At 37.5% G+C, this 72,089-nt stretch overlaps 1 protein-coding gene across 2 annotated transcripts; it reads right to left on the reverse strand.

The window, feature by feature from the left end:
• Positions 1-5,000: 5,000 nt before the first annotated feature.
• Positions 5,001-39,033, reverse strand: LOC135731529 (fucolectin-like). Of its 2 annotated transcripts, XM_065249579.2 has the most exons (8): positions 38,956-39,033; positions 38,632-38,700; positions 35,028-35,066; positions 34,672-34,939; positions 24,080-24,219; positions 14,097-14,179; positions 5,819-5,916; positions 5,001-5,715 (listed from the first exon to the last, which is right to left on the reverse strand). In XM_065249579.2, the coding sequence occupies exons 2-8, from the start codon at positions 38,663-38,665 to the stop codon at positions 5,703-5,705; spliced, it is 675 nt and encodes a 224-aa protein (XP_065105651.2). In that variant the 5' UTR covers positions 38,666-38,700; positions 38,956-39,033; the 3' UTR covers positions 5,001-5,702. The 2 variants fall into 2 exon arrangements, with proteins under 2 accessions (XP_065105651.2, XP_065105652.2); XM_065249580.2 differs by lacking the exon at positions 35,028-35,066.
• Between the last annotated feature and the right edge of the window lie 33,056 nt (positions 39,034-72,089).

Here is a 72,089-nt window from a genome sequence, read left to right on the forward strand (position 1 = left end):
GTGCTGAAATCTATCCAGGGAGCTCCCTTTGAGCCTTTGCTGTCAGTGAGTGTCAAGTTTCTTTAAATCAAAACTGATTCTGACTGTATTGGCCCTAGTATTTTTGTTTGATGATTCGTGCCTACAGTTCTGGCCCGCTGACTCCAGTGTTACACTGAGACCCTTATCCGACTACGTGCCCAAGGTTCCCACCACTTCTTTCAGAGATCAGGTGGTAAGCCTGCAAGCGCTGCCCCCAGAGGAGACAGAGCCAGCCTTAGCTTTGTTGTGTCCTGTACGCACTTTGCGACTGTATGTGGACCGGACACGAAGCTTCAGGACCTCTGACCAGCTCTTTGTCTGTTATGGAGGTCAGCAGAAGGGAAAAGCTGTCTCCAAGGAGAGGATGTCACACTGGATAGTGGACACTATTGTCCTTGCCTATTAGAAGCAGGGCGTGCCGTGCCCATTTAAACTAAGGGTGCACTCTACGAATAGCATAGCGTCCTCTTGGGCATTGGCTCGCGGCTTCTCGCTTACAGACATTTGTAGAGCTGCAGGCTGGGCGACACCTAACATGTTTACTAGATTCTATAGTGTTTTTGTTGAGCAGGTTTCCTCCTGGGTTTTCACCTCAAACTGGTCGAAACACTGAGAGCCCCGGCTTGTGTGACGGCTTGCAGTGCCATTATGGTGCTATATTAGTGTCATAAATGTTTTTTTTTTTATAATTTAGTACTGCCTCCAATGTAGCAGAGCATCTACTGCCAGCCTTTCATCAGCTGAATTTTTGAAAACCTCTGTTAAGGCTTGGTGTCCATATGAGTGACCCATAAGTGCGATCCCATCTGTGTAATGTCCGTGGATGTGGCGATAAACCGGTATGATAGTAATTACCGGTATTGTGTCACGCCATGATATGGATTTTGCAAAACCGTTGATACCGGCGTTACATATTTTAAATTCTATTTTTGCACTTATCAAGGTTCCCGTGAGGTGTTAAAAAAACTAACCTTCAGAAAGTTATATCTAAGGCCTTAAAACGCCCAGATCTTCATCCTAGGACTTAAATGTAACTTTCTGAATGTTATTTTTTAAGACCCCGTGGGAGTTTACCCAAGTCTTAAAAGTCATACCTCCGTTCCCTAGATGTGCTGTCCACAGAAACACAAAACGAAAAGCTCCGATCACACTTCAATCCATTTTAATCATCATTTTTGTTTTAAGAGGATGCATCTTCTAGTGCACGCAAATCCTGCCAAAGGCTATTTCATGTGTTGTGATCTGTATACAGCAAGTTTGGCGAGAAACAAGCCCGTGGCTTACCTAAGCATTACCAGGTTTTAAAACATAAGAGGACCCAGAAGCGAACAAAATCAACACTGCTTTATTGAAAATCAACTTAAACAGTCAGGCTGTCGAGTCCCAAGGCACCAACAGCGCGTCAACAGTGTTATACATTTAGGAGGTTTTTTTTACCTCACTGCTTCAAAGGCGTTTAACGGTGTTACTCGCTTTTCACTCAGATCTGCTCTCTACTGCTCCCTGTCCAGATAACAGCAGCGATTGGAGGACGGAAAGCAAGAAATTATTGTAATAAACCATAATTTGCCAAAATGTGGAATTTATCTTCTTTTAGGAACCATTCCTTTTTTGATAGCGCAAATGGTCGAGGAGTTACGGTTAAATGAATAGCGCTTTCAGAGTCCTTTAGGGGATAACGTAAGCAACATAGCAAACACATTAAAAACAGCCTTTAATGGTAAATTTCGTTTTCTTAATGCAGATTTATTAATTAGAGAGGCTATTAAATAAATACATAGTGCATATTTACGCATAAAAACGTATGAGTGGAGTGTTTTTGGCACTGTGAATCTGCTGGTTGATTAAATTAAATGCAATAAATACATTTATTAATATAACTAACTTGTATTAATAAACTGCATTTATTAATGCGTTCAGGGATTAATCATATTTTAAAGCGAGATGGCATCTCCCATCAGATGTTCATATTAACAACAAAAAGAACATCTTGTTCTTTGTATATTTATAAATCAAACAGACACAAGATATACACAGCACACAGTTTTAAAGTTGTTGGATGTAGCGTAAAACATTGTAATAAGGCACAAAGCCTACCAGCAAATGACCATACTAATTTCCATACTTTCAAACTTCCCATATTAGTGACAATATGCATAAGAAGATGAGTCTCTAAGGGATGTGGCTCTGCAGCGTTCCCAGCTAGCACCCATGTGGGAACGCTTCGCAGTGTTATCTAAAGTTACTCTAAGTGGGTTGAGGAACAAGAAGTGACTGACCTGTTCCGCCTACTCTAAAAACAAGGGGCAGAAGGTTTATGCAGGGCGCTGGATAGGGGCAGCACCCATGAAGTTTTGTAAGGGATTTCCAATACGTGGGTCACAACATGACGTCGTGTGACCAACTGAAAGGGAACGTCTCGGTTACGTATGTAACCCTCATTCCCTTAAGGAAGGGAACAGAGACGTTTCGTCCCATCGATATGGTTTGCTGTACCGTTGCTGAGTTGTCCGGGAACTAGATGCTCGAGTTTCTCAGTGAAAAAAGCTGATTAATGCCTTGCACCTGACTCTCATTTATACCCGTGGAGCAGTGCCAGCATATGTAAATAGCATGCCAACATTCATCAGCTCTTTGTATGTTTCTTGAAGCTGTCTCTCTAGTAAGTTCCTAATACGGTGGTCATGACGTGACGTCTCAGTTCCTTTCCTTCAGGGAACGAGGGGTACATACGTAACAAGGCATTTTTTTATCACCACCTTCATCATCATTGTCTTTTTTACATAGGATGATGAATGACGATGATGTGTAAGTAGCACCTATCATAATTTCAGAAAATATCAGAATGGGATGAATTTCTGTTTGGCATATTGTGCATTTTCTTATCACATCACTGTTGTTTTTAAGTCTTGGTTAATTGGAGTTTTTGTCTGGTTTTCAATATTTTTGTTTTAAAACCACAGCAGGCGGTGTCTTTATATTTTTGAATGTACACAAACAAACAGGCAAATGTCTACTAAAGTATAAAAATAGGATTTAAGAGGTACAAACAGTGGTTGATATCCAGAGTAGTGATTATTCAAAACAATTGCAGGATCATAACTAATAAAAATACAGTCATAATTTGACAACCATAAAATATGTACTGAGGAGTAAATGCATAAATTTCTAAATGTTTAAAAAACTTGACAATAATAAAAATGTTGTTAAGTTATTTTTATACAGTCATTTAGTTCATCAAACTTAGTTTTGTAATATCAGTAATACAGTTCTGTAATACAACTTTTATGTTCCTGCTGCTCGACAGAACTTGTTATCTATAACTGAGCACTCGTGAACAAACACACTTATTTACTTTTAAACTATTTTTTATTTCGGGACTTTGAAAATGTGCAAAGATTTGTGTTGATTTTGCTGATTTAAAAGTTTAAACCTGGTAAAATTGTGGCTTCATTGATGTCAGATGAGGTGATGATCATCTATGAAACATGCAGATTTATGCATCCATGCACACAAACATTCAGTGTCAGTTTCCCGGACAGGGATTAGACTAGTCCTAGACTAAAATAAATGTAAGAGCTGTCTACACTGAAAACAACTTACACTGACATGTCTTTAAATACATCAGTGTCCTTTGTTTTGCCTCAAAATGCGCACAAGTAATGTTTTTAGTAAGACATGTTTGTTAAAACTAGTTATATTTCCTAATTAAACTAAGGCCTAATCCTGGTTTAAGCTTATCCCTGTCCGGGAAACCACCCCTCAGTGTTTAACAACTAGATCTTTATCTGATTTCAAAATGTAAAGCATAGCCACACATTATCAAATAGTATTCACTGCTGTGGATTATATTCAACAACATCACCTCAAACTAAACAACATTTTATTAACATTTTTAAATGATTCATGTGGTAAGGAGGTGTTTGAGTTTTTTAAGTTTCATTTAATCATCACTGATTTAAAGCATTACTTTAAAAAAGACAAAAAAATGATTAAAATGATAACTGATCCAGACCTTTGTAAGATGTACATTTGAAGAGTTTGGTTCCAAAATGCAATAAACACAATTTTTGAAGAAAAAAAATGAGTTACTGCCAACATCAGTATTATATCAGGTCAGTATTTAAAAGTAAATTCTTAATTTTACGCAAAATCCAATATCCGCTGTGTTATTCTGTCATCTTTTCTCCCTTTTTTCCCAAAACGCAATAAACGCCACTCCTCCTTTTCTACAGAATGCAATAAATCCGCTCCACATATTTGTAATCCATTCCACGCAATGTAAACAAATAATGGCGGCACTTTGAGTACACAGAGTCTTAGTTCTCCTCATCTACTTTGTACTTCGTGATCAACAAACAAACAAAACAAAATAATACTTTAATAGCATTGATAAACCTGTGGTGGCTTTCTGTGACGGGAAAGAAACGTAAGCCATCAACATCTAATAATTTACGTGAGAGGCACTCGGGAGACGGCCGCTTGTTCTCCCGACAGCATCTAGCTTCTCTCGTGCTAACACATTGACCCCAGGGGATCTTATGAAAAACTTTCCATAATTTTACTCAAAGTTAACGAGAATCACAGCTGATCGATGTGAAAAATGTTAAGCGATGATGTCAAGTATAACGGCACAGCAATGACAATGTTCCTAATATGACAAAGTAAGTGTTTTCATTAATGCCATTAATGTTTATTTTTTTAATCAGTGTGTACAACTGTTCAACTAAATGAATATAAAATGGCAAAAATTAATGCACATTTATACATTGATTAAATAGATTTATAGAATTTTGAAAAAAAAACGTCATGGATTTATTGCATTTTGTGGAAATTTTTTTTTGTTTTTATAATAAATCTTTGAAAATCTATGAAATGGATTCGAAATTTTTTATTTTTTAATGTTTTTATAACCTAAAGATGCTATGTGAAAGTTTGTAACAGAAAATAGTGGTTTCCTTGTTAGTTTCTTCGTTTTTTTACCGAAATTTGTCAAAATGGATTTATTGCGTTTTGGAACCAAACTCTTCATTTCTAAAATCCTAAGTTAAATTGCCATGTTTTTATTCTTCTTAACAGTATATTTTTTTATTCTCAAAAATGAAGATGTTGACAGTATTGTAAATGAAAAAAGAACATTTCTGGTTTTAACATTATTTTTTAATCAGACATTTTTTAGCTATATGCAGAGTAACCCACATTTGGTTATTGACTATCAAAAATGAGTACAGTTTTACAATTTGAAGCCACATTTAGATCCCAATATCTCTGGCATTGTATAACATAGGACCTTAAAAATAATTAAATCTGGTTAGGAATCAGAATCTAAAACAAGAAGGTATCTTGAGTTACAGGCATGCAAACAGGGAAAACATGGGTGGTTCATGAAGTAATGACTTAATCTAGCAACATTTAGCGTAATCGCTGCAGTAAGATGAAAATAATTAAACTTTTCAGAATGCAGCATCAAAAGCACGTTGGAAAGAAGGAAGAAAGTGACACAGTCGCGTTTTCCGCATGGTTTTAGATGCGATATCGCATTTAATATTATAGGTTTTTTTCAACATATTAGTATTAGTATTAGTATTTCTTTCTCCAAAAAAAAATCATCAGAACTTTGAGCCAGAGACATCTGGTTGAATTGATATGAAATGGGCCATGTCTGTTCATTGTAATTGTTCCTAACACATGGACCTGTAAGCAAAACAATGAAATTGTATGAATCATAAATATACTTTTATTTCATGTACTGTGGATTTAAACAGTTTTTTCCTAATGTTGTGTTGTGTAAACATACTTTCCATTCAGGCTTGTCTTTAGTTGGACTTTCTGAGGGATGTTTTTCCAGGTCAGTGTGAAATTTGAGAGTCCTTTAGAAGTCAAAGCGGTCTTCAGCTAAAATAAAAACGTTATTGTTAAAATATATGCACGCTATACTGAATTTATTAATAATGAATTAGTGTTTTCTTGTAGCTGTAACATGTATGTGACTCCACCAGCAACCATTGGAGCAACCAATCCCATTAGATTTAAAATTTAAATAAAAGCTTTTACTGAGCTTATAGTCCTGAGCTTATAGCGACAGTGACCATTGGTGACTGACTGGGGCATATCCCCTCAAGCTACAAAGTTGAGAAAAGTTTAACTTTATGCAAATAATGAGCGACTTTTAGGAGCGACTACCAATGACAGCAAAGCAGTATAGTTCACATCATCTGTTTCTTGTCATTACTGGAGAGGATGGTACTGATTGTTTATGACAACCAGATTTAGAAACGCCTAACAACCTCATTGAAAGAGACACACAGCGAGAAAGTTGCTGGTGGTCTTAAATGGGGCTGTACGCAAGAGAAAGTAAAGGTACGCTTGAAATCCTAAAATATAAAAGTGTGGCGAGCACTAGTTTAGCGACTTACATCGTGTGTTGCTCTTTCACCACTGCTAACAACCGAAGCATCCAATAACAATAACTCTTTGATTTGATTGGCCATCGCATTATTATTATTTTGAATTTATCGGCTGATTGAGGCTGACCAAAAGCTGTGTTCCAATCATAGACTGTAAAAAATATAGACGTCATGACGTCGCCCGTAAGTTTGTGAAGAGCTTTTTTGAAGCCAATAGTAGGCAGTGCCTGCCGTCACCATCTTGGCCGCACGTCACTCGCAAATAACCGAAAATAGGTAAATAGGAAGGACGTGGGTGAAGCTAATTTTGCTTCCTAGCTCGATTCTCGAAACCACGCCCGCCTAGCTCGATTCTAGTGACAGTAGTGGAAGTTCACCCCTCACTAAAGTGGCCACACCCTTAATTATGCTGAGGGCTATTTCATAAAACTCGCTTGGAAAAGCGAGGATTAAAGTTACAAACTCGACTTGAATTAACCTAACAAATGAGGCGAGGCTAAAGCGGTTTCAAAAAAGGTCAATGAAGTTTACGCAATGCAACTAATTTGATCCAAATTTCCCTAGTCAAGATAATTGCGCGTGCACGCTATTCTTGAGCAGCCCTAGAGGTCGAGCGTGGATCAAATCGATCAAAGTTAAAAAGAAAGCGGTAATTTGGGATAAAAATGTATGAAAAATTTACTACTGACTGAAAATTATAATACTGCTGCAATAAATAAACCCATAAAATAGCTGGAAAGTCCTTATGGATTAAATCCTTTTATGCAGCAACTAAATTAAAATCTATTGTCATATTTTAAAAAGATCACATGAAAGCCTGAAATACCGTCAAAAATGATAGCCTAGTGGTCAGTGCTCTCAACAGCGCATTCAGGGATCCGGGTTCAATAACCGTCAATGCTTTTTCTGTAGTTTTTTTATATACTGTACTTTTTAAATATAACACAGATCTTAACTTTTAAAAGACAATATGTAGGTTACTAAGTAACCTATATAATAAATATTTAGAAGATGAATGATTTTAATACAATTAACTATAAATGTAACTTAAACTTAAAGTTTTTTATTTGGGGGTACATTTCAAAAGCAGCAACTTGAGTGGACAAAAAAGTAACAGGTGAAAACTAGATAGAAAAGTTTGAAGACAAACTTTATGTTGGCTTGACAAAGCCTAGCCTGAACGTTTAAAACAGATTGAGAGAAATTTAAAACAAGTTTAGTTTAGTATTATAACTTTCCGTAAACATGATACCAAAAGTTACCATGTTAGCATGTTTAGCACTAAGTTAGCATGATGCTAACATGAATTAGCATGAAGCTTGCATGATGCTAACATGAATTAGCATGAAACTAGCATGATGCTAACATGAATTAGCGTGAAGCTAACATGAATTAGCATGAAGCTAACATGATGCTAACATGAATTAGCATGAAGCTAGCATGATGCTAACATGAATTAGCATGAAGCTAGCATGATGCTAACATGAATTAGCATGAAGCTAGCATGATGCTAACATGAATTAGCATGAAGCTAGCATGATGCTAACATGAATTAGCATGAAGCTAGCATGATGCTAACATGAATTAGCATGAAGCTAACATGATGCTAACATGAATTAGCATGAATCTAGCATGATGCTAACATGAATTAGCATGAAGCTAGCATGATGTTAACATGAATTAGCATGAAGCTAGCATGATGCTAACATGAATTAACATGAAGCTAGCATGATGCCAACATGAATTAGCATGAAGCTAGCATGATGCTAACATGAATAAGCATGAAGCTAGCATGATGCTAACATGAATAAGCATGAAGCTAACATGATGCTAACATGAATTAGCATGAAGCTAGCATGATGCTTACATGAATTATCATGAAGCTAGCATGATGTTAACATGAATTAGCATGAAGCTAGCATGATGCTAACATGAATTAGCATGAAGCTAGCATGACGCTAGCATGATTAGCAGGAAGCTAGCATGATGCTAGCATGATTAGCACGAAGCTAACATGAATTAGCATGAAGCTAGCACGACGCTAACATGAATTAGCATGAAGCTAGCACGACGCTAACATGAATTAGCATGAAGCTAGCACGACGTTACATGAATTAGCATGAAGCTAGCACGACGGTAACATGAATTAGCATGAAGCTAGCACAATGCTAACATGAATTAGCATGAAGCTAGCACAATGCTAACATGAATTAGCATGAAGCTAGCACGATGCTAACATGAATTAGCATGAAGCTAGCACGATGCTAACATGAATTAGCATGAAGCTAGCACGATGCTAACATGAATTAGCATGAAGCTAGCACAAAGCTAACATGAATTAGCATGAAGCTAGCACGATGCTAACATGAATTAGCATGAAGCTAGCACGATGCTAACATGAATTAGCATGAAGCTAGCACGATGCTAACATGAATTAGCATGAAGCTAGCACGATGCTAACATGAATTAGCATGAAGCTAGCACGATGCTAACATGAATTAGCATGAAGCTAGCACGATGCTAACATGAATTAGCATGAAGCTAGCACGAAGCTAACATGAATTAGCATGAAGCTAGCACGATGCTAACATGAATTAGCATGAAGTTAGCATGATGCTAACATGAATTAGTATGAAGCTAGCATGATGCTAACATGATTAGCATGAAGTTAGCAAGATTTATTATGAAATTAGCATAAAGCTAGCACGAAACTAGCATGAAGTTAGTATGACTTAGCATGGAGCTAGCATAAGGCTAACATGACCAAAAGACCCAACCCCCATGTCTCTATGATGTTCGGATCCAGAGATATAAGGCTTTGTTTATTATGTTGCTAGGGTGCTCATATTTGGTTGCTAGGGGCGTGGCTTAATACCTCAATAAGAATCCTCCGAGACTGATTGGATGCCTGAGTAAAATGAGCCCACCCCCATGTCTCTGTGACACTGTGCTGCAAAGATATCCATCTGGGCATTTTATAATGGCAGTCTATGGGATATGTTGCTAGGGTGCCCAAAAATGGTTGCTAGGGGCGTGGCTTAATAGCTATGGGGCGATCCTGAGAGACTGATTGGATGCCTGACTAAATTGAGCCCACCCCCATGTCTCTACGACACTCTAAAGTGAAGATATTCCATCTGGGACACTTTTATTCCCTTATATGGGCATGTTCCCTGCCCCATTATAAGTCAATGGGGAAATTTGGGTGCCCCTTACACCCCAGGGGTGAAACTTACACCCCAATGTGATGTATGTTCTTACAGAGCCTGCCAGCCTCTTCAAATGTGGTAACCCACAAGTTTCTACAAATTTCTCGCTTGCAGCTATGACCCGTCAAAGTTTGTCGCAATGTTAAGTCAATGGAAAATTTGGGGTGTTTGAGCGCCCCGTTTAGGAATTCGGTAGGTCCCATCAGTTAGAAAAGTCATAGCAACAATCTACGTACCAGTCTTAAAAGTTTTGTAAAGTTTTGTGGGTGTAGCTTGAAAGCTCTAGGAGGAGTTACTGTGAGAAAAAGTTTGTACCAGAAGAATAATAATAACTAGATAGGTACATTTCCTGAAGAAAATGTGAGTGGTGCTTGCCGTGGCAAATTTCAGGGGACAATTTATGATTATACTCCAAGCCAAAAGAAAAACGGTCCAACCCCCGTGTCTCTACGATGTTCTGAAGCAGAGATATAAGGCTTTGTTTACTCTGTTGCTAGGGTACTGTATTTGGTTGCTAGGGGAAAAAATGGCATCCACTAGTGATTACCCTCCGAGTCACGAGTCAAACGGTCCAACCCCCATGTCTTTACGATGTTCTGATGCGGAGTTATAAGGCTTTGTTTACTCTGTTGCTAGGGTACTGTATTTGGTTGCTAGGGGCGTGGCTTGGGAGTGGCCAATGATGTGCCTAGTGATTACACTCCGAGTCACAAGTAAAACGGTCCAACCCCCGTGTCTCTACGATGTTCTGATGTGGAGATATAAGGCTTTGTTTACTCTGTTGCTAGGGTACTGTATTTGGTTGCTAGGGGCGTGGCTTGGGAGTGGCCAATGATGTGCCTAGTGATTACACTCCGAGTCACAAGTAAAACGGTTCAACCCCCGTGTCTCTACGATGTTCTGATGCGGAGATATAAGGCTTTGTTTACTCTGTTGCTAGGGTACTGTATTTGGTTGCTAGGGGCGTGGCTTGGGAGTGGCCAATTATGTGCCCAGTGATTACACTCCGAGTCACAAGTAAAACGGTCCAACCCCCGTGTCTCTACGATGTTCTGATGCGGAGATATAAGGCTTTGTTTACTCTGTTGCTAGGGTACTGTATTTGGTTGCTAGGGGCGTGGCTTGGGAGTGGCCAATGATGTGCCCAGTGATTACACTCCGAGTCACAAGTAAAACGGTCCAAACCCCGTGTCTCTACGATGTTCTGATGCGGAGATATAAGGCTTTGTTTATTCGGTTGCTAGGGTGCTCAAATTTGGTTGCTAGGGGCGTGGCTTGGGAGTGGCCAATGATGTGCCCAATTGTTACACCCCTAGTCACAAGTAAAACGGTCCAACCCCCGTGTCTCTACGATGTTCTGATGCCGAGATATAACTGTTTGTATTTTATGTTGCTAGGGTGCTCAAGTGGTTGCTAGGGGCGTGGCTTAGTAAGTCTGTAAGGATCCTGTGAGACTGATTGGATGCCTGAGTAAAATGAGCCCACCCCCATGTCTCTATGACACTGTGGTGCAAAGATATCCATCCGGGCATTTTATAATGGCAGTCTATGGTATAGGTTGCTAGGGTGCCCAAAATGGTTGCTATGGTAACCTTACACCCCATTGTGGGGGACGTCCTGACAGAGTCTAGCACCCTCTTCAAATTTAGTAACCCACATGTTTCTATGAAATCCTGGCTCGGACCTATGACCCGTCAAAACTTTTGCAATGGTAAGTCTATGGGATTTTGCCCCATTGACTTTTCATTGGGGCACTTTTGGGCACCTCTTACACCCCAGGGGTACAACTTACACCCCATTGTGATCCATGTTCTTACAGAGCCTACCACCCTCTTCAAATGTTGTAACCCACATGTTTCTACAAAATCCTCGAGCGGAGCTATGACTCGTCAAAGTTGGGCGCAATGTTAAGTCAATGGGATTTTTTGGGTGGTTTTTCGCCCCCCTTTCGGAAATCCTGCACCCGATCGCTTATAAAAGTCATAGCACACCTCTCCTCAATAAGCCGGTCGATTTGAGCCCTAATTTATGGGTCTACGACAAAGCGTGCGGGACGAGTTACGCGCCGAAAAAGTGTCCAGAAAAAGAAGAATAATAATAATAATAATAATAAGTATGCAAGATAGTAATAGTGATGCTTTGCATAAATGCAAGCACCACTAATAATAATAAGCTTAGATCGAAGAACAGTATGTTGGCTTTGTCAAGCCAACATAATAAAACATAAATATATTGTTCATAATTGTAGTTGATTTAAACATAATCATATGCTAGAAGTGTCTATTCTCATAATGTTAGATGTTGACTGGCAATGAGTAGAGCACTGATATCTATCAGCAGCACAGCTTTACTCCTGAAGATGAACTGTTCTTCAAAGAAAAAAAATGGGGTCACTGAGAGCATGGTGGTTGGACAGCATCTGCATTTCTGAATTTACAGTATACAAGGAATGATTGTGTAAAATGATATATGTTACACATATTCTTGACCAATCATTATTACATGACATGTTAATCAAAACATTTTTGATGGCAAATTATGTGTGCATTATAGAGTCACAAGTTTATCATGTTAAACCCTGGGAGTAGGGATGCTAAACAATTAATCGCGATTAATCGTTAGCAGAATAAAAGTTTTTGTTTACATCACATATGTGTGTAAACTGTGTATAATAAATATGTATATATATATAAATATGAACACATTCATGTATAATTTTAAGAATTTTTTTATATATTAAGTATTTATATATAATATAAATTATACATAAATATACAAATGTATATACACATGTAAACATTTCTAAAACATACATGCATGTGTGTACATTTATTTATACAAATGTATTATACACAGTTCACACACATATATGATGTAAACAAAAACTTTTATTCTGCTAACGATTTATCACGATTAATTGTTTAGCATCCCTACCTGGGAGTATGAGAGATTTTAAACCACTGGTTTATTATCACACTGTTAAAAAATTAGCTGTAGTTATGCAGCTGTGTGCCAGAAACTTATGTAGATTTAAATGCATGTTATTTACTGGCAACAGTTTGTTCAAATTAAATGAACATTAAACATTAACAACTCTATGATTTTACAGCATAAAACTATAAAATAACAGCCTCATGCAAAGCATTTTGGGAACCAGAAATCCTCATCAACCTTTTTCTGTTGTTTACTTCATATTTTGGTTGCCAGAATGCTTTGCATGAGGCTGTTATTTTATAGTTTTATTCTGTAAATAAAAAGACTTGTTAATGTTAAATGTCCATTTAACTTTCTGTTGCCAGTAAATAACATACATTTAAATCTACAGTAAATTACTGGCAAACAACTGACAGTAATACTGTCATTTCGAGTTTCATGAATGGTTTCAGGGTTTTCAGGATCAGTTGAAGAGAGGCCTGAGGTATAAGCACATTTTATACTGTAAGTCTACAGTACAAGCCTACTTGTGTGGTGAACAATTATTGTCTGCAGGACACTAACAGTCTTCTCCGGGATGACAGGTAAAAAAAAGAAAGTAATATTCAGTTGGTTGTCATATAGAATTTCACCACTAGATGGGAGTAGATCTTACACAGTGGAGCTTTAAGAGTTTGGTTCCAAAACGAGCCCTGGATTAAGCGAGTATCTTACAAACGCAAGCGTCTCGTTTTATCATAAACCCTTAAGAAGCATCTGTAGCAGGCACGCATTTTAACATGATGCGCGATGCATATAGGAGGAGAGAAGGAGATTTAGGCTACCTTATTTTCAAACAAATCGAGCTAGTAAGTCTTTTATACCAACTAGCATTGTATTGATGAATAAGGAGGGGTACCTGGAGGACAGCACTTTACAATAGCACCATGTACTTTCTCCCTTGTGGGACTATCATGGTATGCAAAACTGCACTTTGTCCTAGTTATGTAGTGGGGGTCTTTTGTCCTGATGTTTTGTACATGAGTGAGGGGTTGTTGGGGCGAGGGGAACTCTTTTGTATATTTTGTTTTGTGTTTGTTCTGTTATTTGTCTAATTGTCATTATGTATAGATGTATCAGGCATGCTTTATGGTGCAGAACAAGTTTCCAAAAGGATAAATAAATAAATAAATCTCAAATCTCATCTCAATCTCATATAGAACACATGATCCACAGAACACATATTTTGACATGACAATCCACACATGATGATGTTTTCACGAGTTTCGCATTCACGAGTTGCCACTGGATTCAGGCAGAGCTCAGTTAATCAATCAGAGCTCAGTGAATTAATCAGATAATCATTTAGATTACACATAAGCTACAAATAATATTTAATAAGTATCAATTACAGCACATGAACAGGACAGTATGTCTTCATTTCATGACACTTAAGCTAACCTTAGGGGAAATAGAAATGCACTTTAATTTTAATTTCATAAGGACTTTACAAGCAGCTAAAAGATGGTTAAAAGCACTTTCTAACCTCCTTAAGAACGTTGTTCCTCTCTGTTGGATCTGACATATCGAGAATGGAGGTAAAGTTCATCTTCATAAAACTTTTTTGGACTGGAAAACACAAACACACAGACAAATTGGGTTATTGTACAGTTTCCAAGAGGATCTAATTCACTTATCAACTTTCTGTGCAGTAGATAAAACTGTAATACAAATCTTTACGTCTTAGATCATGATAATAAATACCTGAATGAATCAAACATAACCTTTTTACACTAGCCTGGTATCCATTACAGATTTTTTTTTAAACATTTGCAATATTTTCTAAATGTCAATAAAAAACTATTGCAAAATAACATAGTTTCCATTAACCAAAGTTATTATTATTAATGTCATTGATATTTATCTTAATCACTGTACAAGTGTCCTTTGTATATCATTATTGCAAATGTCGAAAAAGATTTAAAATAATTGAATGAGATTTATTGTCACCCAAGGGTCAAGACCTCAACTAAAGCAAGCACTGATCACCATAAAGGTGACTTCAAACTAGTGTTGGGTGATATGTCCCATTTTGAGATGGTTCTATCGTCAGCCTGTGAGATTGCGATACATGATAGTATCGGGGGGCGGGGCAGTAGTTTACTCATTTATTAATTTGTCTATTTTTGACTCATTTATGACAAGTCACTTGATTGGTGGACAAAAAAGAAGCAAGGGCAACTTGTCATGACTGCAACTTTCTGAAAACTGATGCCATTAATCAGAGCGTGTCATTAAAGCCCAGCCGCTTTGAAATTTCCTGCGTGCCAGGGAACTGGAACAACACATTTGCTGATTTTAACCCTCTGTGCGCTAACAACCTCTCCAGTGCAAGAAAATGTCAGAGCCACGGGTATTACAAGCTCATGTGCAAGGAAGAGTCAGAATCATGCGCATTACAAGTTTAGGTGCTAGAAGGAGTCCATGCCACACCCATTAAGGTTCGAGCAAGAGTGCAAGATGCACGCATTAAGTCAAGGTGCATGTGAGAAGGAATCTGTGCGTGTTACAAGCTCTCTCACGCAAAGTGAAGCCCACAAACCCTCTCATGCGAGGAAAAGCATGCAAGGCGCATGTTAATGTAAAACTATGATGATGATTTAGACAACGCGGGTTTGCTCATCACATACATTTTTATTTTTGATTTGACCTTTATTTAATCAGGAAAATCTCTCTGAGATTCAAAATCTCTTTCACAGGAGAGTCCTGACCATGAATGCGCAGCAGCACAAAAACGCTTTTAAATATGAAAGACTAAAGGATTGAAATGTAAAAGATTATTATTGAGTCTCTTGGACATAAATGAGGACTGATTATGAGACGTTAGAAAGCGCAAATAGCTGTTTCACCTGTAGCCTGGTAAGTAAATAAATGCTTTGCTTTAAACAAATGCATATATTTTTAAATGTTTTTAAATGCTATCTTACGGATTTATTGTACATGATGACTCTGTACTTGTGGATATGGTAAAATGAGAAACATTTTAAGTAATGCTTTGTAAAAAATCCCATATGTTGCTGTTCTAGTGCTGAAACGCTTCGGCTTTCTGCACGTTTGTAAATCCTTTATCTCGTGTTTGTATTTTTAGAGTACAAACCTTTTCTTGCATGTTTGCAAATTATTTACATTGATTATGAAGGATATCAATAGATTAAGGACAGCAATTCAAAGCCTGCTATTTGTACTTCTATGACTAAGTAAAAGAAAAAGGCTTTTAAAGGTTTTAATTAAAAAAATGAAAATTTCCAAAAAAATGAAAACAACCCAATTATTTAACATTATTCTTAAACTGGTGGTCTTCTTCCTCCGCTTAGTTTTTCAGTTTACAAGGTCCGTTATCTAAATAGGGATTACGCACAGCGCCAACGCAGCTGGCTTTTAAAGGGATTGAGAGATAAGACTCTCATTGGTTTATTGCACGTTACGTCCAAAACACAACCATTACTCATTTGGAAAATATGTACAACCCATTTAGACCGCGCGCCGTGCGATTTAGATGATGCGCTTAGATCGTTAAAAGAGGGCCCCAAGTTTGGTTTAGTTTGGGTTGGGTCAGCTTACTTTTGGGAGCTTTTCCATTGTGTGAAGTATGTGGTACCCGATCCTTTTTTTTAGTACCACCTCGGTTGGGGTTCCAAGTGATCCAAGCGGACCCAAACTTGACGCGAAAACACCATAGATCACTTATTGGTCTGAGAGAATCGTCACTACCAGCCTCATCGCTATAATGTAAAGATTAGCTTTACCAGCTTGCGCTGTCTCGATCAAACATCTGTCCTCTGCTATAAGTTCCTAAACTCCCTTTTAGCGATGAAAAACATCCACAGGCTGAGAACCAGGAACACCATACCACTTTTTTGTAGTGGTACTGATAAACACGATGTGCAAACATCTTTGTGGTGGTCAATTTTGATTTTGTGGCGGACTGAGAAATAAATGAATGTATGGGGATGTTTACTGTAGCATTCCAACAACGCTCTCACTTGTATGATACAGCAGCAGGCAGCGCAAATATAACAACACGCCTATAATCCCTCCCACTGCGAAGTGATACTAAACTCGATGGAAAAGCTTACCAAGCCAAATGATTTCATCATTCATATGTCCAAAGAGTCTTTCGTGTTGTCAGATTATTGAAAGACAGAACGGCCTTTCCGGTTTTTGCAGGAAAAACTCAAACACTTGAAGGCGTGCGGTTGGCGGAGCTGAAGAGTTACGAGTACACACAGCCTTTGAGTAATAATCTAACAGCTGTGACATTGATGGGAAATCAAACATAAAAACTTTTTTTTTATATAACTATGGCTTACAATCAGATACAGCCTTACACATATGATCCAAAATCGAATATTGAGTCAGTAATTGATCAACAGGAACAACAACAGCAACGATTACAGCAAAACGTCTCTATCTGGCGATTAATCCTTGTTTATTTATCCTCTATTTTAACTAAGAAATGCAACGTAAATCTTGACATGTTTTTCTGCTTTTACCCATTTAAAAGGTGTAAATGTCCTATTGAGGCGGAAAATGTTTGCTATTGCCCAGGTGAAAAAAAAGTAGTATTTAATGTATTAAAAATATACTTAAAATTTAAGTAATATGTTTTTAGTACATTTGTATTCCCAACGTGCTTTTTAAAGTGTATTAAAAATATGTTAAATAGCTTTTAAATGTATTTCAAAAAAGTGTACTACAAGTACGTTGGAAAATAAATATATGCTTAATTACACTTTTTAAAAGTATGCTAAACTCAAGCATACTTTTAATTTATTTCTAAAAAGTGCACTAGAGTTAAGCTGGTAATAAATATATGTTTAATTACACTTTTTAAAAGTATGCTAAACTCAAGCATACTTTTAATGTATTTCTAAAAAGTGCACTAGAGGTATGTTGGTAATAATTATATCTTTAATTACACTTTTAAAAAGTATGCTAAACTCATGCATACTTTTAATGTATTTCTAAAAAGTGCACTAGAGGTACACTGGTAATAAATATATCTTTAATTACACTTTTTATAAGTATGCTAAACTCAAGCATACTTTTAATGTATTTCTAAAAAGTATACTAGAGGTACGTTGGTAATAATTATATCTTTAATTACACTTTAAAAAAGTATGCTAAACTCAAGCATACTTTTAATGTATTTCTATAAAGTGCACTAGAGGTACACTGGTAATAAATATATCTTTAATTACACTTTTTACAAGTATGCTAAACTCAAGCATACTTTTGATGTATTTCTAAAAAGTACACTAGAGGTACGCTGGTAATAATTATATCTTTAATTACACTTTAAAAAAGTATGCTAAACTCAAGCATACTTTTAATGTATTTCTAAAAAGTGCACGAGAGGTATGTTGGTAATAATTATATCTTTAATTACACTTTAAAAAAGTATGCTAAACTCAAGCATACTTTTAATGTATTTCTAAAAAGTGCACGAGAGGTATGTTGGTAATAATTATATCTTTAATTACACTTTAAAAAAGTATGCTAAACTCAAGCATACTTTTAATGTATTTCTAAAAAGTGCACTAGAGGTACACTGGTAATAAATATATTTTTAATTACACTTTTTATAAGTATGCTAAACTCAAGCATACATTTAACGTATTTCTAAAAAGTACACTAGAGGTACGCTGGGAAAAAATATATGTTTAATTACACATTTAAAAAAAAAAGTATGTTAAACACAAGCATACTTTTACAGAAGTTTTTGTGTATTTAGAAAAAAACATATATTTTTTTAAACATGTACATTAATTTTAATAGGCTAACATTGCAATTTCAACATCATATCATTGAACTTGCATTATATATTGATTTTACAAAGTTAATCCACATAAATTTGTTAGTGTTTATATTCAAACAACACACGTGACGGACCTGACTAAACCTCATTGGTTCTTGGGATTCAGTACGTCACATTGGCTTCCTGATTCAGTTGTTCGATACACAACGTGCGTGATCGTTGGTAAATGTGGATTAAAAGTTGAAACTAAAACTGTTAAATTATATATAGTGATCATCAGAGGACTTGGCTGAAACAACGCGATTCACATGGATTACTTCGGCGATGTTTTTTATTGCTGTTGCGATTAACTTTTTGAAATGTGAGCAGTTTTTAAGTATCAAGTGGATCTGACATCGAGGGGAAATATACGTTTCTTGGATTTCACAAGTACATCGGTTTTTGTTTGAAGATGAATGAGAGAACATGAGGGTAAGTTAAGTGATGACAGATTTTTGCTTTTTATTTTTAGTGAACTATTAAATAAGTAGAACATTTAGTATTACAGTATGTCTTAATTTTAACCCAGCTTCTTAAAGCGTGTATGTTGTGTGGCTTTTGGAACATAACGTTACATTTTTTTTTGTGAGTAAAGTTAGGCATTTCATTTCTCTTGTTGTATTTCAGAAATCATAACAGCCTGTCTTTTTTTAGCACAGCGGCATTCAAATTGACCAATCAGAGCCGAGAATATCTAATAAGTCGAAGTAGAGATGAACAGATGAAGATACAGCCCGTAAAAATACTTATTCTTGGTGGTAAGTTTTTAGTTCTACAGTATTTGTATAACATTTAGATAACTTTTACGTTTTTCTAATGCTAATGTTTAAAGAGTAACTAAACCCTAAACCAACTTTTTTAGTTAATGATCTGTAAGAATGATGCTTTATTAGTGTAAGTTTTTTGACATTTGGATATAAAGTGTTTCAATACTACAATATATGTTGTAAAAACGTCTGAGTGCTGCCCTCTTCAGGTTGAACGGTGGCTACTGGCAGGGCTCGAAATTGCGAATATTTTGGTCGCATATGCGACCGAAATTTAATCTGTGCGACCTTAAAATATATTTGGGAGCATTTCTGCGACTGCCCATTTTGTTGTGGTGCAACTTGATTTAGATTGTGATGCTGCGTGTTGCTGTCCCAGGTTCAGTGTTCTCTCCAACGTTACATAACCAATCAAATTTCACCATTAAGTTCTTACGTTTAATGAAGACCGCAGATTGGCTAATATGAGCGTCAGTCATTCCTTGTTGCCGTGCTACGTTGGTACGTGAAGCGCGAAAATAAGACGCACCGCGTGCATGACGAGAACAAGCCGACTACAGCCAATGTTACTTCTGTAATTAATGACGACGATCCGGATTCAAATGCGACTCCACCACCGGAAAATAAGACTTGACGTTAAACCTTTCAGAGAGAGTGGCTAAAAGATTTCGAGTGTCTCCGCTATGAGAATGGCTCGATGTAACTTACTTTGCTTACTGTAAATCCTGTAAAACGGCGTTGGTGGCGGAATCAAAACATTTTAAGCGCCAGACCTTGCTTAAATATGGCGAAAGTGCCAAAAACACTAGTAGTGTCATGACAAATGTGTTCATTATTGATGGAGACATCGACCTGTCTGTCAAAGAGTGTTTGATAGTGTATGTGCGCATGCGCTGGTGAATGGACATCCGACAAACATCCTTGTGGGCCATGTTGATGTGGAACACGACAATGTTGATGGTATGTTTTTATAAAAAAATATATTTTTAAAACATATTTAGTAGTAATAGCATCCTGGTAATGCAGTTATCAATACCAATATTAGCCTTCTATATTAAGCCTTCTATATTAAGGTCACTTTTGTAAATGTCCCAATTAATCAGTGTTTTACGTGTTTGCTAGATTTTCTATTGTAATCTTAATCATTTTACCTGTAATCTGTAATTGGTAAATTATTATTGCTATACTATTTCAAAAGCAGTTGGGTATTAATTTAGGAATCTATGCAGTAAAAAAAAAAAATAAAAGACCAAATTTTAAATGCTGGCCATAGGATATGTAAAGCCTGGTGGTTGCATTTTATTTTAATAAAATAAATCTATTAACATATACATTGTAGTTGTGGTGCTTTTTAATTTTTGGATGGATGCGCCTAAATTTTTGCTGGTGCTCCTAACTCTTTAAAGTTGTGAGCACCAGTGCTACCAAAAAAAAGTTAATTTTGAGCCCTGTACTGCAGTTGAATTTTCCTATTGGATGTTGGACCGGACACTTTTAGACAACATTACAAAGACAATAATATATTACTAACGTGATTAGCCTGCTGGACGGATTATAAAAAACAGCACAATGTAAGCACTGCTAGTACAGGCTAGCTGAATATATCTTAATGATTACAGAGATAACACATAAAACTTGCAACCTTTCTCAGTTTGCACATCTGGACAATTCTTCACACATCATAGGTTGTAAATTTGGGTAAATCCAGCAAACAAGTAATTTTAGCGATTCTGCTGTCACTCTGCTTTAAATCTCCCGCATCAGAAACTGCCTTGAGTCAATTGTGGAAGTTAAGCGTGCATAGAGTCCATTGGCATGACTTCTGATTTCCTTAAATCTCCTTAAACAGAGGTGAACTTTTCTTGTAAGCAAGACCACAATAGACATGTCAATGGAAAATGCCCTTGGTTAAAATAAAACACAATTATCAAAGTAAAGAATATCCTGTAATACACACAGGTTGCATTATATCAGTGTCAGTGAGTTAAGCCTCCTATAACCCTTTGTTCAATGTAACTTGTAGAATGCCATGTAGAGACGGATCAAACGGACACTCATGTCAAGCTTGATGAGGACACAGTCAAAGCTTTAAAAGGTAAACTGAGAAGTTAACAAAATTCTAATGCATATGTTCATTAATTATTGGTTCATTTTGTATATATTCTGTTTCCTTTTCACAGACCTTGTGATGAAGTCTTCAGTGTCTGAATGGCAAGAAGAAGTGACCCTCCACTTAAACGTGACATTTAAACTGCTCTGTGTTTTGGTTCAGCCATTTGTAGGTTTATCTCGAGTAAGTTCAAATGCACTTCTGCATTTGTCCAGTAACTTTTTGTTTAGAGAATTACATCATTATGATTATATAATTATTCAATGGTTGCATATTCATAGTGTACTTTTCATATTGATGTATTAATGTTCCACAATTTGATAAAAGTAGCTCATTGCATTTCACTGATCTTTGTTTTATATTGTAAAATCATTTCAATAGCAGTAAATACATACTAGTTGTTTCTTTAACATTTAATTAGTTGTTAATGATGGAAGAAACCGGTTCGTATGTATGAATACAGAATAGGTATCATTTTAGTATGAGTTAAAACATGTTTTGGTGGCAAACATGCAGGTAAAATAGTACATGTATAACATTCTAATAGTAAACTTGACTGTAATTCAAATGTCACATACAGTACATTAGAAATGATTTATTTTATGTATACAAATGTGTGGGCAATATATTATTATTTCATTTTGTATGCTATATTATTTATGTAATATTATTATATCTGAAATTATTAAATTACATTTATAAATGTTTAAAAGGTGGGTTCAAATGTGCTTCAAGTTGTAACTGAATACAATTTTAGAAAATAGCACAGTTTGTCTTAACAAGTACTAAATACTACTTTTTTAGGTATATTAAGCACAATTTACTGCACGAAAATAAAGAGCTTTTGGTACCTTAAGATTGTGAACTTAAAGTGTATTTTAGTGAACTTTTTCTCCTGGGAATACATTTGGTATATTATTTTAACATACTACTAGTATATTTTAAAGTAGATTCGTAAATGTTTAAAGGTGGGTTCAAGTTGTAATTAAAGATATTTTTTAAATACAGACCTAGTATGTTAAAATTACATTTTAGTTCAACTTCATGGTGTCTCAAAAAAGCACAGTTGAGTACACTAAGATGGTTTTAAGTTCATCTTAAAAAGTACTTAATACTACTTTTTAGTATACTAAGTTCAAAATTAGTGTGTGAAAATAGAGCACTTTTAGTATAATGTGGAAAGTGTACTTAAATAGTGTATTTTAGTGAACTTGTTTCACCTGGGAATACATTTGGAATATTATTTTAACATACCATTACTATACTTTAAAGTATATTTAAAAATGCTTAAAGGTGGGTTCAAGTGTACTTCAAGTTATAATGAAATATATTTTTTTTAAATACAGACATAGTATGTTAAAAATACATTTTAGTTCAACTTCATGGTGTCTCAAAATAGCACAGTTGAGTACACTAAGATGGTATTAAGTTCATCTTAAGAAGTACTAAATACTACTTTTTAGTATACTAAGTTCAAAATTAGTGTGCGAAAATAGAGCACTTTTAGTATAATGTGGAAAGTGTACTTAAATAGTGTATTTTAGTGAACTTTTTTCACCTGGGAATACATTTGGAATATTATTTTAACTTACCATTAGTATACTTTAAAGTATATTTAAAAATGCTTAAAGGTGGTTCAAGTGTACTTCAAGTTATAATTAAATATATATTTTTTAAATACAGACATAGTATGTTAAAAATACATTTTAGTTCAACTTCATGGTGTCTCAAAATAGCACAGTTGAGTACACTAGGATGGTATTAAGTTCATCTTAAGAAGTACTAAATACTACTTTTTAGTATACTAAGTTCAAAATTAGTGTGCGAAAATAGAGCACTTTTAGTATATTGTGGAAAAGTGTACTAAGTGTACTTAAATAAAGTGTATTTTAGTGCACTTTTTTTTCACCTGGGTGTTCATGTTGTTTTCATTACATGCAAGTATGCACTGATTGCAAACAAAATACGTGAGATTTTAATTTACTTAGCATGTGGGTGCAACTCCTTAACAGTGTCTTTTAAATTTCATCAGTCAAACTGAGCCTTGTTTGTAAAGCAATCCTCTCCGAAATGCAGCCAGAGAACAAACATAAACCCATTTGCAATAACATTGCTGTTCGGGAAAAACAAACTGCATACACTGTTGTCTTAAGACATGGAAAGCTAAATAAGGTTTTCTTTTCCTTACATCCAAAAACACACTTCTTTTGTCGAACCATCTTGATAAAACAAAGTTATTGCGTGCTGTGCAGTGATATTGGTGACTTCTACTTGACGAAACAATGCTGATGCGCGTTTTCGCCCTCACTTGACCTGCAGGGCAGGCATGCTTTTCTGGAGGTAAAGGCCCATAAAAGGAATATGGGGTAACGGATACCTCAGTTTGAAAAAAAAATTCCGATAAGGAAAAATGAGGCGTGAGTTTGGCTAAGAAATACTCAGTCACACACTCAACTGCATTTTTGACACTTTGCTTATGTTTAGCATGAGGGTTACAACTCTTAAATCTGTGTTAAAAAGTCAGAATGCATGAAATGGCATTAAACCCTGCTTTTAAAATACATCAATGCCCTTTGTTTTGCCTCAAAATGTTTTTAGTAAGGCATGTTTGTTAAAGCTATTTAAATTTCTTAATTAAACTAAGGCCTAGTCCTGGTTTAAGCTAATCCCTGTCTGGGAAACCACCCCTTTAATTTTTGACTCCTTTAAATACTGTTCCCATCTCATTGTGCAGTTCTTGGTTGCATGGGCCAGGCTTTTTGTTTACCTTTAATAGGTGACTATGCAAGAATTACCTTTTTGATACACCTGTACATCACACACAGTGAGAATCTTCGAACTTCCAGGTATAATTATGGTCAGATATCGTCCCAATATGTCATCACAGGTCACAGATATGGACTGACCCATTGGCAAACCATACAGCACAGCACATCTGAAAGAGAAAAACACTCTCATTATCCAAATTTATGTGCATTTTAACAAAGTGTTTTGCATGGTTTTGACCTCTTCCTTACAGCATCAGAAATAGCTGGGTTGCACCAACATAGATTAGGCCTAAACCAGAGGCGTCATGCCCATTCAAACTGAGGGGGCACGTGCCCCCTTGGTTTTTTGAGCCAAATGGATTTTGCATGCAATCTCAAAATCAAAGAAGCGTCCATTATTCTGTTATTTGACTTTTAATCTGTTTAATACGCACAATATTATCAATTCTGTGCTGCATCCTTGTCACTTATCTGAGATTTTCGCCGTTTTTATAGTGTTTTGATTGTGTTACATTACTACTTTGGCGGCAGGGGCTGCAGTCAGCTCAGACGTTATCAGCGTCTGAGCGCGCTCACAAGCTCTTTAAAACGTGTAAGAAACGGTCACAACATTTCCAAACCCCAATACGGTAATGTGCAGTTAATCTCCTCTGTGTATAATGTATGGTGTAAAATGTGACAGTCTCAACGTTACATTAGTAGATTTCTAGATTAATCATCTTGGTACAACGCCAAAGTTCGCCAGAGTTCACAGGGGCATGGAATCACACATGTTTATGAGGTAACATTTGATGCAATAATGCGTTCCTCTAATAATTTTATCTACAATTTTTTTTAATAAATTGAACAATAAAATCAATCACGTGGCTATAGCTTATGTAATTTTCGTTGTTTATATACTTTATAAATTTAAATTACATTAATTTTATTGGATAATGCAGTTGTTGTGCAAAATGCATTAATGACACAATTAAACAAGTCATTTATTAAAACTTAAATAAATAAAACATGCCATTTCATGTAAATATGATACCAATATGTCATTATTCCAATAGTTTTTGATATGAAACTTAGTCAACACTTTTATTTTGGAGGTTTTTGCATAAAAGCAGGGGTGTTCAAATTGTTCGAAATGTAAGTGCCATGGAAAAGACTGAAAGCTCTATAATATTTCGTTACAGTGATGGACACTGAAATTTTGACAATGGGTCTGTCTTGACTTTTTTACTCGTTTAGAAGCCAGTCAAGGGCCATGCACAAACATGTCATTAAAACAACACTTAAACGTTCATTTTCTAAACTGTGTTTCAATGATGATTAAAAACAAATATATTGGCACAATGTATAATTTCAGTCCATGTTACTTGCTATAGTGCAGGAGTGGGGAACCCTGGGTCCTGGAGGGCCACTGTCCTGCAGAGTTTAGTTCCAACCCTAATCAAACACACCTGAATTTCATTTCCAAGTGATCCTGAAGTCCTGAAGGCTTTAATTAGATTTTTCAGGTGTGTTTAATTAGGGTTGGAACTAAACTCTGCAGGACAATGGCCCTCCAGGACCAGGGTTCCCCACCCCTGCTATAGTGGAACTATTTTTTTCAGATACCTCACAACCGCGTATATACTTGCGCTCTATATTTGAGTCTGAAGTGTTAGCACACTTCCGACCACTTGATGGCGACAACCACTTTGCCGTACAAGGACGCTGAACGGAACTTGGTGCCTAGAGTATAGACAGTTACAATCACGCTCAACTTCAAACCTAAGGCTGGTCACTGAGCCATCAAATATGGGAAAAATTTCTTCTGAGAGAAACCAAGCGAAAAAAAACTACAAACACAATTAAACAGACCCTTTCATCACACTTGATAAAATGGCGCCAGTGTACTCTGGATGCCGTCTCTCCTCTGTGTCTTGGTCTGCAGTTTCTGTTCGTTTGGTGTCTGTTCTGTTTGTACTGTGTGTAGTGTTGCACTGGTATCTGGTAGATTCAGTGCTGACTTATGATCGCCAAGCTTTACTCTACATTAAATCCTGCATGGAAGTAAGTTACCGGCAAAATTGTCCTGTTCTCTACCCCCGCACTCTATCCCATTTCTGGAGTGCACTCATTGGCTACCCTGCTGCATTCCTCCGCTATGGAAACGCTGTAGGAAGAGGGGTTGTCGTGGCGGTGTTCGGGTAAGAATCAGACGGACTATTGCTTCTACTTTGCAGTCTTCAGCTCGGCTTCCCCTGGTTACTTACAATAACCCTGAAGGATTATATTAAAAAATTTTGCTCAAAATGTGGTGTTTTTGCAGAAACCTACCCATATTCAAGAGCTGATTACAAAAGAACTACTGAAGGCAGAGGCGGCCTTAAGCATCTGGGGGCCCGTTTCAATAACTAATAAGGGGCCCTACCCACATAAAACATAAACATAATAGAGCAAAAAAAGCAAGGATTCCTGTTGGTTTGCATCAATGGTATATTATTTTATTACGTGCACTTTCAGCTTTACGAACAGGCAGCTCAACAGAAACGATCCAACCGTATGTAATTAAAACTATATATTTATATTATAGTTGGAATAAGCCTTGCCCTTTCATGGACGCTAACTTCTCCGCTTAATTGATTTGCGCAGTATATTTTCAGCTTTCTGGGCTGACTTAAAAAACAACAGCTCAAACATCCACTCAACTTAAATTATTTAACAAAAGTAAAGAAGAAAAAGTGTCTGACTGACGTTGAACCGAACTTATAAAAAATGATAGGCCCCGTGTTTTTTTCAGCACCGTTGACAGCTCACCCGGCAGCGGGCGTAGATTTCACCTGAGCCCTTTTTAGAAATCCACCCTTCTGTGATTGAGTGCTGAGAATGCCCTGATAAGTTCATCTTTGTCCAGCGATTTTGTCACCTCGTGCTCAATTGAAATCTGTGCGAGAGCTGACGGCATATGTTCAACATTATAAAAACCCAACATGATCTCACAAAGTTCCGTGGGATAGTCACGGAATTTTGTGCTCATTTTTCCGTGGGATTCTCACGGATCTCCGCATTTTTCCGTGGCCCTGCTACGGACTGTCTTTTTCCGTGGCATTCTCACGGATTGGTTACTCAACTGCTTTTTCCTATTTTCAAACCATTTTCGCTTCGGTTTAGGGTTAGATTTGGTGTTTGCGTTAGTATGTCACTTTAACTATTGGTTTATACAATTTTTTCTGATTTATTCTTTTATATTTTCTAAACTTTAAACAATTGTCGCCTGGCGTTGCGGTTAGAGTTGGGTTTGGGTAGGGATGTCATTTCATGTAAATCTAACCCTAAACCGAAGTGAAAATGGTAAGAAAATAGGACAAAACCATTGAGCAACCAATCCGTGAGAATGCCACGGAAAAAGACAGTCCGTAGCAGGGCCACGGAAAAATGCGGAGATCCGTGAGAATGCCACGGAAAAATGTGCACAAAATTCCGTGACTATGCCACGGAAATTCGTGAGATCAGGTTAATAAAAACAGTTTACATACTGTGATGTGGGAGCAAAACAAGACGGTTCCCTATCCACTGTAAAAAAATCGCCCCTTGTTTATCTAAAGTTCTTGGTGATTATGTTCATTTAATGGAACATTGTGTGGATGCTGCGTTAGAGGAAAATGCTGTCATGCACAAAATATATTAAAGGCAATAAATGCACACAGATGTTATACACATATTTTTAATACAATGAAACACTGCATTAAGGTTAGTATAAAATCCAAATTATATTATAAAAAACCCCAATTGAAATCAGCCCTTAAAAAACCCTAATATTTAAAACCTAGAATCGCTCCTGCACCACCAAGCCTGATGAGAGAGATCATGGTCGAATTCAAAACTGCGTTTTTGCGTACTTGAAGGGCACTTCGGGAAGGGAACGCCACTTAAACATTCACTCCAGATAAAATGAATATGACGTTGTTTTCATTGCTCTATTCTCCAAGTGTAATTTAGCCGCCACACAATGAGACACAATTGCGCAACTCTCTGCACAGCTCTGATCATGTGCACGTTTTCTGAAAGTTTGGCTATGTTTACATTAATGCGTTTATCCTTTAAAACGCGTTACTTTTGCTACGTTTATGCCTTTCATCTACACTACATCACCGTTTTCGACCCTCATAAACGGATTCGTTCGCAAACGCTGAAGACCCCGTTTTAGTTTGAGAACTCAGACGTTGCGCTGAGTGTAAATGAACGAAGACGGAGTCTTATGTAAACGAACAGCTGATGTTAACATGACAGCGCATCATTTTCAAAGTAAAAATTATTTTATTCATGTAAATGTTGGTTTGTTACGGAGGTTTTGCCAAAAATAGTAAACATCTACCAACCAGCTATTATAAACGCTATATCGGATAGTTTTAACATGTATCCTTATAGATAATGTCTGTTTTATATGAATGTTTAAGTATTGTTGGGTTTACTGTGTTTATGTTTTGTTTAAATGTAGTTAGCTTATGAAAGATAGACTGTAATTTTAAATGCCATATAGGCGTTGCAAAGGCCAATATGAAGGGAGAATTGTAATGGGTCAGACATTATTTTCCAGTTTAATGTAAGTTTTGTTTGCTACTTTAAAATGAATTTCGTTTCAGATAATTTGTCTCTTAATTTTAATCGATGTTTTGTTGATAAGTTTTGTGAATATAAATTAATAAAAACAATAAGCTCAACGTCATTAATATAATGCTCGTTTAGGCGCTTGGCTTTTAGCTATTTGTGTGTTGCTAGCGGAGGACGTGCACGGACCTCGCACACTTTTAAAAATTAATTCAATAAGCATTTCTGGTAAAGGCTAAAGCAATACTTCACCTCTTACTATGTTTGATTGAAGTTTGAATTTGCTGATTTATTTTTGCTTCAAGTTCGCTACTGTTCAGTACTGTTCACTTGAATACTTTCTTTTTAAATCATAAAGACCTTTCTGTTTAGTTATAAAATAAAAATTAACCTATTAATCATATTAATATGTTGTAGGGGGGAGCTAGAACAGTATAAGTGTTTATGTTTTGTTTAAATTTAGTTTGCTTACGAAAGATAGACTGTAATTTTAAATGCCATATAGGTGTTGTAAAGGCTAATATGAAGGGAGAATTGTAATGGGTCAGAAATTATTTTCCAGTTTAATGTAAGTTTTGTTTGCTACTTTAAAATGAATTTCGTTTCAGATAATTTGTCTCTTAATTTTAATCGATGTTTTGTTGATAAGTTTTGTGAATATAAATTAATAAAAACAATAAGCTCAACGTCATTAATATAATGCTCGTTTAGGCGCTTGGCTTTTAGCTATTTGTGTGTTGCTAGCGGAGGACGTGCACGGACCTCGCACACTTTTAAAAATTAATTCAATAAGCATTTCTGGTAAAGGCTAAAGCAATACTTCACCTCTTACTATGTTTGATTGAAGTTTGAATTTGCTGATTTATTTTTGCTTCAAGTTCGCTACTGTTCAGTACTGTTCACTTGAATACTTTCTTTTTAAATCATAAAGACCTTTCTGTTTAGTTATAAAATAAAAATTAACCTATTAATCATATTAATATGTTGTAGGGGGGAGCTAGAACAGTATAAGTGTTTATGTTTTGTTTAAATTTAGTTTGCTTACGAAAGATAGACTGTAATTTTAAATGCCATATAGGTGTTGTAAAGGCTAATATGAAGGGAGAATTGTAATGGGTCAGAAATTATTTTCCAGTTTAATGTAAGTTTTGTTTGCTACTTTAAAATGAATTTCGTTTCAGATAATTTGTCTCTTAATTTGAATCAATGTTTTGTTGATAAGTTTTGTGAATATAAATTAATAAAAACAATAAACTCATCGTCATTAATATATAATTCTCTTTTAGGCGTTGCGCTTTCAGCTTTTTGTGTGTTGCTAGCGGAGGACGTGCACGGACCTCGCACACTTTTAAAAATTAATGCAATAAGCATTTCTGGTAGGCTAAATTAATACTTCACCTCTTACTATGTTTGATTGAAGTTTGCATTTGCTAAAATTTATTTTTTGCTTCAAGTTCGCTACTGTTTAGTACTGTTCACTTGAATGCTTTCTTTTTAAATCATAAAGACATTTCTGTTTAGTTATAAAATAAAAATTAACCTATTAATCATATTAATATGTTGTAGGGGGTAGATAGAACAGTATAAGACTTTCCCAAACACATTTTTATAGGTTAAAAAATAGTGTCTGTTGTAGTGGCCGGCAAAGGATCTAGCTATGAATTTTTGTCAATATCGCACACCCCTAGGCTGCGTAAACATGCAGGTAAGCTATTATTAGAGTAATAAGTTATTTTACACTTCTATGCGCATGCCCAGTTACATGATTGGTCATGTTTCATGCGTTTATGGTGGTGTATAGTGTGGATGAAGATTCTTTTTTAAATGCCAGTATAAACATATCGTTTTCATTTTAAAATGCCGTTTTAAAACGCAAATGCTCTAATGTAAACATGGCCTTTGAATCATGTGATGCTGCTGTAAACGATTCTTCATTGATTTATAAAAATGAAAGAATTAACTTTTAAAAAACATTAGTTAAATGGCCTATAATACACAATGCAGTTCTACAGTTTTATTGTATATTAAATAAAATACATTAATTTGCATATATAATCCGACGTCTATCGTAAGCACGTAGGAACGTCCGAGAGAAAATAAAGAGCGGAAATTAATTGATTTAAAATGAAAGATATGTGATTGCTAACGCCCACTGGCACTGACAGTGTGAGCTCCCCCGTGCATGAATCATATCCCCGTTCAAGCATTCTGGTGACGGGGCTGGGGCCCCCCTTGGAGGGTGGGGCCCGTTTCAATTGAAACAGGTGAAACATAGGTAAGGCCGCCTCTGACTGAAGGTAGGATAAAACGTTTTTTTTTTTTTTTTTTAAGCAGAGGGTCTGTTCTTTCATTTGGTATATTGTATGTTTATATATTTAAAGAAGAACATTTTCTGGAAGGCATTAAACTTTTGTGAAAATCATGAAAAACGCTGGTGCTGGCTGGCAACTTTTTTTTAAAAATGCTGGCGGTGTAAGAGTTGATGGATCCTTTAAATGGTACGCTGGCAAGCCCGGCTTCTATTTTTTGTTTGAATGATGTTTCTCTGGGGAAACTTTCAGAGTTGGTCAATAAGATGAAGAAAACTACCCCCTCCCTTGATATTATACCTTCACAAATTATTAAGGCCTCTTTTTCGGAGATCGGCTCAACTATTCAGTCACTTATTAATTTATCATTATCTGTTGGGATAGTTCCGAAATGTTTTAAGCATGCTGTTGTCCAACCTTTGTTTAAAAAACAGGTTTTGGCTGAGGATTGTCTTGAGAATTACCGCCCCGTCTCTAAATTATCATTTTTATCCAAACTTTTAGAGAAGGTTGTTTATTCTCAGTTGATCTCTTATCTGAATGCAAGGAACCTTACAGAACAGAACCTCTTCAATCTGGTTTTTCTGCCCATCATAGCACCGAGTCTGCTTTAATTAAAGTATACATAGACATACTGATGACATTTTATTTGCAGTTGATAAAGGTAAGAATGTAGTTCTGCTCCTACTTGATCTTACAGCTGCGTTCGATACAGTCGATCACGCTACTCTTTTTTGGCGGTTAGAGCATTTATTTGGTATCGGGGGAACCGCCTTGCAATGGTTCAACTCTTATCTTAGTGATAGGTCTTTTTCCGTTGAATTGGGTAAGTTCTCCCTGAGTGCCTCAGGGATCCATTTTGGGGCCAATTCTTTTTAATTTATATATGAGACCTATGGGGGATATTATCAGGAAGTATAATGTTTCTTTTCACTTATATGCTGATGACACCCAGTTATACATACCCCTGAAAGCTGGTGATACCATTGAACCTCTGTTGGCCTGCCTAGCATCATAAAGAAATGGGTGTCTGGTAGTTTTCTTAGACTCAATGAGTGTAAAACTGAAGTAATTGCCTTTGGTCCCCTTAAGTTAAGAACTGCCTTTTTAAATGAGCTTCATACACATTTTCCTTCAGTTTCCCCCCAGGTTAGGAACCTTGGTTTTATTTTGGATTCTGAACTTTGTTTTACGAAGCAAATTAATAATGTAGTTAAAAGCAGTTTTTATCAGCTACGGATTATTTCAAGACTGAAACCATTTCTGGAGTTTCAAGACCTCGAAAGGGTTATTCATGCATTCATTACCTCTCGTCTTGATTATTGCAATTCTTTATATTTTGGTTTACCTCAGTCATCCATCAAACATTTACAGATGGTATAGAATGCTGCTGCAAGGCTGCTGACCAGGGCAAAGAAGTCAGATCATGTTACACCAATTTTAGCTTCTCTTCATTGGCTTCCTGTTCATTTTAGAGTTCAATTTAAAATTCTTTTATTTGTTTTTAAGGCTCTTAATGGTCAAGCCCCAACCTATATTAAGGATTTAATAACTCCCTGTTCATCCTCCAGCTCACTAAGGTCTACGGATGAGGCTCTTTTAGCACTTCCTCGGTCTCGACTGAACACAAAGGGTGATAGAGCTTTTTCGATTGCTGCTCCCTGTCTCTGGAATCAATTGCCACTGGACATCCGCCTTGCATCTTTTGTCGTAGCTTTTAAAGTCGCCATGAAACTGAAGTATCAATTGCCTAATTTTCCCCGTGGTGACGTGTATCCGAGTAAAACCGGCCTCTGAAATGAAATATGGCAGGGCTGGATTTGAATTTGTCCATCGAGATCTGATTGGATCATTTGAAGTTGGGTTGTGTTGCTAATTGCTAATCGCAGCGATATTCTCATGGACCCCGCCCACCTGCCATACATTTTGACCGGAAGTAAAGAGAGATCGTTTTTAGGAGGGGAGGAGATTTGCATTTTTGATTAAAGATTATGAGGGCACATGCATTTTTAAAAATGAATGAAGCTCACAGATAAATCATTTGTAAAAAATACCACAATATTACAAAACAAATTACAGTTTTTTATTTTACTTTTCATTGCGACTTTAAAACACTGCTGAAAACATACTTGTACTCCCAGGCATTTTAATTCACTGTCATCTTAATTTACTGTCTTTTAATATGTTGTTTTAATGTTGTTTTTGTCTGTGCTCTCTGTTTTATTTCTGCTTTTTATTTTCTGCTTTGTTCAGCACTTTTTTGTCAGCGCAGCTGTGATAAATGTGCTATATAAATAAACATTACTTACTTACTTACTTTTCCGTTTCCAGCATTGGAGTGATATATCAGCGAGCAATGAGTCTTCCAAGAGAAGTCAATGGAATTTTACAAAATGCCAAATAAAACACGACAGAAACTGTATTTCGCTACACTACTTGTTTTTAATCATCAACGAACACCACGAACCACTCGGTGAGTAGCACAGTTTTGAAAATGGACGTTAAGTGTTGTTTTAATGACATGTTTGTGCATGGCCCTTGACTTCCATTCTGAAGCAGTCAAGAGACGCTTCTAAACGAGTCAAAAAGTTAAGACACAACCCATTGTCATAATGTCAGTGTCACTGTAGTTCATCCAAAACAAACCAGAAATGAGACTCAAAGTGTTAAATACCTGAATTATCCTTTAAATGTCCTCTTATGAATGTCGCTTTGGATGAAAAGTAAAATTTTTAGATTTATATTTTTATTTGTGAAATGTAATATTAGCTGTAATCTCAGCTTGATTTCGGCTCACAACATGTTCGTTTCTGGCTCACTATATGCCTGGGTCCTCGGTCCAGACCTAACTCACAAAACAACATTTTAAAAAAAATCTCAGAGTCAGGGGGGGAAAACGACATGAGGGTGATTTGTCCGTGTACTTGACGGCCAACAGATTTTCCTTTTTAAAATTAGACGACCAAAATCCGCAGGGGCTGGCACAAAATGCAGCACTGGCATTTGCAGGATTGACAAAAGCATAACTGACAGTAAAGTGTTTGTTTAACATCAACCAGAGTTGTAGACATATTTAAATCTATGAAATCTACTGGTTGTATGTGTTACTCATGTTGGCAGGGTTGAAATGATTTTCTGCTTTAGTTTAAATAGTTTTTCTTTTGTATTAATTTTTTTCTTTGTTTATTTGTATTTTTTATTTTATTTTTATTTTATTACTTTTTTATTTGTTTTGACCCTTTTCCCTCAGAAAAGTCTACTTCGTGACCAGAGGTGTAAGTTAGCTCAAGCTATACTCTTTGGTGTGGTTTCCCGGACAGTGATTAGACTAGTCCTAGACTAAAATATACGTAAGAGCTGTCCAAACTGAAAACAACTTGCACTATCATATCTTAAAATACATCAGTGCCCTTTGTTTTGCCTCAAAATGCACACAATGAATGTTTTTAGTTAGGCCTGTTTGTTCAAACTAGTTATATTTTTTAATTAAACTAAGGCCTAATCCTGGTTTAAGATAATCTCTGTCCACCCCTTATGTGTTTTTTCAACAATTATTGAGTTTAGCCTAAATTTCTAAAAACACGTTTAAATGGTCTACAAATTTCTTTATACCTTCAGAGAAACAGAAAAAAAGCGGTGTGAAACCGATGTAACCCTTTAATCCTTGTTGCAAGACACTCTCAATCATTCATCTTTAACTTTAACATATACATACAGTCATCACTTAACCTGGTATTATTGTTGCCATTGTTCGCCAAAGAGTTTCCGATACGAATTTCTGCCCCGTCAAGTCGTTCTGGACCGTAGTCTGGTCTGTTAGTGACGACAACTCTAGAGATGTAGTAAGAATCCAGAAGATCCACTCTCCACCAGGGGTTATCAGTTGTGGCTACAGTATGGGTGCAGGTTAAGGGTGAAGTGTCAATAGCCTTGTCTGCTTCCCAACCAACCATTCCTGTGGATGATTGTACAGTCTGTCCTCTTCTTGCTAAATTCACTAGAAAAGATTGACTTAATTTATGAGTTATTTTAACTGGGATGTTATGATTTGTGTTGATAGTTAAGAAGGGATTTGTAGTTGTTACCTCCCTCTTGGGCATGTGAACTTGTTAAAACTCCTGCACCTAAAAAAGCAAAAGGCAAATGATAAACTGGCATGTAAACACTTGAGGGTGAGTTGTCACATGGTGAAACGGTCATAAAGGATTTATCTTAGTGTATGATTCATAAATGCTTCTCTTCTCTGGCAGTTCATCAAAAAAGTGTGATGAAATTTCTTGTTTGCCTAAAGGTAAAATGAGCCTGAATACGGTTGTGTGATAGGAAAGTCTCCACCATGTCCATATTCAATCCACCTTTTAGAATAATTTCTCCTCACCAGGTTTTTAAAAAACTCATATATATCATTTATGTTACCAAACTAGTCAATCTCTCTGGGTCATGGTCGATACCAGGGTTCCTCAATTAGTTCCCAGCACGTGCCAAATTTTTAAAACAACACAAAGCAATGGGCCACTGACCAAAATGTTTGCTCTACTATTGCTTTCTGATGCTGTTGTTTTTTAACAAACAAAAAATCTGGGTTTCTCTTTGTCTTATGATGTTTGATTAACATTAATGACAAAAGCCCCATTCGGACGGGATTCGTTTTACAGGGGTAGATGGAGTGATGTAATTTTACCATTAGTGATGGTCAGTTTCGAAGCGCTGCTTCATGAGGCTTTGAAACTTTTACGAATCGTTTGTTTCGATTCATTGGTTCAGAGCGTGTTTCAAACTGGCCAAGTCACGTTATTCATTACTTCATAACTGTTTCGAAACTTTTTGAAAATCCGATGGTTCACCACTAGGGGGAGTTGATCACAAATGACCAGTGTCTAATATGGATAGGTGAACTCGGGTCAGTTTTATTATGCAAGTTCATAAAACATTCATCCTTCTAAATAATAACACTACCATTTTGTCTATTTTTTTGTTTATAGACAGATTTAATGACAAAAATGTGCATAATTAAAAGGGAAGGTAGTTTTAATGATTTGTTTTCCCTAAATAAACCTAAAATACACATAATACACGTATATCTTAATTAAGTTAAATAATTGTTGTAAACATATTATTAAGGTCCAATCACAGAATAGAAACAATGAGTAACTATGACAACAAACAAGAGGTGGTGGGGTGAGTCATTGAGTGTCCATGGTAACAAACATGGGGGCCGAGCAACCAATCAACAAGAGGGAACACAGGCAGACTAAAACAGGCCAGACACAGACAGTACTTGTAACAGCACGAGATTAGAAATCTCAGTTAAACATTTAGAAGTGGAGGGGTAACTCGATTACGCAGCGCCCCACCCCCCCTTGTCCTCACGTCCACATTATTTTGCTTCCTGATATCTGTCATTACAGAAATTTTTAGCAGTGTTATTGTTTTTACAAAATACTTGCCAAGATCGCTTTGTGTCCGAGCATGAGGAAGAACTGAATTTTGTGTGCGCGCATTGTCGGAAATGCAACTTGGGCACGTGTCTGTGGTGTGTGTGTGTGTGTGTGTGCGTGCACGCGATTGCGAGTACAGAACTGTCCTATATCATACCTCTCATGTTGGGGCTATATTTTGTCATTGCAATCCTTGACAATAATATTTAAGTTATTATTGCAGGAGTGAGGAGTGTGTAGGGCTGATTTTCAGATCACCGCAATGATTGCACATCTCTCTAAAAAACACAAGGGGGAGCTGCAGTGTCTGTATAATTGAGACCGTATAAGATGGCGCTCCTTAAATGACAATTAACTAAAGTGGAAAAAACAGCATTTATTGAAATGCTGCAAAACTTTGATAAGCAGTATGAACTGCCAGGTTAAACATACATTTCCAAAAGCAATTCCAAATGTAGGGAAGTGAAGGATGCTATTCTTAAAGATCTGTAAAGATTTTTAGACATGTGGTTCATTACTAATATGACCTAATATAGCCTGTTCTGGTATAATTAGTTTTTATTGAATTTTTATTTTCAGTTATTTTTTTAGACAATTTATTGTGTTTCTTTCTTAAGAAAAATGTTCAGTTTTTTTTACTTTTAAATATGTGTTATGTGTATTAATATTTACTGCCAGGTAAACCTTGCAAAATATTTAATTTAGATAATCACAACAATGTGTTAAAATTATTTCATGAACAAAAAAAAAAAAGAAGAATTAAAGGTCAAGGCAATAAAACAGACAATTAATTGTCAGCCAAATTTCAAAACCATGACAGCCCTAGGAGTATGAGCAGAAGGCTAAAGGGCGATATATAGTCGTGCGTAGGTCCTACGGCGTAGCCGCGACGGTTTTCATTTATACTTTTGCATCGCTGTCCGCGTCGACGTGCAAACACACCCGCAGACCGCTGGTAGGCAGTAATCACACGTGTAACCACAGTAGCAGCAGAAGTTGTCACAGAAGAAGAAGCTAAGCAAGTTAACCCACAAACTAAGAAGAAACAGCAAATTGTTGTGTATAATTTGAGAAGACCAGCAATGATGGAAGTAAATAAACAGCGACTTTTGATGCAGTATGAGTTAAATCACTCCCCAACTTGGCCCATCTTTGTTTTCACCGTCACAAACTGAAATACCTATGACGCAGTTTTTTTACCTGATGGGTGGGGTTCTGGTGGACCAATCACAGCGCTTGCGGTCCGCGTAGATCTGACGCGCTGTTAAAGATTTTGTGAGGTGCGCGTCAAGCTACGCAGAGCTACGCACAGGCTATGGATAGGTAGGACCTACGCACGACTATAAATCGCCCTTAAGTACGGTCTGTGCTCTTTCTCTTTATCTCTCTTCCTTGCATTAATATAAAAAACTAAATTGAATGTGCATGCACTGCAGCTCTCTTACTCAATCCATAGCTCTAATGCTGGGGCTATATTTTCTCATTTCTCAGTTTCGCAGGTCAAACATCTTTCTCTTTTGGGCCAGTTGTAGCCCGCGGGCAGCCTATAGACCCTTTTACAGCTCACGTGATCAAATAGCCTGCGCGCGCATTTGGGCAACAGAAGTGGTGTTATTCCCCATTGGTTCTAACGTGGTAGCAACTCAGAAAGTTTATTTAAACGGTTTCTCAACATCAAAATGTCCAGTTGTTGCGTTTGGTTGCCCTAATATAATATACTAATATACGTATATATGTATCTGGCAACTTTATTTTTGGCCATCTGCTAATGTCTTTTATCCACTCCACTATAGTACACGGATCTGGTAGCTGTGTTGAAAATGTTGATAAAGTCAATTTTTTTAAAATAACTTACTGTTTGTGTTGCTTCACTGTTGATTCTTACGATACTTCCGTTGCCTAAATGCGCGCGCATACGCTGCCACGTCATCATTGTGTACAAACAGTAAAAGGGTCTATTGAAGAAACCTGGTCTAGAAGATGGTCTTGAGTTGTTTTTGTTTTGAGAGACACCACATAATTGTGTGACCATGAAATAATTTCAGACGGATACAGTTGCGTACCAATCTGCCAAATTCACAATACGATAATGTTTTATTTTTATTTTAAAACCATTAAGAGTATTTTACTTTTCCTTTTCAGGGAAGGAAGAAAAATGTGTTTCCAATCTTTTCTTAACATGCAGTAAGTGCTGAAATTTATTTCTCTTGAATTTAGAATTTCATGAACAAAATAAACATGTTAAACTTACCGAAAAGTACACAGAAACAACTGAACATCCACATCTTACTGTTACACAGGTCACAATCTCATACAGATGCTGTGAGACACACAGTGAGTTAAACATAAAAATCTATGACATCAGTATTGGAACATAAATGAATGTTGTACTAAACAACAAAAACAATTTTAAACCCTATAAATGTACTTTGATGAAAAGAGCTGTTATGAGTGATTAGGCAATACATCTACATTTAAGTTTATTATTATTATGTAAGTGATGTAAAAAATAACTACAATTCAGGAAGTCTTATTCTTTGATTTTGTTGCATTTTTGTATGCAATTTTCACTTACCTTTCATTTCTTTTTCTCACCCCTTTCCTCTTTGTCTATTTCTCAGCTATTCTTCATTTTCTATCCATGACAAAATGGAAATATTCTTCTCAACAGGGAATCTTGACTTGCTGATCTCACTTTTAAGTTTATGCAAAACTAGCTGTTCAAGCTCTTTTGTAAATCAAATGATTTATTAAAATCTGAAGGACAAATCATAGACCTTTTCACACTGAAGTGAGAGATTCAAATATTAAATGAAGAATTTACATTTTGCTTTATAAAGGTTTCATCAAAAAGCTTTTTTTGTCCCTAAATGGTCCTTTTAAAGGTCAAAAAATTTATTGAATTAGTTTTATTTAGTTAATACTACAAATGTGTATTTCTGCCATCAGGGATACTATTTTAACTTGTTAAAGTGTCATTACTGATTTGCTGATTTTAATTGGTGATGACTGCATTTGAATTGATATCTGTAATTTATATCCTGTGGGAATGAATGCTATAGTTAGTTTTTCGATGGCTACAGACGGTTTCAGCAGTAACAACATAAACAAATGGCTTTCGTGGAACACGCTTAACTTCCGGTAAACTCTGCTAGTAGATTACCTTAGTTCATATTTTATAGCTAAAGTGTATAAAAAGGACACTGAGCTAACGTTGCTGTGTAAAATGTGTACTGTAATTTATATATTTATTATTTTATATAATCTATAATCTTTGTAATCTACACTACAAACCGGCTGCCAAACCTCCGTTCACATAGTGGTGATCCATGATCCATCGCCGTCTCCCCCTGTCTTTAGGAAACTAAACATTTGTTCCATAGTTCACTTAGGCACTAGTTAGACCATTAAACAAACAGAGAGCAGAAGTAAAGTTCCGACCAGACGCGTATTCGCGAGAAAGCATGTGCATCCGATGAAATGTATATGCGTGAGGAATTACCTGTAAGCATGATTATTCATTCCAATTTATTTCAGTATCATCTCTACCCGGTTGTTTATAAATAGAATTTAATATTTTGTAAAAAAAAAAAACATTTGTACATTTACCCTTGTGAATATCACTGGATATACAAATGTCAAAACAAATGTGTATATACAGTTCTGGTTCATAGTAAGCATCTGTTAAATTTTGGAAAATTAACCATGGTTTTCTTATACCGTAGTAAAAGTACAGTAATCATGTTACCACAAATACCATAGTTTAAATGTAGTGTAGATGAGATCATAGACTATTTGAAACCATCTCAGAAATGTTACTGGATTTAATGTTTTAAATAGGAATTTTATTGGTTTTACTGGAAACTATAATGGTAGGCTATCCATGGATCTCTACTGGTATGTGTTGAGTTCTATTGATGGGAAAATTAAATCTTGGAAAATGTACCAAATCTTGTAGTGGTTTTAACATTCAAAGCTAATGGTTCCTAATAGAATTTTCATGTAAAGCAATAGAATTTCTGTGATTTAGACTATAGTTTTAAACATGAAAAGTATAATGTACTCATTAAAAATTAGTGAACTGTACTCAAACCAGCGATAAACGTTTATTCAACTTAAAAGTTTCATGTGTGTCCAATAATTTTACCGCTTTGAGTTACACAAACTTAAATAGGATGAGTCAAAGAACTTCATTACTTCAAACATTTGATTTATATCTATTTAAACAGAGTAATTTCAATACAACAGCCTCATTTTAACAAACACTGCAAACAGGGCTAAAACGATTCATCAAGTTACTTAATTAACTCGCTTCAAAAAATTCCTTGAGGCAAAAATTCTGCCTCAAAGCCTCGTTAAATTCCTATGACTACACTACACGCGCAGAGATCTGATTCACACGAACCGTTGTTCAATGTTCAGGAAGCAGAACATAGTGTGTGTGATACATTTTGAAGTAATGGCAGAGATGTCCATAAATGGCAGAGAATGTCTAAAGTTTGGGATCATTACATTCTTATCATTCATTACATTACATTCAGCATCTGAACTGAAAACATCCACTGCTGTTTTACCAAGCATCACTGAAACAAGGTAACGTAGCCAACTGATGTTTACTGATTTGTATCCCATACTGTATTTGTAGCGATGTCGTGATTTGGTTTGACTAGATATGAAGTTTAGCTTTGATGTTTTTAAGTAGTAAACTTATTCACGTTCAATTGCAAAAGAGTATAGCCTAAAAATGAACCCCTACATACACACAAACGCATGCATCCTCATCTCTCTCACTCGACAGTCAGACCAATCGCGCAATGCTTCACATATGGTTAAACTTTTATGTAGCCACGCAACAATAATTTCAGCATGCATTCACTGTTTACACCGGGACCTGATGTTGTGATTTTTAATTATAAATAATTATTATAAGAAACATTGGTCAACCAAACAGGCAAGACACATTGAACACCTGAGGTAAACTGCAGTTTAGCACCTAACTGGCTAAAGCAATACAGCGCCACCACAGTAGCTTAATCCTGCAACTGCAGTTTTAAAAACACAAGACACAGAGTTCAATGATTTTAAATGTTGTTCATGAAGACAGCTCAAAATTTTCGATGGAGGAAACCTGTCATTCCATCCTTGAGTAACAAAGTATAAACAAGGCATCAGACGATGACCTGTGGCAGCTACCGTAGCTTCTCTATGTGTTTTGAAATTGAAGGGTGATGTGGATTGAGCTGTTGGTTGCAGTTTGCAATCTCACCACTAGATGTCGCTAAAACCCACACTGCACCTTTAATGTAAAAAAGCGAAAATGGTTTAAAAAACAGAAAAAAATTCCATAAAGTAATTCAAGATATGTATAACTGTATTTTTGAGCTATGCCCTATGTTATATTTACTGAATTATGATTTGGAAAGTAAGTGTCCTTTTATAAGAAAACATGTGTTTACAATGTTTTCCTATTTTGCAAAAAAATGTAAACTTACTGTATGGATTTCTCAGTCAGGACCTAGATTGGATCAATGGTTGGAACAGATAATAGATTTCTTGCCCATTGAAGAAATGACAAGTAAACGGCATTCAAGACTGCAAGAGTTTCATTCTATATGGGCATTAGTATTAAATTATATAGAGACTATAAAATGATAAACTTAAATGGAGTAATAACCCATAGAATATGTTAGAATACGTTTCCCTTTTTTTGTATTTTGTTTTGTTTTGTGTGTGTGTGTGTGTGAGTGTGTGTGTGTGTGTGTGTGTGTGTGTGTGTGTGTGTGTGTGTGTGTGTGTGTGTGTGTGTGTGTGTGTGTGTGTGTGTGTGTGTGTGTGTGTGTGTGTGTGTGTGTGTGTGTGTGTGTGTGTGTGTCTGTTTGGTTGATGTATTAGGTAGTTGTGGAGTATTGATGTGTTTGCTGTTTTTTTTTTTTTTATTGTGTTGTGTGTGTAATATGTGTTAAAATGTGAATAAAAAAAAAACAGAAAAAAATTTAGAAACCAATAAATAAAACGACAAAAAAAGATGCACCGTTTAAGTGAATGGGAAGGACTGGCGTATGCACACCAAAGTGGAATTTGGCGTATGTATTGCACGAGTTTTACACTTCGTGCTATTTATACGCATTTTCAGGAGACTGTATTGGGTGATCAGTGTACATCACATTTATTTTAGAGAAAACAGTATGGGTTGTTTGTTTGTGTGTTGTTTATCAGCTGTGTTTTCTGTTATATTATAACATGTAAAAGGCTGCATATCAGCTACGCTTAAAGTCGAGACTCAGTGGTTACACTTACAAATGAGTTTTATGAAACAGCCCATTTCTCATTCACATATTTGATAGTCAAAATGAACCTTCGTGTTTCGTTTATCGGTAAACCATGTGACAGTTTTGGTTATCAAAACAGTTTGAGCCGGGGGCAGAAATCCACCAGGGGCCAGTGGTGTAGTCTAGATTTTTGTAGTGAGTATACTGTGATTTTTCCCTCTCACCCTTATGCTTACTCGTCCTAGAGCGACACCTCATAAGCACCACCACACTCACAGATGCATACAGTATAGATATTCATGTGCATTCTGAAAGTGTACTCATAAACACATAAACTGAACTTGTTATCAACATGTCAGTTTATTATAAGAAAAAAAGACTTTAACAGCCAATGGGTTTACAGCTGGGGAAACTGGACTGATTTTTAGACTGGTTTAGTGTTAATCAACATCTAACTCGGGGACAAAAGTTATTTAACTGTTAATTAAAATTAAATAAATCTTCAATCTGTGGCTAACACATGCATTAAAGGAGAAAAATATTCAATTCTTTCAATAGCTATTATCTGACAACACTATTGATAACATTACCATGTGTAATTTAATGGTGTAAATGTTTTTAATTAATACACATTTAAGATGACCATGAATTAACTCTAATTTGCATAGTCATTGATATAAAAGCTTATTTTTGCATATAATATAAGCATTGTCTAAAAATGAAAATAGGCTTATACATAATTATTATTACAAGACCATTATGTAGCCTAATATTAGACACCCAAACCAAACAGAAGTTTAAGATCATATACATCTTGAACGTAGATATATAAATGAACACAGAGAAGGGAAGTTTAACACTGTGAAGCACAAGCAAACATGCAGAGGAACTGAAGGCAGCTAAAAACCATCAGGATATAATCACGGGCTTATTTTATTGCATTTGGAGCCTTACCTCCAGATAAAGTAATAAACTGGACTGATGATTTAAATATTGTTTACTCACATGTGCGTTGTAAACTCTATGGATTTTATGTTGCAGCACTCGTTCACTTCTCTGGACTGTTTGTTTACAGTGTCGCGTGAGCAGCTACACTGCAGGTTCGACTTCATTTGGCGCTAAGCAGACCTCTTGGTGATGTCAAAGTACCGCGAGAGCGATTCAAAGCAGATTTCTCCATGTGATAACTGGAGTCTCTCTCGCGGTTTTTTGCTGTCACTCGGATAGTAGATAGTAATCTGATTTCATAGAAATTCATACGCCGATCGGATCGCGCAGTTCGGCATGAAGTATATAGCCTAATATGTATTTCAACCCGCTAAAGTAGCAAGTGTAGCATGCTAATGGTCAATGCTTCACATCTATATTATGACTAAACTTAAAAAATGTCACAAAACCATGCTGTTACGCGTCCTCGCGCTATTTTTAGTGGGTATACGGAAATCCTTGACAATTTCTAGTGGGTATACGGCGTATACCTGCGTATCACGTAGACTACACCACTGCCAGGGGCCGAATGTATAAAGCTGCTCAGACTAGAGTAACATTTTAGTCTTAACTGTGTGAAAATTCTAAGAATGATGTCATTCTTAAAATTTTATAATGGATAAGATATATTAGCAAAAATTATATAAGGCAGGGCTATTCAAATCTTACCCTGGAGGGCCGGAGCACTGCATAGTTTAGCTCCAACCCTGATCAAACTTAACCACCTGTGATTGTCTAGTGATCATGAACACCTTGATTAGCTTGCTCAGGTGTGTTTGATCAGGGTTGGAGCTAAACTATGCAGTGCTCCGACCCTCCAGGATTTGAATAGCCCTGATTTAAGGGCTTGAACAGTACTGCCCTACAAAGGCAAAAGACCTTAACTCTCTAGAGTGTGAAACTGAGAAAAATTACTTTAAAGTTTATACTTATAGTGAGTTTCAGTTGTCAGTTAATTTCAAGTATTTTTTGACGAAAAACGAAGTTACTGCCTTTGTAGGGCAGTTAACCAAGATTTTTTTAGGAGCAGACAATGTATCAAGACATGCTAATTGTATATATTGTTTAAGTAGGCTAAGATATGACAATATATATGTCAAAATTTTTTTATAAAGATTGCACTCACACCACTACATGAAAAGTGATATTGATAGAGTATAAAACCCTGACACAAAACATCATTTTAGCAGTGAGCAAGCCAAAGGCGACAAAGATTTAAATAATTATGTTGTTTTTTTTCATGGTGTTTAAGTGGAGTAAAGCATTTCCCAGAAACAAATTCAACTCGGAGAGTCAATTGTCCTTTGACATTAAAAAAACACTGCTGCAACTAAACAGATTAATGCTGTTGCTATAAGATACCTGACCCGTAGCTTAGCCTGCTACCTGTATAATCTGGTAGGATTATATCTCATAAGATTATACAGCAAGCAACCAGGCAAAATTATGAAACAGGCTTGATCATCAAAGTATTTTTTATATATAAAAACTTTGATTACATTTGTCTATTTCATTAACATGTTGAAACTTCAAAATCAAAATGATGCAAAATTGTGTCAAATATATCCATGTGTACTTAGTTGTAATATTTTTATACATATTGTAAATTAAAAAATGTAAATCCTAAAATAATTGTAATGCCTTCATTATTCAAGAATGCATGGTGTCACGTGCTGCTTTGCAGGCTACAGTGTACTCTTCATAGTCATTATCTTAAAATTAATACCTTTGCATGTTGGGAAAAAAATATGTATTCTGTACAAGAAAATCACATCAATTATTATAAAAATAAAAGCAAGTAACTGATAAATCCAACTATGTATATGACTTGCAGATCTTATAGATTTAATTAGAGTTTTACTAGATCTCTCTCTCTCTCTCTCTCCATGAGGAAATTAGTAAATCTGTACTCAAATATCAACTCTGTAAGTTAATACTTCAAATCATCCACGAGATGGCAGATACAGAGATGAAAGGAAAGACAGCAGGCAAGAGACAAAGTGTCTCGTCTGACAAGAAACAGATTTAATAGATATTATTCTAGCATGCAAGATAGTGGTTATAAAACATTGTCTTGTGATGTTATTAGAAACCTTGATATGGAGACCACTGGAGACGATACAGCATCATCATGAGATTAAACAACATAAAGTAACGAAGAATAGAATAAATAGATAGAATAAACTAAATATAATATAAACAATGTATATGTAATAAATGTGGAATGCATGTTTCTACTTAGATCTATCACAAGAAAAATATGTTTCTTTCCTTCTCCAAAGACAGTCTGTTCATTCAGTAATTGCCCATAACACATGGACCTGTGAAGAAAACGATAAGATGAATCATAAATACATTTTTATTTCATGTACTGTGGACTTTGAAAGTTTTTTTTATATTGTTGTGTTGTGTAAAACTTACCACCCACCTAAGTCCCCACTTTGACCTTCTGAGGGAGTTTTGTCCAGGTCAATATGAGAACAGAGAATCCTTTAGAAGTCAAAGCGGTCTTCAGCTAAAATAAAAACATTAATGTTGAAATATATACACATACTATACTGTGAGACTCATGTGATTCCTCCAGCAACCACTGGAACATAAGATGCATGTTTAACTGCTCGCTCTCTCTCAATTTTAAGGTTTTTTGGATTTATACTTTTGGATTGAATATACACCAGTGGACACTTTGCACAATTGTACTTTTAATACATTACGACTTTTTGGTTGTTTTAAGTTTGGTGTTTATGAATTCCATTCTTTTAACAGTCTGAGTTTTATTGTGTTATTCAAGTTCAATGTGGTGATTGTACATACATTTATTTAATGGATTTCACTTGTTTGTCTCATATTAATTTTGTGTAACTAAGCTGATAAGGCTGATCGTTACAATTGTGTGTCCATATAGACAGAATATTGTGTTGGAAAAAGTGAAGTTTTTCAATCAACTGAACCTATTGCTTTGCAGAACAAGTTACTTTTTAAAAACACGCTGACGACACCTGTTGGTCAAAATAGTGTAAAGCAACAAGATCAAGGCCCAAACATAATGAGACCTTTAACAAACAACTGCAAAATATCTTCACAACAGTGTAATGCAGTGGTCTCCAACATGGTGCACAGAGTCTGTGTATCGCTCGCTAACACACATTATATTAATAGCCTGAATTTTTATATTTATTTATAACATATTTTTATATTAGCTTGGCTTATTTCATGTATGTTAACATTTAAAACAATGATAAAACATATCAACAAGTAAAACACAGTTTTTTGAGTAGACTAAATCAGAAAAGTAACCCTTCAGATTGTGGGAACTTTTGCTCTCAAAAAGGTTGGAGACCCCTGGTGTAAAGGTTTCAATATAATATACAGATCGATAAATACTATTAAATATGAGTGTTGTTTTGGTATGTCTTTTTAATTCCACTTGAGTGATCTTCAAATGCCAAAATTGTCCACTTTATCCACCAACTCAATAACCCCACAACATCTGGCCTTGGCTTGAATTAAAACCTAGCAGCCGGAGTTTCTTCACCTGCTGTTTAATTGATTAAAAATATCTAAAAAAAAATTCCAGTTTGCTTTTGAAATCTTATGAATGTTGTCGTCTTAAGAAATAAATAAGAACTTTCTTAGGAATACAATACAAAATATCCTTTAAATTTTTTTCATAAGTTATGTTTCTTAAGAATTTTTTGTGAATCCGGGCCCAGGACTGTATTGTACTACATCTGCTTTGTTGTCAATTAAACCTGGATAACCTTAAAGCTAACACACATTTAACTTGTGGTCATTTTACTGAGGTAGTTTTAACAGGTTCATTGTTTGCAGATAAATATATGAGATGATTGAATGTTTGTGTTAGTCCTGTGATAACAGATGAATGCACTCTTAAAAAATAAAGGAGCTTGAAAGGTTCTTCATAGCGATGTCAAGAACCTTTTTGGTTCCTCAATGAACCATTTAGTCAAATTTTCTATAATCTGAAGAACCTTTTTTACCTTAAAGAATCTTTTGTGAAACAGAAAGGTGAACCAAAATTATTCTATGGCATAGTGAAACACCTTTATTTTTAAGAGTGTCGATGTGCTTTTAAAGGTCTCTTAAAATGTCTTTCTAACCTCATTAAGAATGTTGTTCCTCTCTGCTGGATCTGACATATCGAGACTGGAGTTAAATTTTATCCTCATGAAACCTTTTTTGACTGGAAAACACAAACAAAATGGGTCAACAGTTCTGTACAGTAGAATTTCACCTAAACATCTGAAATATTAAAACAGACGTTTGTTTCTTCTAAACATCTTTGATACATTCATCTCTTTATTTTCATGATCTAACATCACCCAAATCCCTAGTGTAAAAAACACTGCTTAGTGTAAGTTTATATAATCCACACTCAGATATTTAAGAGTGACATTGTTTACCTTTAAAGCTGACTATGCAAAATTACCTTTAGGTACAAACACCTTTACATCACACATAGAGAGAACTCTTGAACTTCCAGGTAAAAAGACGTTCACATATCGTCCCTGTATGTCACCACAGGACACAGATACAGCCTGACCCAATGCCACATCATTCAGCACACCACATCTGAGGAGAAAAACACTCTCATTATCCACAGTTTTATGTTCATGAGTATTTTAAAGGTACACTCCACTTTTTTTAATATGCTCATTTTCCAGCTCCCCTAGAGTGAAACATTTGATTTTTACAGTTTTGGAATCCATTCAGCCGATCTCCGGGTCTGGCGGTAACACTTTTAGCATAGCTTAGCATAATCCATTAAATCTGATTAGACCATTAGCATCACGCTTAAAAATAACCAAAGAGTTTCGATATTTTTTTCTTTTTGTAAACTTGACTCTTCTGTAGTTACATCGTGTACTAAGACCAACGGAAAATTAAAAGTTGTGGTTTTCTAGGCAGATATGGCTAGGAACTATACTCTCTTCTCAATCACAATAATATTACGCAGCACCCGAAAATTGTCCCCTTGGTTACTTTCAATAGCAGGGACTATTTTCGGGCACTGCATCATATCATCTTTGGTCCTTTTTGAAGGCGATGCTAATGGTCTAATCAGATTCAATGGAATAGGTTCTCAAAGTCCGGACCAGACAGGAACTTGATCCGGACCGGCGTCCACTTCATATTACAAGTGCATTAATTTCTATGTGATTGATTATATGTGTGCATTTACTACTTTACAAATGCATATTAAACTTGTAAACCATTCGTTTAGTTTATTTTCTTTTTAGATTTAAGAGTATTCCTGGTCCGAAAATAAAACAAATTATTTAAAAATGTTCTGTGTGACGCTGTAGCCATCACACCCAGATATTATGCACAGGTACTTCATGTACTACGGCTTTTGATCACTAAGTCCTTATCAATCTGAAATCACTGTTGGTTTGAGTCGTTTAAAACATGCATTTGAAAAAGCAACACTCGTCAAAATTAATCTTTATACATATTCTTTATTATCATGAAAATACCTGAAAAGGTTTGAAGAACAGCAATATGAATATATCCTTAAGACATTTCCTGGAGCTGCGTCTGGTTCTTCGTCTGCAGCGCATATTAAGTTTCTGCCCGAGAGCGCCCCCTGGCTTTTGGATGTAGTGGCATTTCACCGTAATTCATTGAGAAGCTTAGCAAGAATCATAAGCCAATTTATAGGCACACCCCTAATTTAGGTCAGTGTCTCTGCCTACCAGAGTTGGGTATAACGCGTTACTATGTAACGCATTACTGTACTCTAATTACTTTTCCTGATAACGCAGTAACGTAACGCTTTACATTTTAAATGTATGTAATTTGATTACACTTACCAATGACAACAAAATTACGTTACTAGCGTTACAAATTAAGTGTTGAAAAATTAATTAAAATGTATTTTAAAATGACGTTTTGCCGTTGCTCAGCAACGTCTGTTAACGAGCATGCTCGCAGAGTCTGTTAACGAGCATGCGCGCAGCGTCAGTACGAGCATGTGCATAATCACTCGTCGGAGACGCAAGCAAATGGATGCTGTGTGAGTGGTGGTTAATCATTCAAGTGGAATACAGACAATACATGTCCAAAAAAGTGGGCTTTGCGCGATGACATCTGGTCTGCCAGAAACGATTGTACAGGTGTGTTTTTGAATTACTAATGTACAATAAGGTTTTCTTTGTTAACATTATTTAACTATGTTATTTAATCATGAGCTCATGCGTGCACTTGCATTAATTAATCATATGTTTATTTAAACAATTACCAAAACAACTTTTGATTGTTATATTTAACGAACTAACATGAATATTAACATTCTTTAAGCCCTCGCGAATGCGATACGTGTTAAAACTCTAGTTTCTGTCTCCGCGACCGCGCATGAATGTGCATAGATAGATAGATAGATGTTAATAAATGTAGAATGTTTAATGAGAAATGTTAAACATGTGTAACTTATTATAAATGCTACAAATATTTCTGCATCATTATGGCCAGCAATTTTAGGAGAGTGCAAATCACAACAAAATAGCTTTAAGCATTCAAATATGACCTTCGGTGTCTCGTCTCTTGTCTCCGCCCCCTTCTTCTCAGGGGCGATTCCAGGATTTTATAAATGGGGGGGCACAGGGGGGACCAAGAACCAGTCAGGGGGGGCCAATCAAAAAATTCAAATGAAAATAAATACTGGTTTAGAAAATATTAAGCATGGTTCTTGTGCAATGCCACGTGCTCTAATATAGATGGTATTAATTTTTTGTATTTTGCATGGATTAAACAACAGTTCTGTTCCAGAATAGTTCACTTTAAATAAATTGTCATAATTTACTCATCCTAAAGTTATTTCACACCTGTATGAGTTTTTCTTCTGCTGAACACAAAATAAAATATTTTGAAGAATCTTTGTAGCCAGAAAGTTGATGAACCCCATTGACTGCATGTTATTTTGTTCCTACATATGAAGTCAATGGGATCCATCAACTGATTTTGGTTACAGACATTCTTAACTCTTTTCTTTTTTGTGTTCAGCAGAAGAAAGAAACTCATACAGGTTTGAAACAAGTTTATGTATATGACCATTTAAATTAAGTGAACTGTTCCTTTAAGTACATTGCGTGTAGCTGGTATTAGTTAACATTCTGACATATCAGGATTTTGTTTTTCTACTCTGTCTGATCTGACTTTCATTGTTTATTAGCCTATATTGTATTTTAACACAACTGAATGCTATTTTTTACATATTATCTGTTCTGTTGTCAGACAACAAGAAAGAGTTTAAGCTAGTGACTAACACGACCCAATAACACCTCGTGTTTAATCCAACCATCTGTTACTTTATACTGCTAAAATCCTAATTTAAATGTGACATTGTCTGATACAATTTACATTGAAGAGCTGATACGAGGTGATTTCGGATTACCTGTGTGTCTCATGCAAGGTTGCTCTTCTCATCTGATTGGGTTTATGAGCGCTTTTAATTTTAAATGCGAGTGATAGTTTTATTGTAGATCGCGCATAGCAATTCAGCGCAAATTCAAAAATATCAGAGAATACTGTTAAGCGTGCGCGCGCATACCGCACCATAGAGAGGGAGAGAGAGAGCTCGTACACAGAGAACTGGTGTGTGTATGTGTGGGGGAAAACACTAACCTTTCGTTAAGTCATAATACTCGATCAACCGTATTCTCTGTCAGTAACATCTGTTGGCTGTTAACTTTTACGTGAAAAGACAACAGAGGAACCCAGGTGGAAACACCGCCAACTTTTAACTCCCTCACTCAGTGTCAGAGAGGCACTGTCGAGGTTCCGCACGCAGCAGTGAGAAAGCGTGCACGCGAGAGAGAGAGAGAGAGAGGCGCTGCTGAGCGCTTGCAAAAGCACATGAAGCCGTTTTAAATAGTAAAATAAAATGTAAATGGTAATCATGGAAAATCTTTTTGATTTGTGCCAGTGTTGAGTCTGTGGCGGCTGTTGAGTCTGTGGCGGGGCGCCCTCCTTCTCGTTTGCACGAGTCTCAAATCAAACAGTGATTGACAACTGGTCCAATTGTGCGGTGGGTGTCGTGGTGTCTTTTTCCTCCTGTTTTAAAAATGCGCAACTACTGTGCTCGCTTCGCCTTCGAGCGAGTCTCAAATCAAACAGTGATTGACAACTGGTCCAATGGTGTGGTGGGTGTCTGACAACTGGTCCAATGGTGTGGTGGGTGTCATGGTATCTCTTTCCTCCTGTTTTAAAAACGCGCAACTACTCTGCTCGCTTCGTCTTCGCGTTTGCGCGAGTCTCAAATCAAACAGTGATTGACAGCTCTCTGGTCCAATGGTGCGGTGGGCATTTTCAGGTTGACAGTAAATCTAGCTGGCCCAATGAGATTGGAGGGGGGGCACCAGGGGGGGCCAATCATATTCCAAGGGGGGGCGGTGCCACCCCATGCCCCCCCTCTAGACACGCCCCTGCTTCTTCTCCCTGTTAATAAATTAGTTCATTACCCTCACTCGTTTTCTCCTTATCCTGTTTAGTTTTTCATATTTAATGCCATTGTGTTCTTAGTCCTGTGCTCGTTCATTTTGTACTGTTACTGTGTGATTCTGTCTAGTGTTAGAATCATAGTCAAGTATAGTTTAAGTCATCTGTCAGTATTCCGTGTTTGTTCTGCCCCCACGTGGGCTCTTGTTTTGTCTGTGTTATAATAAAGTGTTTTCTGTTCACCCCCGTCATCGCCTGCGTTTGGGTTCATCCGTCCTTGTTTCTGACAGTTTCACTTTGTAGCTTTTTTACATTTGATGTTGTCAAAGTAACTTAAAAGTAAAGTAATTAGTAATTAGATTACTTTTTGCATGTAGTAATCAGTAATGTAATCAAATTACAATTTTAAAGTAGTAATTAGTAATTTGTAGTGGATTACTTTTTTTAAGTAACTTACCCAACACTGCTGCCTACCAACCACACTTTTTTTGCCATGGTTTATGCATCTGATGGAGAACAAACTGTGCCATTTCTCTAATTAGGTTGCTCTGTATTTTGCACCTGGTTACTTTTGGCATATTTCTTGTTTGTTTAAAAAAAAAATTAGTTTAAATGCAAAATACACTTTTTTTTCTCCCATACTATTTGTGTTGATTTGTTATATAAACAAATGAATAACATAAAGTTTTTCCGGACCTATGAAAATGATGAGAATTCAGATTTGGACCTTTGAATGTAAACTTTGAGAACCCCTGTGCTAAGCTATGCTAAAAGTGGTAGCGCCAGACCTGGAGATCGGCTGAATGGATTCCAAAACAGTACAAATCAAATGTTTAAAGAGGCCCTTCCACATAAAACTGTTTTTACTTGTATTTTTTTATATGTGTTAGGTCCATATGTGTTTGTGTTGTGTCGTGAATGTGAAAATTAACTTCCACCCCCTCTGTCAGCTCTAGCCACTGAAAAGAAATAAGCGGAGAAATCAGGTCAGTTTGAAAAGCTTATCAGTGTGACGTGGAACTGATTGAGGTCATTACTCCAATGGCGGCGCCCTGTGCGGCAGCGGCTACTCCAGCTCCCGGTAATGATGTGTGTTTTATGTTAAATGTGTCGTCTGAATCGTCCCATTCTTGTACGAGAAAAGTCTACAACAGAAACGTACTACTTGAATTACGAAATTTGAACTTTTCAAATGATCTTTCCGGAGTTATGTTTGTTTTGGAACACATAGTACTTGAAGAGCTAGGCATCCTACATCAGCAAGACCCAGAGGCCTACCACGCAGCGGACTCCCCTCCCGACACCGGCCGACGCTGGAGGCGCCGCAAGCGGTGTGCTAGACCTAACAAGCGAGGCAGTCGAGCGGGTATCAGCGCAAGGCTAAAAACCAAACCGTACAGACCTGCACTTCCTTCGATTCTGCTTTCCAACGTTCGTTCGCTAGAAAATAAAATGGACTACCTCAGATTGGATTTAATTACACAAAGAAAGGTGAAGGATTGCAATGTTATCGTCATTACAGAGACATGGCTTAACAACACCGTTCCGGACAGCACTATTCAGATGGACGGTCTAACAATATTCAGGGCGGACAGAAGTCACGCACTCACCGGTAAGCTATGAGGTGGTGGAGTGGCAATTTTCATCAATAACAACTGGGGTACTAATGTTAAAGTCATCTTAAGTTACTGTTCAGAAGACATAGAATTTCTAACAGTTAAATGCCGCCCAGTATACTTACCGAGGGAATTTTCAGCCGTGACTATTACAGCTGTGTACATTCCGCCTAATGCAAACACCAAAGAAGCACTTTCAACACTGTATCAATCTGTGAGCTCTATGCAGGACTTAAACCCGGACTCTGCCTGTATAATCGCGGGCGATTTCAACCAGGCCAAATTGAAGACAGTGCTCCCACACTTTTAAAAATATGTGGACTTTGCAACCAGGGGAGAAAATATTCTGGACCAAGTCTACTCAAACATCAAACAGGCATACAGAGCCTTTCCACACCCCCATCTAGGAAACTCGGACCATCTTTCTGTTATGCTAATGCCATCTTATAGACCACTACTTGTGAGGAACAAACGATCTGTGAAGCAGATCAGAACTTGGCCAGATGGGGCTACTCCAGCGCTCCAAGACTGTTTTGAATGCACAGATTGGTCTGTTTTTAGAGAGGCTGCCACTTCCAAACAGTATGTCAATATAATGGAATACACTGAGTCTGTGACAGGATACATTTCCAAATGCATGGAAGATGTGACCGTCATAAAACACATCACCACAAGGGCAAACAACAAACCATGGTTCACCAGGGAGGTATGTGAGCTCTTAAAAGCACGGAATGCGGCTTTCAGGTCTGGAGACAAAGAGGCCCTTAAAACTGCCAGGGCCAACTTGAACCGGGGCCTGAGAACAGCAAAGCGTGCTTATGGACAGAAAATCCAGTCACATTTTACTGATACAAAAGACCCCAGACGCCTTTGGCAAGGCATCCAGTCAGTGACGGACTACAGGCCTACACCCCCATTGTGCGAGGAAAGCATAGACTTCCTAAACCTACTCAATTCATTCTTCAGCCGTTTTGAGGAAAGCAACAACATCACTTCAACAAAAGCTCTACCCTGTTTGGACAATGCAATACTTCAACTTGACCCTGGCGATGTGCGGAGGACTCTTCAAAAGGTGAACCCCAGGAAGGCGTCTGGACCTGATAATATACCTGGGCGTGTGCTTAGAGACTGTGCTAATTCACTTACAGATGTTCTCACAGATATCTTCAACATCTCCCTGAGCAAAGCCATTATACCACAATGTCTTAAAGCCACCACTATCATACCGATACCAAAGAAATCATCATTCACAACACTGAACGATTACCGGCCTATAGCACTCACGCCCATTATAATGAAGTGCTTTGAAAGACTGGTTAAGGCCCACATAGCAACCAGCCTACCTGCCACATTCGACCCCTCCCAGTTTGCATACCGTCCCAAGCGTTCCACTGATGATGCCATAGCAACAGCACTTCACCTCAGTCTGGCCCATCTGGAGAACAAAAACAGTTGTGTGCGTATGCTGTTTATCGACTTCAGCTCTGCCTTTAATACAGTCATTCCACAACATCTGGTGAAAAAACTTAGTACTGTAGGCATCAGTACCCCACTCTGTAACTGGCTATTAGACTTTCTTACCAACCGCCCACAGACAGTAAGAGTTGGCAAAAACTCTTCTCAGACCACCATCATGAACACTGGGGTCCCTCAAGGATGCGTGTTGAGTCCCCTGTTGTTTACACTGATGACTCACGACTGTTGTGCCAGATACAACTCAAACCATATCATCAAGTTTGCAGACGACACAACAGTGGTGGGCCTCATCAATAATGACGACGAGTCAGACTACAGAGATGAGGTACACCAACTCATTAACTGGTGTGATACCAACAACTTACATCTTAATGTTACTAAAACAAAGGAAATAATTGTGGACTTCAGGAGAAATCACAAACCACACACACCCCTTACCATCAACGGTAGCATTGTGGTATCAGTTAAAAGCACCAAGTTCCTGGGGGTGCATATCACTGATGACCTGACATGGTCCACCAACACCACTTCCCTTGTGAAGACAGCTCAGCAACGCCTTCATTTCCTACGTAGGATGAGAAGAGCCAACCTCCCCCCACAGGCACTCACTAACTTCTATAGCAGTGCCATTGAGAGCATCCTTACCAGCAGTCTTTCAGTCTGGTATGGCAGTTGTTCTGCTGCTGACAGGAAAGCTCTAAAGAGAGTTTTGAGGTCAGCTGAGAAGATCAACAGATAAGCTCAACCATCAATCCAAGACATATACTCATCTCGCTGCCACAAAAGAGCCACCAACATCATCAAAGACCCCACCCACCCCACACACAAACTGTTCACCCTCCTACCATCTGGCAAGCGATACAGGAGTATGCGTTGCAAGACTACAAGACTCAGCAACAGTTTTTTCCCACAAGCCATCAGATTGCTTAATTCATTCATGAAAACTGGATTATAAATCCCCACCCTAATAATTCATACTGACTAAGATTTGTGGAACTCATGTCTGCAAAAGGCTCCTATAATATAAGTTAAACAACAAGTTTTATCATCTCATGCTGCTTTTGCACTTTGCACTTTGCCATGTTGCACCTTATGTTGCACTTATTACAAAATTACCCCATCCTGACTACACTTTTGGGGCATTGCAATAAGTTTAATAACTTTATCTGTTAAATATTTATTTGTACTTTTCTAGTGGTGTCCTATGTCTAATCCTATGTTTAGTTTGTCTTAGTGAGTGTGGAATCCTTTTTTTAATATTGCACATTGGAGTATGGGAGAAATGCAATTTCAGTCTGCAGTGTAATGTACTGTTGCATGGTTGTGATTGACAATAAAGTAAACTTGAACTTGAACTACTATTCATGAGCTCTTCAACTTGAGACCGCGCCCACATATTACGTGTAGTTGAGTTAGTTTTCATAACAAGTTACAGCAAGGATGGCTAAACGTCAACCGTACCGTATTCGGGCCATTGTTTTCGTTGAGACATCATTTCTATTAAACGAGGGAATCATAACAGTTGCTACATGTTTGGATGATCAGAAGAACACTGGATTTGAAGAGAGACTGCGATTAAAAAGCAATGCTCCTCTATCAATATTGGATCCGGACAGAAAGGCGCAGCTTATGTGAGTAAAACACTTTAGTTCTATGTGTTATCAGTTGCGGCCGGGATTTCTCTTCAGAGGAACGCGATTCACGCGAATTCATGATGCACACGCATCGAATGTGATAAAAGACGCGTGTGTGTTAGTGCGTTCGTTACACACGCGTTGAAGGGTTTATGTAAAAGACGCATGCTTGTGTGTGTGTTTTTGTGCGTGGGTTTACGATAAAAGACACGCGTGTGTGTGTCAAAAGGGTTTATGATAAAAGTTTATGATAAAATATGCGTGTAAGAAAGACACTGTGTCTTAAGACACTCACTTAGCATTAAACTGATTACACATGAGATTAAATTGAAAGTTAGTTTGAACGAAAAACTGTTATCCAATCATAGCAGTGGGCGTTTACTTCCAAGTCGTCAATGCAGCCCGCCCATTAAAACGGATAATTTCTCTAACCAGCTTCAAAATCAAGGTACAAAATGGCCTATTACTTATTGCTTTTGATGTTTTTGGATGTAAAAACCATGCAAACGTCATGAGTAGACCTCAGACAACAGTATAAAGCAATAAAAACGACAGAGGAAGGGCACCTTTAACTCTAGGGGAGCTGGAAAATGAGCATATTTTCAAAAAAAGTGGAGTGTCCCTTTAACTCTTTCCCTGCCATTGACGAGTTATCTAGTCAATCTGCAATACCACTATTATCCACCAGGTTGTGCTCTTCCGCAACTTATAAAACCCGTAAGTATCGCCCTAGGGCAAACAGCTGTATGTCCGTGTATGTTTTAAAGATCGCTCTGCATCTGATCTCTATCAAAAGTCCTTCATAAAAATTGAATTATCTCAGCTTTTTGCTCAAAATTTGGTGTTTTTGATTAAACCTACACATATTTGATAGGTGATAAAAACAGAACACATGAAGGTAGGATGAAAGCAGAGGGTTTTTTTGTTTGAAAGCAGAGGGTCTGTTCTTTTATTTCATATATTGTATGTTTATATATCTAAAAAGGAGCATTTTCTGGAAGGCATTCAACTTTTGTGAAAATCATGAAAAATGCTGGCGGCGAAAGAGTTAAGAAGTTTCTCCCACTAGCTGCATTTTCATTACTGTTTAAATTGCGCAAATTGACATTGCGAATTGAAAATACCTCAACTTCGCAAAAACTCCCATATATCGCAAACACACCAATTTCTGAAAATTGCCTAAAAAACCACCTCATGCAAGTGAAATGTATTTCGCAAAACTGCAATGGAAACAAATTTTTCACATATCACAAAGTCACATAATTATTCCAGTATATAAAGATGACACGGTATGAACTAAAACCTCCCATAAACTAGGGATGCACCCGGCTTTTTGACGGGGTTCGGGTTTCCACTGCCACAGCAGTGTCACTTTCCCTGCGCCCACAGGATCCCTGCTTTTCACAATCTCTGCTCCCACAGGAGCCTTGTTTCTCAACCGCCACAGCGGTACTTTTCCTCTGCACACGCAGGAGCCCTGCTCTCCACAATTTCTCCACAGCCACAGCGGTGATGTGTCCTCTGCTCCTGCAGGAGCCCTGCTTTCCACTAATCTCCACTGCTCCCGCATGAGCCCTGCATTTCACAATCTCTGCTCCCGCAGGAGCCCTGTTTTCTCAACCGCTGCAGCGGTACTATTCCCTCTGCTCCCACAGAAGCCCTGCCTTTTCACAATCTCTACTGCCACAGCAGTGTCACTTTCCCTGCTCCCGCAGGAGCCCCGCTTTTCACAATCTCTGCTCCCGCAGGAGCCCTGTTTTTCTCAACCGCCGCAGCTGTACTATTCCCTCTGCTTCCCTGCTTTTCACAATCTCTACTGCCACAGCAGTGTCACTTTCCCTGCTCCTGCAGGATCCCTGCTTTTCACAATCTCTGCTCCCACAGGAGCCTTGTTTCTCAACCGCCACAGCGGTACTTTTCCTCTGCACCCGCAGGAGCCCTGCTCTCCACAATTTCTCCACTGCCGCAGCGGTGATGTGTCCCCTGCTCCTGCAGGAGCCCTGTTTTCTCAACCGCCGCAGCGGTACTTTTCCTCTGCTCCCGCAGGAGCCCTATTTCTCCACCGCCACAGTGGTGCTGTCTCCTCTGCTCCCGCAGTTTCCTCTGCTCCAGCAGGAGCCCTGCTCTTACAATTTCCCCACTGCCGCAGCAGTGATGTCTCCACTGCTCCTGCAGGAGCCCTGCTTTTCACAATTTTCAACTGTCACAGCAGTGACGTTTTCTACGATCCCACAGGAGCCCCGTTACCTTCCACTTTACATTCAGCTATTTTTTGGGGAGACCCACACAGTTCCCGGCTGCTGTCCGATGCTAGTTTGCGATCTTTTGGGGGATTGTTCTGGGTTCGGGCCTAAAGCCGAGCCCGGAACCCTCTCCCCGCCAGGAAGCGCTCCAGGCTCAGGCCATTAATGAGCTCGGATCCCTCTTCTCGGACAGCACGCCAAATACGCATTAATAACCCTGTTCTGAATTATTTGTAAGTGCGAACTCGTGAAATGATGTTTTATTAACAAAGTTCGGGAGGAACCCTCCACCTCCCCTTCTCCGCACGATTGCCTAGTCACCTTACTAACCAGAACATGGGGGATTGTTCTGGTTTCGGGCCTAAGGCTGACCCCGGAGCCCTCTCCCCACCAGGAAGCGCTCCGGGCTCAGGCCATTAAAGAGCTCGGAGCCCTCTCCTTGGACAGCACGCCAAATAGGTCCACTAAAGTCCAATATATGGAGAAAAATCCTGCAATGTTTTCCTCAAAAAAAATTAATTTCTTCTTGACTCCAATCCAATCAATTCACAGTGTAAAACACAAGCCACACCTGCTATTTTTCTTCGTGTGATATTCGGTTTCACTTGGAAATACAATATAAGTCAATCACAGTAATTTTTAGGTGAACTAACCCTTTAATCCTTCTTGGTGCAACACACTCTCTATCCTTCATCTTTAACCTTATATAAATACACCTTTACAGTAATCACTTAACCTGGTATTATTGTTTCCGTTGTTCACCAAAGAGTTTCCAATATGAATTTCCGCTCCGTCGATTCGACCCACACAGCAGTCTGCTCTGTTTGTGACGATAACTCTGGAGATGTAGTAAGAATCCAGAAGATCCACTCTCCACCAGACGTTAGTAGTACTGCTTGTGGACGTAGTGGTGTAGGTTGAGAGTGAAGTGTCAATAGCCTTTGATGCATCAAAAGTGGAATATGTGGATGACTGTACGGCCTGTCCTCTTAAGGCCAGATTCACTAGAATGAGTTTAAGAAAAGAGAGAAGCATATATCACACAGTAATTTCTATAAATTACCATACATTTACCAGAATGTTTTTTCCAGTAACTACAAAAATGTGCTGTTCACACACACAACGACTTTCCGGGGTTTTTTTACCAGTAAAATATCATTCACACATCAGTACCACAATACTGGTAAATTGTCTGATTTACTTGAAAGGTGTCTTACATGATCTGTCAACTGCAATTTAACAGTAATTTAACAATAAAGACTGTACAGTATGTGTGAAAGGAACTATAGTGAGTCTAGATTGGTGAAAGCATACTGTAAAGAATCTTTGTGTAACTCTTAATTCTGCTTTACAATTCAGTAAGTAACAATCTGGACTAACCAGAAACGTTTTAAGCCTGAAACAGTTATGAGGAATCTTCATTGAGATGTTATGATTTGTCTCAGTAGTTAAATAGGTTTGTAGTTGTTACCTTCGTTCTGGGCATGTGTAGTGGTGAAAACTCCTGCACCTAAAAAGCAAAAGGCAAATGATAAACTGGCATGTAAACACTTCAGCTAGGAGATGACTAACTGTCACATACTGAAACTGTCACAAAGGATTCATCTCAGTAACTATTTGGTTCTGAATCATAAATGCTTCTGTTCCCTAGCAGTTCATGACATTAACCAATGGTTGCAAAACCATTGCAATACATTGCTGGGGGTTTTTTTAGGAGTGGGGAACCTCATATTTTTTATAATCACATTTGTTAGTGCAAAATATTTGTCTTCAGTCTGTGTGTATGTCTGCTGTGTGGCTTCTAAAAGCTGGATCAACGTGTCAGTAAATAATGAATTTAATATAACTGTCTTCATCTCGCCCATCTGACTGCCAAACAGAGAAATTTAATGCATCACTAAACTGAACATGTTTCTGTGGTGGTGTGTTTAACATCACCCCATCCTGGGCGGCACAGTGGCTCAGTGGGTTGCACTGTAAGGGTGTTTTCACATATACACTGTTTAGGCCGGCCCAAATGACGTGTCGCTCCGAGTACGGTGCGTTTGGGTCAGTGTGAACACAACAGCCCCACTCGGGTGCGCACTAAACGGCCGCTCTGAGACCGCTCTAAACAGGTGGTCTCGGAGCGGCTGTTGCCGAACTCTGGGGCGACCCACCTGTGGTGTGAACACTGCTGGACCTCGGGCCGAACCAAATACAGGAAGTTCTCCACATGTTTGAGCCACTGGGCTTTCGTTGTGACGTGAGCCGGGTGTTATATTGTGAGTTAACAACAAACAAGCCAATCCTGGTCCGTTGCATAGAGATTCGCTGTCTCCTTTACGTTTGAGCTGATGATTTTATAAATGCATAGCTGTCCTCCACACACAAATAGTGACATTACGGGCTTTTTAGCAAACGGCTCCGTGAGAAAGGCTTTAATAGAACAGCTGCGCAATTTCGCATTAAAGCAAAGAAGCTTCGCAAAGACGTGCATCGTTTACCTCCACATCTTGATAGCTGCGCTCTCCCTGTCAGGCTGGTTGTCGTGGAAACGTGGGGGTGGTCATGAGACGGTAAGAGCTGTCAGAGACCAATGACAGCGCTGACCGTTGTCACATGTTGTACGGTGCGGCATTTCGAGTAAAGTAAAAAATATATATATGTGAACACGGACCGCACTAACTGAAAAATGATACAATGTATTTTGGTGCGCTCCGAGGCCGCACCACGGTGTGCACCAACATATGTGAAAACAACCTAAGAAGGCCCCAAGTTTGAGCCCAAGTTTCTGTGTGGGGTTTACTCCGGATTCCTCCCACAGGCCAGAAACATCCAAGTTATGTGAAGTGGCTTGTATGCAACTGCTCGGCCATAGAAAGCTATTTCATGAATGACCGGCCGCTCAGTTTATGTGCTGACGACTTTTAAGCAATTTTTGACCCTGCTCATCAGCAGATTGCTTTATCAGGCATTAAAGTGAGATATGTGAAAATACAATCAAGACTTTTCTCGAGACAGTTTCCTGCAGAAGCATCATGCATGCGCCTATAACAGCTTTGTTTCCATAATGCAAATCAGTCAAAATAAAACAAAGAAACGGTCTCAGTGTTACCCACTGGTTCAGAATTAGGTTATGTGGCCAGTTGATCGGTGCATCACTAATAAGAGGTTAACCAACCTCATATAGAGCATATTTATTAATTCATGTTCAAATGTCACCTATTGTTCAATGAAAATTATATAAAATATGATCAAAACTGACAAATCTTGCAGAAGGAGTAGACTTTGAACCTGAATGTACACATATGCAGAAGGCACATATTTTCTGGTACCATACATATTACATTTTATTATTTCTTTTTAATTTATATAGTCCTACGATTAGAGTGAAATAAAAACAATAATATAGGACTTACTATCTTTCTCTTTTCCTTTTTTCTTGATCTTTATCTGTACATTCTTTAAAAAAAAAATAACCCTTGGCTATGTATACTGTGTTGGACTTGATGAGACTATTTCCAGTGCACTTAAGGGCGATACGGCGTAGGCTATCCGTAGCCTGTGCGCGTAGCTCTGCATAGCCTGACGCGCACCTCACAAAATTTCTAACAGCGCGTCGGCTCTACGCGGACTGCAAGCGCTGTGATTGGTCCACCAGAAACCCTCCCGTCAGGTAAAAAAACTGCGTCATAGGTATTTCCGTTTGAGACAGTGAAAACAAAGATGAGCCAAGTTGAGGAGTGATTTAACTCAAACTGCAACATAAGTCGCTGTTTATTTACTTCCATCATTGCTGGTCTTCTCAAATTATACACAACAAGTTGCTATTTCTTCTTCGTTTGTGTGTTAACTTGCTTGCTTCTTCTTCTGTGACTACTTCTGCTGCTACTGTGGTTACACGCGTGATAACTGCCAACCAGCGGTTTCGCGTCTGTTTGCACGTCGACGCGGACGGCGACGCAAAAGTATAAATGAAAACCGACGCGGAACCTACGCCGTAGGACCTACGCACGACTATAAATCGCCCTTTAGTTTGATGTTCTTGTGTTGCTATAATTGCTTCTATTGTTTACCTCATTTGTAAGTCGCTTTGGACAATAGTGTCTGCTAAATGACTAAATGTAATGTAATGTAAATAATATGAACACTAGGGGTGGAACAGTACATGTATTCGTTTCGAACCAAATCGGTACGGGTATCACGTTTCGGTGCATGAATTTAAATGGAGAATACACGGTATGAAAATAAAAAAAACTTGCGTGAGAAATAATTAATTTAATGCAGAACTACTGTTAGATACGCAGGTTCTTTAGGGACAGCTATAATCTGTAGCCCCGCTTTAGCTCTGAAGCTCTGATTGGCGCCGATGCAGCCGAGCTCCGCCTACGTATGCGCTCTATCAGAGCCCGTCTACATTCTCTGGCACTCTGCAGTTTTTTGTCAGGTTGACAGTCCAGTGAGTGAGTCAGATAGCAGCGACAGCGAGTATGGCAAATGGTGGTGAGGATCCGCCGGCCTCTTTAAGATCGCAAGTTTGGGAAAACTTTAGTTTTCCAGTCAGTCACAATAGTACAGGCGAGAGAGTGGTGGAAAAGACGAGGACTGTGTGTCGGCATTTCAGCAGTTGTTGGGTATATGAGTGGAAGTACATCTAATCAGGGCTCTCAAGTCTCACGCATTCACCATGAGACACACGCATTTCAGTCAGTTCACACGCTCACACGCCACACCTTGTATTTCTCATGCTGAGAAGTAGGAGATAAATTGCCCTGCTATATACAAAGTGCGCTCAACTTTACGCAGTTGCCATCAGCGTCAGAGTACTGCGAGAAATATTGCGGAGGAGGCTGATATCAAATCGCTCTCGCGTTACTCTGACGTCATTCAATTGTTGTTTTCTTGCAGCGCCTCGTGAAGTCATTCACACCTATTAATGCATCCTACAAGCCTACATTTTTTTTTGTTCATTAGTACATTAATATGAAATAAATGTGCTGAAATGTAGCTTAAAACACATTTGAAACCCAGATAAGATAAGGACACCTATGTTTTTCAGATTATCGTAAGTACTAAAATAAATTGCCTTCTGCATTTTTGTTTTGCTTTTCCCCCCATTGTACCGAAACTGAACCAAACCGTGAAGTCTGAACCGAGGTACGAACCGAACCGTGACTTATGTGTACTGTTCCACCCCTTATGAACACGCAAGCATAGGCATGTGCCTAAAATGCCTATGCATAAATCTGTCCCTCTTCAGGGCGACACATGCTGCTGTTTTAGAGAATAGTTTTTAAATAAACTCTTAAATAAACTTAAATAAACTCTCTTTTATAAACCTGAATTCAGTAATGGTGCGTCCCTATACTTTTGTCCATATGGGTGATTCTCACGAAACCATTGAAACACCACGGCACTAATGATTTTAGCTATAAAATGTGTAATATAGTAATATTAAAAAGCATCAGAATTAACACAATACTGTGTTCTACCTTGCACAATAAGAATTTATAATTTGTCAATTTTATCTCATTTTCTGCTGAAATTCTCAGTACCGCAATGTGTCCGGCTGTGTTTGAACATGCGTTATGTTGTAATTTAATCAAATTAACACAAAAATATTTAGAAAAAAAATAAATGGATGTTTTGCTAGACTACTTTAGATGACAGAAAAAATATTTACTGAATATTCATGTATAATAATAATGTAGAAAAATTAGGAAAATGATGTGTCCATGCCTGATGTTCTCATCCTCCGCAACACTTTTTGAGAACAGTTTAAGCACACATACAGAATTTTAATAAAGTTTGATTTTGAGTGACCAAGCACATGGACCAGTTACTTCAAGATGGCTACCAGGTAAGATCATTTTTTTACAGTTAATTTGAAATATTGTCTTGTCAGAATGCTTACACGACATTTTGATTATCATTACCGCAACAGATGCTTATTAAATGTTAATTTAATTAATAGAAGCATAATACTTTGATTTTAAATGCATGTGCAGAATCTCCAAATTAGGTTCTTTCAGGTTTGTCATGTCATTTTGGAAATATGTCAGTGTTGATGTTTTCTGACTGTTGCGGTAATGAGATTTTTTAGGACAAATTTTTTAAATTATGTTACAAAAAGTGTTAAATGATAAGTAAAAGTGTTTAAATTAATGTTCCCATTTACTCCAGACTTTGTTTTTCAAAAAAAAGTAAATTTAAGCAATTTTTACATTTTCATGCTTGACATTTTTAAAACCAAGTTTTCGTGAGAATCACCCATATAGTGTATACAGGAGTGGACAAACAACCAGCGCCAGTTTCCAGCATAACTACTGTAGTTAACAGCTTACAACAAAGCATTCCGGACCCCTCCCCAACTACATTATGAATGGATTTTTGTGGGTTAACACAAACATATGTCCAGTTTCATCAGATAAGGGAGCTTGAACAACTAGCAGAAATATTTAATGGCTGACCTCAGCGCCAAAGCTGAGAAGAAGAGGACATTTTGATGGGTCTACACTATTTCTTCTTATCATCCTTTCAAACCCCCTTCATCCGAAGCCAGGGTGATTATAAAAATTCCTTAAGGAAACAGCATGGCTTTGCAAAGTATTGGATTAACAATGAACAAATCTTTACATTCTTCCACCAAAAAAATGGACTCTGTACTTTATGCTATGCAAATATATTCCTCACAGTGAAGAAGGGTGGGCCACATTCTGTGGGCTCCTTCTGACATCAACAGCCAATCATGGCTCTGCATCAGGAAAGCGGCAATATGCAAACTCCTCCTTATCTAAAAAGTGCTAAAAAGAGAGACATTAACAGAGCATGTGTTGCCTCTCTTTAATGTTGCAACTACCGGTTGTAACAGTTGGGTTTCGGGGTAGGATTAGGATGAGAACAGTGCTTCAGCCCATGTGGTAGGAGTTCAGAGAAGATCACAAGTTCTGAGTTTCTGGCCTGTGCGTCCAGAGACTAACCGGATCACAAAGAGCAAACCTTCACTTCAACCTTCATCTGCGTGTTCCAGATTGTAAAGGACCTTCAGCACTGAGTACAGGACCGCATCTGCGTGTTACAGATTGCTAGGATCCTCTTGGTGCTCTAGGAGATCAGCATTTCACAGCACTTCATGTTCAATGCTGTTAAACTGAACCTGACTCTTTCAACATTGCAGTACGGAAAAGCCTGAGACGTGGCAGAAGTGCCACTACCGGACTGCTATTCGATTACAGAGAAAGTAAATATCACTTAACCAAACCTCTTTCCTGAAAACTTTCCATTAGTGTATTGTCTCAGTAACTATTAACCATAGATGCTTCTCAATATTGTATAACTGATATTTTATGTTTATCAGATAATTCTTTAATTATTTGGGTTATAAGAATATTTTCATTTTAATCAGAAACAGAAAACATTCTGCCATAAATTCAACTCAGTCACTTCAATTTTCTATTCTTTGCATTTTAGTTTCTATCTTTTTCTATTCTTTAGTTTTTTAGTATCATTTAGTAGAGTTTTTAGTTTTCTTGTTTCTTGTATCTTTTGTTAATAAATTCCATTTTATTACCGCTGTGTCTTCCTGTGTTGATAATACAGTTAAAGGGTTCTACAAGCTTGCCAGAATCTCACAAAATCCTTCAGATAAATTAGATGACAAACTCCCTCTAATTTACATATTTTCTTATTTGTTGAATATTTGATATTTAGATCATTTTTATTGTTTAATTGAAATTCTTTAGCTGGTGCCCCGAAGTAGAGGAGGGAGGGGTCTTCTGACATAGACGTAATGCATTTTATACCATACAAACTGTATATTCTATTCCCCTTACCTGCCCCATTCCCTAACCCCAACCATCACAAAAACCTTTCTTGTACCTTAGATTTTCAATAAACATCATCTTGTTTGATTTATAAGCTTGTTTCCTCATGGGGACATCAAAATGTCCCCACAAGGTCACAAAAATACTGGTATTCCTATCTTTGTCGGGACAATTGGTCCCCGCAACGTGATAATTACCAGGTACACACACACACACACACACACACACACACACACACCTCACCTCTGGTATCCTATGTATGGCATACTACCCAATTGCTGCCTGTGTAAAAATCACTACACTACTTAGATAATTAATTGATAAAGTAAATTAATCAATACAACTTTGTGTTATCAGTCCAATGATTTTCGAATTTCTTTAACATAATAAATCAGTAAAACTTACCGAAAAGTACACAGAGACAACTGAGCATCCACATCTCAATGAAAAAAAACAGCTCACAATCTCACAGATGTTTTTTTCTGATATGTAAGAAACACATACGTTAAACATATATGTGTCTGTCTGAAATCCACATCCCAAATGCAGCATGAAGTTAAAACAACTTGGTCAAGTCAATTTAACCTACTATTTTAACTTTTGACCTGTGATAAGTTGACATAACTTATAAAATTAGGTTGAAATTGTTAAACTTAATTTGTTAAGTTAAAGTAACATAAAATATATGTTGATTTGAAAAAAAATGTTGAATTTTCAAGCTTAAGTCTCATAGTGTGATGATGAGATTTGGAGCATCAAATTATCACAAGTCATAACTTAAACGAGTAGGTAAAATTGAGGTATATGACTGCATAGCATAACCAAGTTGATTAAACTTCATGCTGCATTATTTTTTTATAGTGTGGGTTTTCACAGACAGGGTTACAAATATTTTAAATGTCATCAGCAGTGTAACATAAATGATCAAATGTTGTATCACACAACATAAACTTTTTCATACAAAACAAATGTAGTTAGCATAAATTAGTTGTTTTGAGATAATATATATCTACATCTCAGTTTATTATTATTATCATTGTGATAAAGAGTGCAGGGTAAAGAAAATAACTACAATTGAGGATAGAGTCTTTCTCTTTGATTTCATTTACTTTACTGGAAAACAAGAGAGAAATACTTATGTAAGACAGAAGTTTTATGAATGCATACATTCAAAAGAAAAAGCTTACCTTTAGTTTTTTCTTTATCTTTGGTTATTTCTCACCTATTCGCTACTTTCTATCCATGACCAAATGGAAATATACTTGTCAGCAAAACATCTTGTCTTGTTGATCCCATGTTAAGTTTATGCAAAGAAGCAGCTGTTCCACCCTCTTTGTAAAGCAAATTATTTAAAAAATATGCAGGACGAGGAAATGTCTGACATAACTACAATATATTTAAAGTTTACATGTTATGTCATGTCATGTTAATTCAGTTGCTGCTTCAGGCTCAATGTACTCCTTTGATTCCGTCCATGGCCCGGGGAGCCCTGGACTTCCTCCAGTGCCCCTTTTCCACAAAGGCAGTTTGAGTGCTGGTTCAGAGCTAGTACCTGATTTCACATCAGTTCTTTCTTTTTTGGCACCCAAAGCACCAGCTCTGAACCAAGCAAAGTGCTTTCTAAGTAGCACCAAAACATTGCTGGTCAAGAATTAAGAACCGATTGCTACATGCTAAGGCTAACGTTCTGTGTAAATGATAAAATATGTTATGCCTGCATTCTCGAATGCAACATCCGTTTATATACTGTATATAATGTCAAGCTCCACGTACACGTTCATTTGCTGCGTTTGGATGCCAATGTATATACACGAAGCCATTGACCATTAATAATAATCCAACATTGTTATGGTGTGTTTGTGTTTGGTGCTGCCACGCTAACATTGCTGGGAAAAATTAGCCATATTTCAGAGATGATGGAGAACAAATGAAGATAGAATTAAACATTTTTTTATTTGTTTGAAAGCAGAGGGTCTGTTTTTTCATTTGCTATATTGTGTGTCTATTTATTTATAGAAGAAAATATTCTGGAAGGCACTTCATAAATCATAAAAATAAGCTGCCAACTATTTTTAAAATGCTGGCAGGGAAAGAGTTAGAAGGCTCGCCAGTCGAACCAACTTTGAACCAGCAACAGCACTAGCTCTGAACTAGCATTCGGCTCTTTCTGGTGTAAAGGGGGTACAGGTCACCTATGGCCAGTGGTTAAACATTCTTTTATTAAACTATACAATAAGTTATATTCTGTGTTAGTTGTCAAATTGTAATGAAATGAGTGACATGGCTATACATACTTTAATCTTAAACGTTTCTAGTCTATTGAGTTTTCCTATGCGAGTGTGCATTCTTGAGGTTCTGAGTGAGATGTGTTAAGTTATGTTAGATTTGACGTGAGCACATGGTGACAAAACCGATTGACATGTCGTTCAAATGAGCTGTAAAATCCCGTTATTGTAAATGCTATCCATTTTTGTCGCAGTGCCCCGTACTCATGAGCATAAAGCCTACCTTCTATAGGAATATATGGAAACACGTTATTCGCTTCAAATCAGTCCATACGAAGCAGCAGGTACATTGGGACGGAGCAAAGCGAGACCTTGAGCATATATGCCCGGGCTTATCCCCAGACGGCCCTGGCCCAAATTAAACCCGGCCAACGGCTGCTCCACCTTTCCTCCCCCCTGGCTCAAACCTTCAGCCTTGCCCTGTCCTGTCTCTCCTGACCCTTCTCAGTTCTGAATCCATGGCCTGTCCACATCTGTTTCCCTGTTACTCGAAGTCCAATCCTGCCCCAGTCCCTATTTCACCCTGGACCCAGAATATGCCCCCCTGAATCTGTCCTTCCCAAATCCCCTTTCAAGTCTACCCGGACTTTCCACTCACAACCATTGTCAGGACCTCCTTTTCCCGCCCTGCCCTCCCCTCCCCTCCTCTCCTCAGCTCTATTGTGTCCCTGTACCGTTTTTGTTATTTTTATTGTCACACCCTAACCCATTTATGATGTATTCTTGTATCCTGTTGTTATTTGTCATGTTCTTGTGTTTTTTGTCTGTGTTTCAGTCGGTCATTTATCACCCGTAATGTGTCCCCTTGAGGGACGCCAGGTGTCAAGTGAAAACCTGACATGTTTGCAATGCAAAATGTATTGAGTGTCCAGGTGGTGCAGAAATTCAAAGTTTAAACTAAATGTAAACTAAATGTTTCAGTGGCAGCAGTCAGAGATGTCACTGAAACCTACCATTTCAAAATCTTATTTAGATGTGGAATTTGAAAAATGCAAGGCAATCTTATGATTTATTATTTAAGGTTATGTTTTATTACTTTTTGATTGACACCTTTGTACAGAAGGGCAGTTTTTTTGCTTTCCTTGAATACATACTTCAACAGGCTGTTTGAAGCATTCATAGTCATGTTGGGATAACATGTATTATTCTCTTTTGCACAACTTTGTAGAGTTAATCTCTCATTGAGTGCAAACTAAAGCAACAGGTGCAGAAATCAAATACTGATACATTTTAAAATTCATCCTCCAATATTCTCTTAAATTTTGGACCTCACTGTATATTACTTCAGTACATGTTATAGTATGTAATGTCACAGATACAACAGTGTGCTGAATTCTGAAACCCTTTGTGCTTCTAAAGTTGCAAAAGTGATCCCATCCCAACTGCCACTGGTTTGGAAAATGACATAAGTAAATAACTTCTAGGAAGTTAAACATGTCAAAGAGGAATGCAAATAAGCGTCAGAATCACTGAAAACACAGACAACTTAACTTGGTTCTACCAGGCAGGGGCGGACTGGCCATCTGGCAGACCGGGCAGTTTCCCGGTGGGCCGACGTACTTTTTGGGCCGATCCATCTCATACTATTTTTGTCTCAGCAGCCCAGTTAGCGTCTTTTTTTTCCTAGACAGACCGGCCCACTGACATTTAAGCAGCAGCCCATTGGTTATTTTTTTTAAACGACATTAAGCTGGCCCAATGACGGACCAGCCCAGTCATCGTCCTTTTTTTTACCCTAAATAGACCGGCCCACTCACATTTAAGCAGCAGCCAATTGGTTATTTTTTTTAATGACATAAAGCTGGCCCAATCACCGCTTTGGTCTCTGTGCAAGCGAGCGTGCAACGTCGGTCAGTTCACGTGTCAAAATAGAGAGAGAGAGATGGAGAAAAAACTCAAGGGAGGTGCAGAAAAACTGCGCGACAAAAAGAAACAGACTCTTCAGGCAGACGCTGGAAAATAACACAACTGTTTTCTTCAACTCGCGTCGCTGGTGATGATGATGATGATGATGGTGGCGCGTGGCACTGGCAGCACCAGCACGCAAAATGTCAGTGAGGAGAGGGAGAGAGAGACGAGGGAGAAGTGAGTTGCGGTAAGCAGAACTGCTTTCAAAACACAAGTTTAGATAGATACCCCTTGATAAAACCAAGTCAAAAACACACAATTATGGTGATAAAGCTGCAATAAAATAATTGCACTCTTTGCTCTGTGACTACAACCCAGACGAACTGGGGACTTCAATACTATTACGTCCGTTGCATTCTCTTCTCCTATTTTCTTACCATTTTCGCGTCGGTTTAGGGTTAGATTTACATAATGACATCCCTACCCAAACGTAACTCTAACCCCAACGCCAGGTGACAACTGTTTCTAACCCCAACGCCAGGTGACAACTGTTTAATTTCGCGTACACTGTTTAATTTCGCGTACACTGTTTAATTTTGCGTAATCTAACCCTAAACCGACGCGAAAATGGTAAGAAAATAGGAGAAGAGAATGCAACGGACGTAATAGTATTGAAGTCCCCAGTTCGTCAAAAAATGATGCGAAAGGTATACCCTCCGCGTCACATATTGACGAATGGTCAAGTGTCGTCATGGGGTGAGACTGTGTTAGTGACTACGAGAGTGTATCTGATTCGTAGATTTTTCGTTGATTGTCTGTTTCAAAACGTGTCATTTCTCTTCAAGCAAAATCAAACAATCCAGGACATCTGCTTACAGACAAAATATATGTTTATTGTATATAATGTAGCGGGTACAGAACCCCTGCATCAGCTAGCAGTTAAATGTGCAGCAACTTAAAGCCATCTGTTCAATGATGAAAGAAAGACAAACACAAAAGAGTGCATGTGATCAGCTCCGGTGTTGCTGTGTTATGGCCTGCAACACGGCCGACTTATAACCATACACCGCACTCACATAGTGCCCTCTA

Source organism: Paramisgurnus dabryanus, chromosome 2 (assembly GCF_030506205.2).
Source record: "Paramisgurnus dabryanus chromosome 2, PD_genome_1.1, whole genome shotgun sequence".
Lineage (NCBI taxonomy): Eukaryota > Metazoa > Chordata > Actinopteri > Cypriniformes > Cobitidae > Paramisgurnus > Paramisgurnus dabryanus.

Coding starts and splice junctions, on each gene's coding strand:
- LOC135731529 (XM_065249579.2), bottom strand. CDS start 38,665: ATGTGGATGTTCAGTTGTTTCTGTGTACTTTTCG. Junction 35,067..38,631: donor TTGTTTCTGTGTACTTTTCG/GTAAGTTTAACA, acceptor TTGCTTTTTTAG/GTGCAGGAGTTTTAACAAGT. Junction 5,917..14,096: donor GGAACAACGTTCTTAAGGAG/GTTAGAAAGTGC, acceptor TTTTTATTTTAG/CTGAAGACCGCTTTGACTTC.